Source organism: Dioscorea cayenensis, chromosome 14 (assembly GCF_009730915.1).
Source record: "Dioscorea cayenensis subsp. rotundata cultivar TDr96_F1 chromosome 14, TDr96_F1_v2_PseudoChromosome.rev07_lg8_w22 25.fasta, whole genome shotgun sequence".
NCBI classification, from domain to species: Eukaryota; Viridiplantae; Streptophyta; class Magnoliopsida; order Dioscoreales; family Dioscoreaceae; genus Dioscorea; species Dioscorea cayenensis.
Genome location: NC_052484.1, coordinates 14,847,415 through 14,911,145, shown reverse-complemented (window position 1 = coordinate 14,911,145; position 63,731 = coordinate 14,847,415). Strand labels below are relative to the sequence as shown.

At 35.0% G+C, this 63,731-nt stretch overlaps 2 protein-coding genes across 3 annotated transcripts; one reads left to right on the top strand and one right to left on the bottom strand.

Annotated features, from left to right (window-relative positions):
* Positions 1–21,374: 21,374 nt before the first annotated feature.
* Positions 21,375–30,620, top strand: LOC120275632 (C-terminal binding protein AN-like). Of its 2 annotated transcripts, XM_039282260.1 has the most exons (8): positions 21,375–21,391; positions 22,230–22,865; positions 23,977–24,148; positions 24,247–24,377; positions 25,941–26,732; positions 26,897–26,944; positions 28,497–28,613; positions 30,365–30,620. In XM_039282260.1, exons 2-8 carry the CDS (start codon positions 22,275–22,277, stop codon positions 30,437–30,439), a joined length of 1,926 nt encoding a protein of 641 aa, XP_039138194.1. In that variant the 5' UTR covers positions 21,375–21,391; positions 22,230–22,274; the 3' UTR covers positions 30,440–30,620. The 2 variants fall into 2 exon arrangements, with proteins under 2 accessions (XP_039138194.1, XP_039138193.1); XM_039282259.1 differs by lacking the exon at positions 21,375–21,391 and having other exon boundaries at positions 22,164–22,865.
* A 19,900-nt stretch (positions 30,621–50,520) lies between these two features.
* LOC120275380 (1-aminocyclopropane-1-carboxylate synthase-like) lies at positions 50,521–53,523 on the bottom strand. The gene is made up of 4 exons (XM_039281930.1): positions 53,293–53,523; positions 52,910–53,041; positions 52,257–52,417; positions 50,521–51,602 (listed from the first exon to the last, which is right to left on the bottom strand). Exons 1-4 carry the CDS (start codon positions 53,443–53,445, stop codon positions 50,591–50,593), a joined length of 1,458 nt encoding a protein of 485 aa, XP_039137864.1. The 5' UTR covers positions 53,446–53,523; the 3' UTR covers positions 50,521–50,590.
* Between the last annotated feature and the right edge of the window lie 10,208 nt (positions 53,524–63,731).

Genomic DNA, 63,731 nt, shown 5'->3' with positions numbered 1-63,731 from the left:
GTTTAATGGAACTTGTTAGTCACTAAATAGAAGAGCATAGGAAAGCATACTGTAGTTCCACAATATATTTTTCACACGTACCATATCGACGGCGTCAGAATCATAAATGTCTAACCTGAGGGACAAGTAGTGCATGTACTTTTGCTTCTCATTGTCCAAAACGAGCAGATGGTAATGCCCATGAAGCTAGATTGGCATAAGTACAAGGTCAGCTTCCTTGTACCCGTATATGACATCTTCCATCAGGTACAATGCCTGTTCTGCTGCAAATTGCAATTTCTGCATAACAAGAGCTAGGGGACGTGTCACAACGCCACGTTTCTTGAATGCCAATGGATTTGTTAGCAATTCCACACGGAGTATGAGTATGAGGCCATCGAATACATCATTGTCGACATTTTCCTTCCCATCGAAGAGGACGAACCGATGGGCACAGGTGGTATACCCGTAGTCTTTATCATCCCTCTAGATGACAAAGCTAGATAACAGAAGCACAAAGTCATACGTAAGTATACACAGGAAACTAAATATTCACACAGGAAAGTAATATTTCTACACAGGAAGGTAATATTTATACACAGGAACGTAATATTTATACACTGGAAAGTAATATTTATACACAGAATAATATATAATTTAAACATGTACAGATATATATATACACAGAAGAAAAAGTACCCATCGACGCGTGTGTTGAGGAAGATGGTGAGGGTTGTTTTTTCGAATTACTTAAGCTTTCCAAATCCTGGATAGGACTTCTTCTGTGGTAGTAAGTCAGTCTCAGCCTTCTTTTGCTCCTTAAAGTACACCTGCCCTTCTGGTTGAGGCTCATATGTGACCACCATAAGCGACGCTTCTCTCGGTTTTTCCTTTCTCAAACTGTTCAAGGAGTGAAGTAATGCGTCTACATCGCGTAATACTGCTGCCTCCTCATCATTTTCGGAGTCATCACTCGAGATAGAAACCTTTTTAGCAGGTTTGTTCTTCTGTGCTGGGCCCCTATTCCTTGTAACTCTCTTTGGTTGGGCTTTTTTCGGTGGGGCTCTCTTTGGCTGAACCCGCTTTTGCGGTGTCTTATTCACTGGGGCTCATTTTGGTGGAGCTCTTTTCGGAGGTGGACTACTTTGATGTGTATCTTGGGTAGCCATCCGTCGTGTAACACGTTTGGGGGGGAGTATCTTCAGCCTTTACGGGGATCTGGGTGCCCACTGGGCCTCAGGAGGTAGGACATGAGATGAAATTTCATCCGTGGCCACCTGAGGAGGCGGAGCATGAGTCGGATTATCATCTATTCCCGCTTCACAAGCTGGAATTTCATCACCACACACAGACCGATCATATGCGAGGACCTATGATGCAGCTTCTGCCTCTTCTTCTTAAGTAGCTGTTGGTGGAATGTGGACATCCTCGGAAGCTTCTTCATCCTGCTGTGTAGGGATTTCCGCACTGGCTGTACACTTCGTACTATACTGACTAGAACAGCTTTTCAAATGTCGTGCCACCCTTTTGAACCTAAAGCAAGGAGTAGGGGACGGTCCTGACGAATGGGGACGACTGATATCCGATTCCTTCACAAGGGGTACTGAATCCCGAGGCGGTGACAGTGACTCTGACTCTGACCTTTTTCGCTTTGAATCTTCACGTTCATGCTCGTCTATACAAGCTCGCAGGTCACGGAGCTCTGATAATACTTGTTGCAATAACCGCCGTATTTCATCGGCACCTTGTGGAACCTCCTCCAGCCTTTCTACCGATGACTGTCGATGGCCAATTTCTTCAGGGGTGGTTGGAGGAGATTGATTCCGGCGTCCCTTCTTTGTTGGCTCGACGCTTGGCTTTTTTCCAGTGGTGGGGGACCTTGTTTGTTGTCGGGACTGCCTTGTATAGTAGCCTGATGCCGATGTTCTGGCAGGGGTTTACTTCTGATCACGCTTAATATTACCAACTAACATATTGTCCTCGTCGTTAGTTGGTATAAGCGCAGAGAACTGATAAGTAAACACAAAACATCGTAACTTTAGGATTCGATATTATACACAATAATTCTATAATATACACAGAAAACAACAAAATATACACAACAAATTCAATATTATACATAGGAACATAACATTATACACATCAATTGAGTAATGTACACAGTACAACATTGTAAAACACTGGAAATAACACATTCATCCAAATTACCAATCATTTTCGACAGCAATAGGATTAACTTATTTTTCTCCCTTTGATTGAGTTCAGAAGCGGCTCGATAGACGCCGACTTGATGAAACTGGACTCTCCATAGCACACGAGACGGGGTGACTGGCCTATTCTTTGTTTCTTCACACTGCCTGTCACATCATAAAACCAAATAATCAGAGCAATGGAGCAACCTCTCAAATACTCTGCACTAGGGCACTTTCCTTTACAACGAAGTTTGACACGGCCGGCTGTCGCAGGGATGTCTTCCATCATCCACTTGTGAGTAGCATGCGCCCATGCATAACGACCGAGTGACCCCAGATCATCGGCGTACCTTGCTACGAATGATGGCGTATTTAGATAAGTATTGGGGAACAGAATCATCGTCATGAAGTACGCCACCAGGGGTTTGGCAAAGGTCTCCTCCTCGCCGTGTTTGCTACGTACAATTCTCAGTAGGCTATCTTTGATTGCATCTCGGTGACGGTTGTGCATTTTATACAGAAAGTTCTTCTCAAATTCTGACTGGACCCTCTCATGCTTGAAAGAGACAGTATCTCCATGGCAATTGAGGCCTAGGATGAGAGCGACATCTTCTGATCTAAACGAGAGCATACTTTGTCCTATCTTAAACATTTGGCGGTTCTCGTAGTACAACTGCAATATCGCATCAAGAACCCCTCGCTCTGTAGTACGGGAGTAACATCCATAAAATGGGCAAACAGCATACCACGGAGTATCTCCCAATGACGCCTGTTCATTTGTTTTTTCAACTCTACAATGGTTTCAACAACTGGGCCCAAATAACACCGAGCGTTTACAAGTATTGTTTCTATCTTATGATCTATATAAAAAAGGCAAACACAAACTCAATCACTAAGAGATAAAAATAATAGTATACACATCAAACCATACAGTCTACACAGGAAAAGCGACAAACTCTACACAAGAATGTCGATATTATCAAAGGAATCACACAACATTACACAGAAAATAGGGAAAGCCACTCAGTTAACCCTCCTTCCATGGCAATCAGATATGTCTTCTCACCTTCGTGCAGCCTTTTTCCCTTGAGGTAACTTGCCAAGATTTCACAGAATGTCGCCGGAGATCTTTGCTGAAGAACTTCCCGAACAAATGGAAACCGGGGATGAAACTCGCCGGTGATCTCGAAGAGGAGGTTTTGCAAGAAAGGAAATGAGCGAAAAAAAGGATTTCCATTTTTTCCACCGATATAAGAAGAAGGCGAAAGGATGCCCTGGGTGGAAGATAGGGTTTCGTTCTCGAATCCCAATGATTCACAGTCCCAACCATCTCGCCAGCGGTTCCCAAGGAAAAGACAGGGTTAAAAGCGTCATTTCAGCCACTTCGAATTCAACCGCATTTAATTCAAAGCACACAACTTCTCTTAGGGGTAGCAAAGACATTTCACAACCCATTTAACGCCTCCGTCACCTCCGTCAATTGGTTTTGGGCTGAAAAGAAATTTGCAGAAAAAGGAGGGACCCCTGAGGAAACACAAACATTGGGGCGATTAAAAGGAATTCTTAAAAGTATTGAGGGATTTTTTGGTACTTCCCCGTAAAATTAATGCAAAATAATAATAATATTAATAATAATAATAATAATAATAATAATAATAATAATAATCTCACCTGCCTCCACTTCCTGGAATGGTATTTGTCTATTTCTCCACATCCCATGCATTTTCCTAAACCACTACATGTGATATGAGTGGGTAAGTGGGTGTTTGGTTTTGAAAGCAAAATTATTACTTCTCAACCTTCTTGAAAAATGCTTTGCGCTTTTAATCTAAACTTCTTTCTTATTCTTGTGAAATTGACATTTTATCTCTTAATCCATATATGTATTAGTTTATATAATGGAATATATATGTATATGTGTGTATATAAATATATATATATATATATATATATATAGCAAAACACAATCTACGTTTGTAGATTTGCAACAGTAAGAGAGAACATGGGGGTTAGATGTTGATTTAATGGTTCAGAGGGATGTCTGTAGATATTCAATATGTGTACGTCCCCAAAAGACTAGTCTTCTCTATATAAATATGAATATGGGAGCATTTAACCATAATCATAACTATTTTTGGATTTAGAGTTTATAGCTTTAGATAGAGGTGGTAGCCGGTGAGGCGGGGATAGAAAGACCCCTCCTTGTCCTCGTCCCCGACTCCTTGGCGGGGAGGAATAGTCTCCTTATTCCTCGTCCCCAACCCCTTCATGACAATACACTCATAAATTTTGTTTTGTTAAAGTTATTTAATACTAAGATTAACATATTTGGCAATTTACCTATAAAATAGTATTCATAAAATTAAACACAAACTACCTTAAAGAAACTTACCAAAAATACTCTATCATATGCTTATCAATATATACCATAACATAGAATTTTGAATTTATACAAGTAGGACAAAACACCTACTTGTAATCATATTAAACTTAAACTGCTAATATATAATTTTATCAGGTTGGGATCCTTGTGGGGAGGGGAATGCTCTCCCGACCCCCACTCTGATTCATGAAGTAGGGACAAGTTGGCCCTTGTTGCCGTCCTCACAGGGAAAGAATCGAGGAATCCCTGCCTTCACTAGGTCCTACAAGGATTAGGGATTCTCTACCCTGCTACCACCCATAGGTTTAGGTCAATTTTTTGTTAAAAAAAAATTTATCAACAATCCCATAAGGGTTCAATGATTTTAGATGTATTAGATTGGCTGAAAAGGTAACACCCATAGGTTTAGGTCAATTTTTTGTTAAAAAGAAAATTTACCAACAATCCCATAAGAGTGTAATAGTTTTAGATGTATTAAATTGACCAAAAAAATAATACTCATAGGTCTAGGTCAAATTTTTTTTAAAAAAAAAATATCAACAATCCCATAAGAGTTCAATGGTTTTAGATGTATTAAAAAATATTTATTTATGCTAAGTACTTCATTGTTTGAGTTTTTACAATCTAATGAATGCTTTATTTTCGCTGTAAAATCATATGGTTAAACTTATTTTTTTTTCAAGGTATATGCTTGTTTAGGGTGAGCCCTAGGAAGTGTGTAAGTCGGGGGAAGTGAGTAAGATGATCTCAATTCTTCTTTTTGGTTATAATAAGTCTGATTGTTAGGAAATCCAATTCTGATTGAGAGCTTTCGCTTTTTTTTTAAAAAAAAAATTTCCATTAAAGTAATTTTTGGAGACTATTTTTTTCTTTTAATAAAAGATTGGTTTTTGTAAAGTTTATTTTTATCATTGTTATTCAAAAATATGTATTTTCATTTTATTTTTTAATGGATGTGGACAAGTCATAAACCCTCAACCAGAAAATGAAATACCATCCTCCTATTATAAGGATGTTATTTTTATTTTTATTTTAATATTTGCATGATTAATACATGGTAAAATAACATGGCATATAATGCATATGATCATAGTGTTTTTCTTTTATTTTTTAAGAAGTCATGGTGATATTGCAAATGATGTCATGTAACCATTGACAATATAAAAACAAATAAAAAGTAGATATATCCATATTTTTGTGAATTATATACTACTTGTGTGTTGTCTTGGTGTTAGGACAGAAAATGAACAAAATTAAAAAATATATTAAGTGAACAAAAATTTTAAATATAAAGATGGAATTAAATGAAGGTTAAAATTAGTGTAAAAATCTCACCTGCCTCCCCTTCCTAGAATGGTATTTGTCTATTTCTACACATCCCATGCATTTTCCTAAACCAATAGTTGCGAGTGGGTGTTTGGTTTTGAAGGTAAAATTATTACTTCTCAACCTTCTTGGAAAATGCTTTGTGGTTATAACCTAAGCTTCATCTTGTTCTTGTGAAATTGACATTTTATCTCATTAATCCGGTTTCATTTTACTCGTGGTCACAAATATTTGTAATTTATGTTGTTGTAGCCACAAACAATTTTTTTAACTGGATGGCTAAATAACATTTCTCCGGGAGCATCGGTGGCCATAATGACCTATTTGGAGGCTAATTCCAGTGATTTCGCTGACGTGGAAGCCACAATGTATTATAATATCCTTAATGAAATTGACATGGCAGTCCAACTCAGAAAGCTTTTAGGGCTAATCCAAGTCATATGCTGAGTCATTGGCTTCTTTCTCTTCCTTTTCTCTTATGTTGAAGTTCACTTGAAACCCTAGAATAGGGCATCACTTTGACCACTTATCGAAGGTGCCTCCTCAGGCCAGAATGGCCTCCTCTCTTTCCCGAATCCCAATGATGGCCTTCCCAATATAGCCTTCTCACGCTGCCGGTCTCCCGGAGGTAATCATGAGTGAAATGTTGGAGATGCTCCCAGAGGTAGGGTTTCCATCTTGTCTGGTGCGTGTCGTTCTCTTCTTGGATGATTCATTAGGAACCACATTTTGTATAGTGGATGCTGGAGATGCTCCGAGAGTTTAGATCTTAGTTTGTAGGTGATGAATGTAAATTGAATATATGTCTGTAATGGAGTTGGGAAAAGATTTAGTTTGTATCTATGTGTAAATGATTTGCTAAAGGAATTGATTATGACCTGAATTTTTTAGTGTATGAATGCCATGATATAATTGTGACCTAAAACAAACTGATGTGTTGTACAAATTTGAAAAAAAAATTTTGCACAAACACAAGCAGAAAGTAGCTAATTTGTAAAGCTGAAACAAATTGAACAACATACATTGCAGAATTATAGAGACCTGGAACAAATAGATGTGTTGCAGAAATTTGAAAAAAAAAATCTGCACAAGCATAAGCAGCAAGCGACTAATTTGTAAGGCTGAAACAAATTGAACAACATGCATTGCAAAATTATAGAGACATAAAACAAATATATGTGTTGTATAAATTTGAGAGAAAAAAGGTCTGCACAAGTAGCTATTATGAGTTGCAAACTTATGACATGAAATAGGTTTGTATAAGCTGAAACAAATTGAACCATAAACAAACTGAACCATAAGATTTGTAGAATTATATGGGTTGCAGAAATTTGGGAAAAAAATGTACACAACTGACATTTAATTAGCATCCAATTGCAAGTCAACACATAAATAAGTACACAATTGACATTTAATATCCAACTACAACAATGAACCATAAACAAAATTATCAGTGCTTACAACAAAGTTACTCAACAGTACTGGCAATTCAACTTGGACATTAAGGTTGATTATAAAGTTCATAACAAAAATATCAAATGAGTTTGCCATCAACACATTCTAGCTCCCTACCACCCTTGTAAATGAAGAAGCCCTATTTGCAGGTGGAGATTGAGGTGTCCTTATGCAGTAGGTCACATTGCCTAAGTTAGCTACACTAACATTGTTGGACCTGCTTATGTTGGCATTGAGTGCTGGCCCTTGGCTGATAATGTCACTAGGTTGACTTGTTTGAGATTGTTGGGTACTTATCAATTCATGATGCTAAGTTGGTTTATTGGCATCTGCAGTGTTATCAATTTACATATTTTCTATAGCAGGTGACTGATTACTTCTTCTCCTCTGTGAAGAAAACAGAATTGGATTAAATTATTACAGAGTTACAATTCATCCCAACTCAAATATATATATATATATAAACCATTACAGTATTAAGTTTATGTCTTTTTTGGCCAATACTTGCAGATGTACTCCCGTTAGTCTGCCATCATAAACAAAAAGGAACAAATAGTCACTGATGAGATTTAGAATCATTCAATTTCATTTAACTCAAATTCATCAAGCAATATTGAGTAGCACTTGCAACAAATATAATTGACATAAACAATTTCAAATTGAAATTATGCATTGCAACTGAACCAAAAGACTTACTTTCTCATGATGCCTTTTGTTGTGGTCTTTTGCATGGCATATTGTACATCTAATTGTGCTTAACCCCTTTCTACTTAATTTTTGTTTTCCTTTCCCAGAAGTTGTGGAATTGGATTTTGATGTCTTGAAGGTATTTTCAATCTCTTCAGGTTCTTTTCTTCTTACTTTTGCTTTCCTTCCCCTTTGTCTTCTACCAATTGGAGGTGGGATCACTCTTGTTCCATCATTAACTTCTGGCCAAAGCTCTTCATTATTGGTGGGGTTTATGTAGTGATCATGTACCTTCAAATAAGTTGACACCAAATAGCAAGCATGTATAAATTCCTCTAGTTGCTGATTATTCCCATATATGGCACTGATTCCATGAGGGCAAGGCAATCCTGTCAATTAGCATCTTCTGCATGTGCAAGTTCTCTCAACCATGTCAGCAATATAGGATTCCCCTCCAGAACATATGATATAGACTTTAGGCCCACCTGAAAATTCTGGTGTGTAGTATTATCCCTCCTTTTTCATCTTATTAAGTTTCTTTTGGATTTTTGGGCATATATTTCCCTTGTACTTCAACATTTGTTCTTTTTTCTTTTTCATTCTCCTAATCAACTTCACCTTGATTGTCTCAAGCATTATGATGATTCCCTTATCTCTTGCATCAAGTATATACCTGTTAAAGCAATCACAAATGTTGTTCAAGAGGATGTTACACTTACTTGAAGTTGTGAACAATGCATTGGTCCAGCTTGCATAGGGCCTGTCTTCATGGTTAAGCCATTTTCTGGCATCTGGGTTCTCTTTCTCCAGTACTCCAAGCCAATAGTTATATCTTTGTACATATGTTGCCCTTGCAGCATTCCATAGAAAATCCTTTAAGGCTTTAACTCTGAATTTCTCTCTAAAATTTGTGTAGATGTGTCTAACACAATTTTTGTGTTTTACATTTGGAAATGCTTCTTCAACAACCCTTTTTAATCCCTGTAAATACGAGACAAAAATTAATTGATAGTTAGCATAACTAGAATTTACTTTAAGCATATAAACAACCCTTTTCCCGATCACTCATTATGGCAACATATTTGCTGTTCAAAATCTCCAAATCATCCCTCAAAACCTCCATAAACCAGGCCATGTTTCTCTATTCTCAGTCAATACCACTGCGTATGCAATAGGAAAAATACAGTCATTCGGGTCAATCCCTAATATTGACAACACTTTCCCATCACAGAGACCTTTTAAAAAACATCCATTACAGCCTATGAATAGCCTACAACCTGACCAGAATGCATCTTTCAAGGGCTTCAGACAAACATAAAACCATTTAAAAACACCTTTATCTCTCCACAAGATCACTGTGTTCCCTGGATTACTCTACCTAAGCTAAGTTGCATACCTAATAAGCTTTGTATATTGCTTAACTTCATCTCCATTGACCCACCTCATTGCCAAATCTGTGGTTCTCCAAGCTTTCATACCATAGATTGTGAAACCATAGTCAAACTTAATTTGTTTAATTATCCCATTGTACCTTCAATTTGGATCGGCCGAAGTAACATGAAAATTAGTGAAAACCTTCCACACGTGTGATCAAAATTGACACTCTTAATTTTCACAAGATCAAAATTGAATAAAAGTAAGACCATAATCTTAACAACAAAGAAACATAAATTCATATAACTAGAATAACAAACCAAAATAAAAGCAATAAAACCTGAAGTAGCACATCATGCCAAAATGATTCCTATGTCTTTCAGATATAGGGGCAAACATAATTAGTTATTGGACAAAACAACCTAAAATGTTTCCAACAGTCAAGTCAGATAAGATGAATAATTAATTTGATCAGCATAGAGTTAGTAAATTTCTATTCTATGAGTTAGTAAGCACACATAAACAACAAGAAATGAAATCATTAATAAAATAAAATCCCAACATTCATAAAACCCCCACTGAGAAATTATTACGAGTGAGTAAGTAAATTACAACATGATCTTCTAAAAGGCAACAAAAACGAATTTCTCATAATAATGTCATAGCTTAAATCACATTAAAATAGAATGCCACTGAAAATAAAAAAATCATTCCCTCACTTAGTATTTACTAGCTTAATGCTGGAGAGTTCATTCACTCACTCAATATGCTTAAATCACAATATATATTACCTGTAAGAGAAAGAATGCTGGAGAGTTTATGCTACCTGCAAGAAATATATTTTGTATGAGAAACAACAACTCCTCAAAGAAATTAGTACAAGTTAATGTAACCATTTTCAGTGGGGATTTCCTTACCTGTAACAATGCTGGAGAGTTTCAGAAGTCAAGGTGGTGGAGATCGACTGACAAAAAGCGACAACAGGGTGTGGGGTGGTGGGGCAAGCTCAGTGGCAATGGTTGTGATGGGCTTGGAAGGGGAAGTGGGGGTTTTGCGGCAAGGCAAGGGATTTGGACAAGAATTCTTAGGACAAGTAATATTTATGATGACTCAGCCGATGACTCAGCATATGACTTGGATTAACCCTAAAAGCTTTCTGAGTTGGACTACCACGTCAATTTTGTTAAGGATATTATAATACATGGTTAGTGGTCCCAAGGGATGTCCGTAGATTTTCAATATGTGTACGTCCCCATAAGACTAGTCCTCTCTATATAAATATGAATATTGGAGCATTTAACCATAATCATAACCATATTTGGATTTAGAGTTAATAGTTTTCGATAGGGGTGGTAATGAGTGATGGGGAGGAATAGTCTCCTTGTTCCTCGTCCCCAACCCCGTAATGACAATACACTCATAAATTTTGTTTTGTTAAAATTATTTAATACTAAGATAAATATATTTGCCAATTTGCCTATAAAATAGTATTCATAAAATTAAACACAAACCACCTTATAGAAACTTACCAAAAATACTCTATCATATGCTTATCAATATAAACCATAATATAGAATTTTGAATTTATACAAGTAGGACAAAACACCTACTTGTAATTATATTAAATTTAAATGGCTAATATATAATTTTTATTAGGTTAGGATCCTTGCGGGCAGGGGAATGCTCTCCCCACCCCCACTCCGATTCATGAAATAGGGACAAGTTGGCCCTTGTTCCTGTCCTCATAGGAAAAGAATCGGGGAATCCCTGCCTTAACTAGGTCCTACAAAAATTAGGGATTCCCTGCTTTGTTACCATCCATAAGTTTAGGTCAATTTTTTATTAAAAAAATTTATCAACAACCCCATAAGAGTTCAATGGTTTTAGATGTATTAGATTGACCCAAAAAAAAACCAATTAAAATATCTCAAAAATAAAAAGCTATAGGCTTCAAGATCAAAGAAAATTCTTGCATGCACTATAATGTATGTATCAAGATAATGAGATATATGAATTGTTTATATTCATCTTTTCTGCCACATGGACGTATATTCATTAATTTGGTTCATTGCATCATAGAGATGCTAGAATCCAAGGCATTTTTTTAATTGAGTCCTAATTTTGTTTTATATTTACTACAATTGATGAGGGTGATTTTATTTATTAAAGTAGCTCGAAAGTTATTTTGATGAATATAATGATTTTGGTGTTATATAATAATAATAATAATAATAATAATAATAATAATAATAAGAATAAGAATAAGAATAAGAATAAGAATAAGAATAAGAAGAAGAAGAAGAAGAAGAAGAAGGTGGAGAAGTCACTCCCTTGTGAGGGAGTTGGAAATAGCTCTAAAGTTAGTTTGATGAATATAATGATTTTAGGGTTATATATATATATATATATATATATATATATATATATATATATATATATACATTTGATAAGGTGGAGAAGTCACTCGCTTGCGAGGGAGTTGGTGACGTGGAATGAATTGAGCACACCCATTTGGGAAAAGATTTGAATTTGATATTTAAATCACTTAATCAATGATGGAAGACTTTTCCATCCATGTCTGATTACACTTTCCATCCATGTTCGATCACTCTTTCCATCATATGTTATTTTCTCTAAACCTTTTTGGTTCTTGTTATTTGGGGTGTTTGTTTCACTAGCAATCTAGTTCTTAGTGCAAGTTGCGAACAAATTCTCCGTTATCCTTCTCCATTTGGTACCAGAGCTGGTAATTACCTGTGTGGTAACTAATAGAAGATCCTAATGCCGTAATCATCTAGTTACTCTAGTTGCTGGAGCAATAGAGTGAGCAGAATGCCATGATTCTTGAGGCCTTTTCAAATTTGAACATTCTAAGGAATGGGTAGGTCCACTATCTCCGGCGACTATCATTGATAGTTTGATTAAGATGAGATGTTAAATGCTGTCTTCGTGCCACGGCTATGAGACAACTATCCGAGGATCAAGGCCGAGATCCCTGTCTTCCCAGGATCTTTGCACATTGAAGATTTTCTTGACTGGGTTTTTGGAGTAAAAAAATATTTCGAATTGATGAACACCCTCGAGGAAGCACAAGTGAGGTATGTCAACTTCAAACTCAAGGGTGTTGCCTTGGCTTGGAATTAACATCACCAAAGGAAGCAACCAGTCCAAAGTTGGTTGAAGATAAAGCAATTGATATATGCTCGTTTCTTGCTCGTTGAGTACGAGCAAACCTTATATTCCTAGTACCAAAATTTTCGCCAGTTGTTGTAATCTGTGACTGAGTATGCTAAGGAGTTCATGAGATTGGCATCCCATAATCACCTAATGGAATCTAATGCTCGACAAGCTGCCAGGTTCAACAATGGTCTTCTCTTGATATTGAGGATATTGTTTTCCTTTAGACTACCTGGATCCTTGATGAAGTTGCATTGAAAGCAAAGCAAAAGCTCATGAGGCAAAGAAAAAAGAGTCTATCACACTGGAGCTTGAACGACTCTTCTGTCCATAAGAGCAAACCAGTAGCTGACATACAGGCAAGCTCCTCCAAAGCACTTCCAAAGGAAACAAAAACAAAAGGTTGTTTATTCCAACCAAGCAATTCTATTTAAATAACCCAGAAATGACTAAACAATCCTTATGCTCGAAATTATGGGAACAAGTGTTATCAATGTCAACAAATCAGGCATACATCCAACCAGTGCAGAGCCCAGAAGTTTGTCATTGTTGCGAAACGGGAAGAAAATAACTATGATAAGTCAAGTGAAGACGCTTGCATCATTTGATCAAACATTATCTTGGAATATGATGAGGCAGTTGATGAGTGCAATTCATATCATGTTTTCTTATCCTTAATTCATACTTTTGCTTGTCTTTTAGAACTTCTTTATATATATTTGGTGCTATTCCGGGTATGTGTGTTAATGATGCAGGAATTGAGGAGCTCGATGTAACTAGGAGTAAATTAGGTCATCAGATGAAGGAAAATGGAAGAAATGCTAAGTGTTCAAGCTCAACACGGACAGAGCACGACTGTGCTCTGTCCTCCTGAATCTCCCAGTCTGGTGCGAATCAAGTGAAAAAGCTTATAGGGGTGTGACACTGAGACGAACACCGGTTGAAGCACGATCGTGTTCCTCCCCTGAATATCTTAGGCTGGAGTTTTTATTCTTCTCAACGGGGGAATCACGTGCTAGAGGCTCATAGCACGATCATGTTCATGGAAACACGCGCCAAGCATGATTGCGCTGTCTTCCACTGAAAAATGACAGGTGAACACTTAGCTGATTTATTCAAAGGCAGTTCATGGGAACACTGTCGAAGCATGATTGTGCTTAGACCGCGTTGAGCTCGAAGGCAGCCCTTTTAACTCCAGTTTTTAGGGTTTTGCTCTCATCTTTGTTCGGGGACTCAACTTTCCACCGGGAGGGCACTAATGAGGACGAAGATTAGGCTTCACTACACATTCTAAGGGGATCAAGGAGGAGTCGGAGGCACAAGAGAAGTGGGGTTGAGCATACGGAGCTCGGCAAGGAAGATCATCTTGAGTAGAAAAGAGTCATGTCTTCTTTTTCTTGCTCTTCATTTATGTCTTTCTTGTTGTACCCACCCATGAGGGGCTAACCGTCCACAGTGTCCTGGGATGTTGAACTATGTGGTTTGGTATGCTTTGACTACTTGATTGTTAATGATTACGGAGTTCTTTGAGTTTCTTGTATTTAATCTTGTGTTTGCATATCTTGATGGCTTAAATTGCACAGCTGCCTTGGTAATTTAGTTATCTTGGCATAACTTGGTGTGTTTAAGAACCATAGATGCAACATTGCTTTAGGGCTCACACTTGAATCATGGAATGTACCTGGTAATCATTGTAATCAGGTCAGCATACTATAACTCATAGGGATCGTTCTGGGGCATTACTCTCTTGTAGTTGAAAATACAATTCTAATCTCCCGATTTCTACCATCATTCACTCTTTCACTACTAGTTCTTAATTAAATCTTTTACCACTCTTTGTTTGACTGAACATCAGAAGATAGATAAGTACTTTAAGTCCATTCTCTAAGGTTCGACAACCCTACCCCTAACGTGGTACCACTGTATTACTTGTGTGCCACCCGTGCACTTGCGGAGAACACATCAGTAGTCAAGGAAGAAGCATACTCTTATGTCATTAAGAGGTTAGTGCTTTCCATTCCCAAAAGATGTGAAGATTCTTAGAGATACAACATCTTTCAGACTTGATGCAAGATCCAATCAGATGTCTTTGATGTAATTATCGATAGCGGAAGCAGTGTGAACATTATCTCATGAGACATTGTGAAGCAAGTTTAACTGGTCCCCAAGAAGCACTTGACATCTTACACATTTGGGTCGATCAAAGCTGTTGGCGAAGTACGAGTCACCGAACAGTGTGAAGTTCCTTTTTCAATGGATAGATACAAAGACACATTTCTTTGCGACATAGTAGACATGGATGCTTATCATGTTTTATTAGAGCCCCCATGGCAATTCGATTTAGATGTTGTGCACAAGGGGAAGGAGAATGCCTACACATTTTCTAAGGATGGGCAAAAGTTTACTCTGTGTCCTTTCTCGAGTAGGAGTTGGCCAAAGTTAGTCATAGAGGAAGAAGATCATGCTCTGCATTTGAGAAGATTTCTTGATAGATGTAAAACATGCTTTGATGATATGTGTTGTAGTGATAAAAGAGGGTGAATCATAACTTGTGGCAACTTCATTAAAGCTGCAAGACCTTCTGACTGAATTCAAGAATGTCATACCTGACGAGATTCCTGATGTCCCCCCTCCCATAAGAGATATTCAACATCGAATTGATTTTATGCCAAGAGCTGACCTTTTGAACCTACCCTATTACTGCATGAAACCTGCAAAGTATGAGATTTTATAAGGAATGGTTGAATATTTGCTTAAGAAAGACCTCATCCAAGAAAGCAAAGCTCATGTGCCGTTCTGACACTTTTGGTTCCGAAGAAGGACAAGACTTGGCGTATGTGTATCAACAATCGAGCTATCAATAAAATCATCATCAAATATAGATTCCCAAATCCCTGCCTTGATGATACGTTGGATATGTTACAAGGTTTGAATTTGTTCTCAAAGATCAACTTGCGCAACGAGTATCACATCCACTCTGAACCTGCCCAAGAGATGAGTGGTAAACCGTTTTCAAGACCAAGGAAGGCCTCTATGAATGGCTTGTTATGCCATTCGGATTGTCAAATGCTCCGAGAACCTTCATGTGCTTAATGTTTCAGGTTTTGAAGCCTTTCATTGGTAAATTTGTTGTTGTTTACTTTGGTGATTTTCTCATCTATAGCAGGTCTGAAGATGAGCATTTACAGCACCTACGAGAGGTTCTTACCATTTTGCAAGAGAATCAATTATACGTCAACCTTAAAAAATGTAGCTTAGGGTTTGTAGTAAGCGTCGATGGCATTCATGTTGATGAGGAGAAGATTCAGGTAATTCAAGATTGGCCTACCCGATGTCCGCAACTTCCACACCCTTGCAACTTTCTGTTGATGATTCATTTGCGGTTTTATCACCATCATGGCTCCTATCACTGAATGCATAAAGAAAGTGAAATTCCAATGGGGGATGTTGTTAAGCGAAGTTTTGTGCTAATTAAAGAGAAGTTCACCATTGCTCGATCCTTGTTTTTCCTGATTTTGGAAAGGTGTTCGAGTTAGAGACAGATGCTTTAGTCATTGGAATTGGAGCGGTACTTTCCTAGGAAAGGCAACCTATTGCTTTCTTCAACAAAAAACTTAGTGATGCCAGAAAGAAGTGGACTGCTTATGAATTGGAGTTATATGTGGTAGTGCAAGCTATCAAACATTGGGAGTAGAATCTTTTACAGTAAGAGTTTGTGCTTCATATTGATCATTAAGCATTGAAGTATCTCAACAATCAGAAGGCTGTCAATATGATGCATGCATGGTGGGTGGAATATCTACATCAATTCACATTCGTTATCAAGTATAAGGCATAAGTTCAAAACAAAATTGCTGACGCATTAAGTAGATTGCCAGCTTTACTCATCACCATGCAATTTGAATTCATTAGATTTGATTGTTTGAAAGGTCTCTACTCAAAAGATAAAGTTTTTTGCATAACTATGCCAAAACTCCGTAGTCAACTCAACTGTCATGTCAGCTCTTATCTAGTTCAAGATGGATTCGTATTTTTCATGAACTGCCTTTACATCCCTCGAGGTTCACTTCGAGAACACTTGATCGGTGAATTGCACAAGGGAGGACTTGGAGGGCATTTGGGTCTTGGTAAGACTTTGTCACACCCACCCCTTCTACCGAGGTAAATGTGGCACCCATCAGTTAAAAATTCCTTTTTAACTGGAAACCTGACACCTCGCAGAAAACAAATCAGACTTACAAATCACAATTTACAACTTTACACCAACTGCAGGATTCAAATACATAAATACAACAAATATAATAACTCAAATTTGCGGGTACAACCGCTACAAGATCACGATACCAACAAATATAAAGAAAAGTATGGGACCCACTGCAGTCTTGGACTTAACCCTGACTAGCTCTAAACTCGATCTGGCAATCTAGAGTCCTGCTTCTGCAGCTACAGCACATTCAGTTGGTCGGTAGTGGCTTAATAATTTCAAATACTTAAATACAGTATATATAAAGTATATAAATACCAACTTCTCAAATAATTTTCCAACTTTTCCAAAATATCATAATTTTAGCAAAATACGTCTTTAAAGAACTTTTTGAAACATAAATTCAACATAGATCAACATCAATTTGATTTTCTCATAAAACACAAATTTTGTGAGATACTGCCCTCATCACAATTCAAAAATAACATAAATCTCAAATTCAAAATAAAGCAATACCCAACACTCACCCAACATAATATGGTCTAGAAAACTCTCTAAACCTTCATCGTGGCCTTGGCTAGGTTCAGAGCCGTCAAGGAACTCAAGTCCTTAACGTTGACCCATCAGTTCACCGGTCGGTGACCCCCGGCTACCCGATGAATATCCAGTCAGGGCTCTCCGCTCCCACCTGAACTGGCCCTCGTAGAAATCAATACTCAGGTCCACCACGCCACCTCTAAAGGCTGACCCGTGGGGACCCACTACTGCAGTAGTCGGGCCTCAGCCCGCCGTCACCGTCCAAACCATCAAGTAGATACAGCAATAATACAATCGATATAAATCATATCACAGGATCCTTATCCAGGACAAGCATTCACATCACGAAAATAAACATCATTTCCACAAAGCCAATGTCAAAAGTATAACAATGCATAAAACCAGTAAAATCCAGATCCATGATACCATTCCTATTCCAGGAATGAAAATCAATTCCACAAATATTGTCGGTAAAACATTTTAAAATGCTCACATGATTTCACAAATCATTCCCAATCAAAGCATATGTAACCATCCAAAAATAAATACATGAACCAAATAATTAAATCATTCATACGTGTATTTTCACTATTTGAAAATACGTATAATTATACAAAACTGACATATCAATACGATTGTCATGCAATAGACGGAAAATAAATATAATTATATTCCAACAGTATACGCAATTTAACATAAAATAAAATAAAATAATTAAACCATTATTTTCGAAATACTAGCTATTAAATAATTATTTCAAAATAATAATAATTAATCAATTATTTAAAATAATAGCCACTACCAACTCACCTGGTCTCCCTTGGGTTCCTTGCTAGACCTGAAACTCCCTCCCAAGACTGAACAACACCTAATAGAATAATATAATAAAAATAAATATCACATTGAAACCCAAAAGAAAATACAAAAACCAGTAATTGACTCTCTAATTGGGCCCACTTATTCCAAACGGTTAAAACCCGGCCTTGAATAGTTAAATCGGTCTCCAATTGCACTTAAACTAACTTAATTTAGGCTAAACATTGCTGAACCAATCTGAACCAATCTCAATTCCACTGAACCAAGCTCAATTTCACTGAACCAAGTTTAATTAAATCAATCAACCTTGAACCAACTCAATTCTTATACAAAATTTCCTGGACCAACTTGGTTCAACCGAACCCAAATTTTCTTGAATTGGTTCAGCCCAAATCCTTAGCCCAACATCCAAACCAAGCCCAAATCAATATCAACCAACTCAAATTAACCAAACAATTCAAGTCCAACCACACTCAATTTGATTTGATCAAACCTAGACCAAATTAATTCAATTAAACCCAACCACTCCAATTCTCATTCAAACCTAAGTCCATTTCATTTAAGTGAACTTAAGCTCAACTCAATCAAATTAAACCAAACTCAATCAATTCAATTTCAACTTGGTTTGATCTAACCAAATCAATTGGACTAACTCAATCCATTCCATCCAACCATTATCATTAACCTCTTAATCATCATAATCATTAATTTAATTAACTAAACCATATTTTAATCTCGGTGCTACAGTAATGCTACAGTAAATTCATCAATCTCATCTCCATTTCAAGCAAATTCCAACTCAAATACAAAGTTTTCAACACAAAAATAATTTCACAACAACACTCTCATCAACTCCATCATAATTTCCTCAAAACAAATTCATTATTTTCTCCAAAATCACCCAAAATACATACATCCAAACATACACAAACATTAAACAAAAACAACACCAAAGAAGACCCTTACCAAGCAAGTAGCCACTCCGGCGAACTCCCTCCGGCGATCTCCAAATTCTCCACCTCAAATATCCAATTTTTTTTCCTCTCATTTCTTCATATATTTCTTTTTTTAAACTCTCGGGTTACTGTAGCAATTAGATGGAGAAGAAGATTATCAACACTCAAGCTCTAGATTTTTCTCTCAATTAACTCTTCAGCCGAAATTCACTTTTAGTCCCTCAAAACATAATTTATTACAAAACAGTCCCTGAAAAACTCACAAATGGTCCCTGAATTATGAAATACTATTCTCAAAAGGTCTTTTTAAATTATCCAATGATCCCTGGATTATAACACAACATTTCAAAAAGATCCCTTCCATCTAACCTTTCAGTCCTTGGTTGCCAGAAACATTTTATATCAATCCTTCTTCTATTACTCTTTAACCCAAAATCTTTTATAAACTTTTACACTTAGGTCCTTGTTCTTTCCACTTGGGGTTTCTCAACAATATTACTCTGTAAAAAAATCTTACTGCAACTGTAGTAATACCCTGAATATATTTTCCAACAGGTATCCAAAGGTTTAGGGTATTACAGACTTGCTTTGGTGGAAGAATGATATCATTAGCCACAACTCAAGAGAGATGTGAATAAATACGTGTAGAAGTGCTTTATTTGCCAAAGCAAGAAAGGTAAGTCCCAAAGCACTAGTTTATATACTTCTTTCCCAATGCTCGCTGCTCCATAGGAAGATATATCCATGGACTTTGTCCTTGGGTTACCACATACGCAGAGAGCTTGTGATTATGTGTTGTGGTAGTTGACGGATTCTCAAAGATGGTACACTTTATCCCTTGGAAGAAGACTTTTAATGTCTCTCACATTGCCAATTTGTTTTTCCAGGAGATCATGCGTTTATATGGTGTGCTGAAAACCATTTCTTCAGATAGGGATACTAATTTCATGTCCCACTTATGGTGTACTTTATGGAGACTTTTCTAGGTCGATCTCCAATACAGGTCAAACTGAGGTGGTCAACAAGACCTTTGGAAACATCATCCAATGCCTTTGTAGTGATCACCCCAAGCAGTGGAATGTCCTCCTAGTTTCTGTAGAATTTGCGTACAATAACATAGTGACCAGGTCAATAGGCAAAACACCATTTGGTATCGTGCACCAAAGGCTACCAATGCATACTTTTGACTTGGTTCCTCTACTAAGGATATTGGGATAGAGCATTGCAACGGAGCTTCTAATGCCACATGTAAGGAGAATAAAGATCAACATCGTCGACTAATGACATTTGACTAAGGCGATCTCGTGATGGTGCACTTACACAAGGAACGAATCCCCATGGGTACCTACAACAAGTTGAAACATAAGAAAGTGGGCCCTTGCCATATTTTGAAGAAGATTAATGATAATCCATATGTAGTCGATCTCCCTGAGGAGATGGCTATCTCACGCCCACGCACATTCAACGTTGCTGATCTAGTCAACTATCACTATCCTGATGCGCCACTTTACACTGCCGAGGACTTGTGGGTGTGCCCTTTTCAGGTTGGGGAGAATGGCGTAGAACGAATGGAGCACACCTATTTGGCAAAGATTTGCATTTGAAATTAAAATCACTCAATCAACGATGGAAGACTTTCCATCCACGTCTAATTACACTTTCAATCTAAGTTCAATTATTCCTTTTATTTTAATTATCCATTGATTTCTGTAATTAGTTAATAATTTTAAATTTATCACCATCGACGTCTGATTACACTTTCAATCTACATTCAATTATTCTTTCCATTTTAATTATTCATTAATTTTTTTAATTAGTTAATAATTTTAAATCTGTCACCAATCTTAGTTTTATTTTGTTGTCAATTATTCTCTATTATTTTCTCTAAACCTTCATGGTTTTTGTTATTAAATTATTTGTTTTTGCAACAATCTGGTTTTTAAAGTTAACTGCGAATAAATTTTTCACTGCCCTATTCTTATTGGTCCCTCAATCTCTCAGTTGTTAAAGGAAAAAGTTACCATCTTTTTCTAATGCGGAGGTGGTGATTATTGTAGTAAATAAAATAAAAAATTAGTATTAAGATGTAAAAAGGAAAAAAAAAAGAGAAGCTTTTTAGTCTATTTATTTATTTATTTGTGATTTATGGTATCATTCATAGTGGAGCCATGAGTGGTAGTCAATGTAATTAGATTATCCATGTTTGGTGCTCCCCTGATTGTGGAAGTAGTGAAGCATTCACATGCATGGGACACTCCATTTGGACAACAACATGCAAGCTATAGATGGGACTTTGCCATGATAGGTTCATTCATCTCTTTTTTCCCTCCATTTGTTTTTATTCTTTTGTTTTTATGTATTTTACTTAATAAAATGATGGCCTTTTAGTGTGTGTATATATATTGATATAAAAGTACCATTAAACCTATTGGTCCCTTCTAGGTTTCAATATGCGCAAAACATCCTTCTGTTGTCCTGGTACTTTAGAAGTCCTCATGTTTTAAAAACTTTATTTTAAAATTTTTAATTTTATTAAAATATTATTATCATTATTTATTTATTTATTTATTTTACACTCCTTTCATCCTTGTCCCTAAAAGACCACTATATTTTATTTATTTATTAATTATTATTATTATGATAAATATGTGATAAGTGCTCTACATTTAAGAGAAATGATGAACGTGCACAGACATAAAATTAATATTTTAATACACTTGTATTTTCATTTATATTAATTTTGGGGTTAAAAATAAACACCTTAGGTAAAAGATCCAGTACCAATAAATTATTAATTAATTATTTTTTATTATATAATTTATTGTTTATTAAAATAATTAAGAAAAAAAATCTATTACAATCTTTGCCTTGTAGCTTCATTTTTCGCTGAAACTTGCACTGATTGTGGTGTGATTGCCTCACATTTAGGTTTTCCTGTCAGACATGATAGAAAAAAAAATAATTAATTAATTAATTAAAAAAAATCCAATGGAGTTCTATATTAATTATAAAATATATCAGTGAGTTTTCTGTAAATTAACACAAATATGCAAATAAACCCATAATTATATTTATATTACATCTCTATATATATGACCCATTTCGAGCCCAATTCCATCTCTCTTCTCTTTCTCCTTCTCCAGCTCCGACCTTCCTTCTCTCCGAGCTCCGGCCATGGCGCCGGCGAGATGACCACTGCTAACGCAGCCACATCACTGCCTCCCAACCCCAATCCCATGGCCACCCTCCCCCTCGTTGTCTCTCTCAACTGTCTTGAAGACCCTGCTCTCGAGGAGGAAACCCTCGCTGGCCTCGCCACCGTCGAGCACGTCGGGCTCTCCCACGTCTCCGATGGCCGGATCGATTCCGCCGCTGCCGTCCTCCTCCACTCCCTTGCCTTCCTCCCTCGCGCTGCTCAGCGTCGCCTCCAGCCCTGGCAACTCATTCTCTGCCTCGGCTCCACTGACCGCGTCGTTGACTCCTCCCTTGCCTCAGATCTCGGCCTCCGCCTTGTTCACGTTGACTCCGGCCGCGCCGAGGAGGTCGCCGATACTATCATGGCTCTGTTCCTCAGTCTTCTACGCCGGACTCACCTGCTTTCTCGGCAGTCCTCTTCGGCCGCCTCCGGGTGGCTCGGGTCCATCCAGCCATTTTGCCGAGGGATGCGTCGATGCCGGGGGCTTGTGCTTGGGATTATCGGGAGATCCGCTTCCGCTAGGTGTTTGGCCACCAGGAGCCTTGCTTTCAAGATGAGGGTTCTTTACTTTGATTTCCATGAGGTGCCCTACTCTTTTGTGGCAATTTTTTTTTCTTGCTATTCTCTTGGATTTTCCTAGATTTATTGCTATTCTCTTTCATGTCATAGATGATAGAACACGCAGTTGAGGAAGAGAGACTGAAAGATTGATCTAAAATAAGACTGATAAAACAAGATTGCTGGCGAATTTATATGGAAACCTTTGGCTATCAGGGAAGAAAAAAATACTGTGCCGCTTTTGAGAGAAAAAAGGCAACTTTTATTGTTTTGCATTTTTGTAGTTTTGACAAAAAGTCAAGCATTATCTAGCACAAGGTTGCTTGCAATTTTTACACGGGAACATCAAATTTTGAGGAGAATGAACTCTCTTGGTTTTGATAAAGTTTGTAACTTTTTTGGGATTTACCTAACAATGTAGTCCATTTGGTGAATTCCTCATACGAGCTTTTTATAAAGTTGGAATTCAAAGGAGAGCAAGTGGCAGGGTGCTAGTTTGACGAGTATATTATTGCTTTTACTTTTAGAAGTTCTTCAGGATTGTTCTCATACAAAGGGCTTTATCTTGGGCTAATTTTAGGTTCAAATTCCTAGAAGAATTCACCTGCTGCTCACTCAATTAGCCATTATGAGTTGTTTGAAATATTTGGAGTTCGAGGTTATTTATTTGCTTGGATTGAGAGATATTAATTCTTAGGGTATATACATATGGGTGCCATCTTATAGAAGTTGATACACATTTGGATTTTTTGAGCTTTATTGTAGAGAAGCCTTTATAAGTTTAGTTTATGCTATAACTACTCCACTTCATCCCATAAATCTTCCTCTACCTCCAGTAAGCCTAATATATATCTAGTTTGTGGCTCTATGCTGTTATATAAATTCATGTCTGCCAATGATCATAATCAGGGAAAAAAAAGCTAGCGGGCATGTGAAAATGTTTGTCTTGTATGAGCATTGAACTTAGAAATCATATCCTAAAATATATATTCATCTGTCCAAAACAGACAATATACAAGGAAACTGTACATTGTTGCCTCTATTTCATAAAGATGGGCCTGCTGGGAAGAATTGATATTTCAAGAATGTGTTAATTTCAAACTTGTATCTAACTACTTTTGATCGATTTTATACAGGGTGGTAAGGGTAAATCAAGGCGACTGCCTTCTACATTCCCTCCTGCTGCTCGTAGAATGGACACACTCAATGATCTTCTGGCAGCTAGTGACCTTGTTTCGCTTCATTGCTCTTTAACAGATGATACTATGCATCTCATTAATGCCGATCGCTTGCAGCACTTAAAGCCTGGTCAGTTTTCTTAGCTCAGTCAGGCTCTTCCTGGTCCATCATCAACAATACCCTCATAAGAATTTTTTTTTTTTATTTATATCTATTTTTGCACACAGGAGCATTCATCGTGAACACAGGCAGTAGTCAGCTGATAGATGACTGTGCCCTTAAACAGTTGTTAATTGATGGCACCATAGCTGGTTGTGCATTGGATGGTGCTGAGGGGCCACAGTGGATGGAAGCATGGGTATGGGCATTAACTTTTGGGTATGAGTTGTATTCTTTGTGGTTACATGGTGGTGAAAACTTTTCGTAGTAATTCTCATTGACACAGAAACATATGTTCATTATATATATATGAATATAAATATTTATATGTATGTACCATTATAAAAATGCTTGCTTTTTTAACCATTTCGATGTGTGAGGTCTCTGATTGTTAACCCTGTTTTATTGGAACACTGTCTTGCATAATGCCAAGAATTTACAAATTAGGGTGTCTAATCCTCTGCTTTCTATAGTCATACATGTATCAATCCTCATATTACTATTGTCATCAAATCTTAATGCCCTCAGACAAATCTTGATATTTAGCTATGCTTAAATAATTTGATTTTACAATCATTTTTGAACTTCATATAATTTGGGCAATCAACGCGTTTTCTGTTGGATATCTTTGTTGTACATTGTATGGCTTATTGACCTTAGACTTACACCTATGATCCTCTAATTTTAAAGACTTGTTTAATTCATTTTTTCTTACTGCATGTGGCATGCAGAGCCTTCGATTTGTATCTTCATTCATCTGAAATTCTATCGAATGAAGTTAGGAAACTTGCATACTATTCACTACTAACACAGGCTCCGCATTCACTGCTTACACCTTGATGCTTTTAGACAGGGAAAGCGATCTTAAATAGACTAAATTAGGTCATGAGAATCAAAAGTTCTTTTGTGCTTTGACGTGTTTTTCTCTAGGTCCACCACACTGTTCAGAAATGTGTAAATTGAACCATGCTTTGACCATCCTATAGGTTTTATTTATTTTGGTGTCTTGACAAGATCACTGCAGTTATGCTAAGGACATCTCCATCATCACATAGTCAAAACAACTAGTAGACTCTCTTATAAGTTAAAGATTGCTTTCTTATTATATCACTACCTTAGTGGCTCAAACAATTAGCGACCAATGCTAATTTGCTGCTATCTTCTTGAAGTTCTTTAGCTGAATTTGGATTGGTATTTATTTGACTGATTCAAGTTTGATAGAAAAATTATCACTGGTAAGGAATGGAGTTTTGCTTTAATGCAGAATAGCAATGAAATTTGGAAGAGAAGAGCAGGAGTTTCCCATGAAAGAAATTCGATGATGGATTTTTTATTAATATATCTGTCTGAAGTGATGAATTCTTCCAGTTCTTTCTAGTAATAATGGCCGTTTGAAGAGGGATTAAATCCAATACCACCACCCAGATAAAATGATTGTTAACAGAATAAAGGATATGATCAGACATTTAAGGACCTAATAATGAATTGCATGAGATGCTTGTGCCTGAGACATATGCCATCCATTACTATTGACAAATATTTACTTGAATTTTCGCATCAAAAAATGAGGTAGGGACAAATGTTTTCTATCAAATTGTATGCTATCTCATTGCTAATATTTTTGTTTCATTTTCTTCATGTTTTACTCTTCATAATTGAGAACTTTCATTGAATATTTTGTGCCACTGGTAATTAGCTGGAGATGCTGACATAAGGCTATGTTGACATCTTTCTGAGAGTGTAAATTTAATGCTTCTGTCAGGTGAGAGAAATGCCGAATGTGTTGATTCTTCCTCACAGTGCAGATTATAGTGAAGAAGTGTGGATGGAAATAAGGGAGAAAGCCATCTCTTTGTTGCATTCATTTTTCCTTGATGGAGTTATTCCAAAGAATTCTATCTCGGATGAAGACGAAGAACCTAGTGAAACTGGTTATGAAGATGACGTGTCAGATAAACGAGCTAAGGAAAGTATTCTTCGAATTTGTGATGATCGGATGACAGATGAAAGCCATTTAAGTGCAGCATTCAGTGAGAAAAAAGGTCTACATGAAACAAATGACCCTGAGAGTTCAGCTCTGTCTCAGAATATTCCAAGATCTGAGAGGAGGCGTAGTCGATCAGGTAAGAAGGGTAAGAAGAGACCTGCTCATCGGCGGTCCCGACAGAAGTCAGATGAATTTTTGGCTGCAGAAAGAGACAGCAACTCCATCTCACGCAGAGATAATGATACCGTTATGTGTGGCAGGGACCAAGTTTTGAGTTCTAGTTCCCGATTTGCATCCCCAGAAGATTCCAGGAGTAAAGAATCACGTCTTCTTGAACCCAAGTTGGAATTGTCATCTGGGAAACAGGCTCCATTCAATGCAGGACTCGGTAGAAATTCTGGTGAACTGCTGAAAGATGGCTTTGTTATTGCTTTACATGCTAGAGATCACCCTGGTTTCCATGTATCCAGACAGAGGGTTCCAGGTGGTGGATGGTTCCTCGATACTATGTCTAACATAACAAAAAGGGATCCTGCTGCTCAGTTCCTTGTTGCATTTAAAAGCAAGGTATATGTTAATCAAAACTTCTATTGCTTCTGTTATGTTTTCTCTCGATAGGATTAAATGCCAAATTTCTTTGTTAAATGTGAGTTCTGTCAGGAATGACAATGAGCGGTCCTTTTCTTGTCCTTCTTCTCTGATGTGATAGAATATCTATTTTTTCTTTTCAGGACGAACTTGGATTGCGTTCATTCACTGCTGGTGGGAAGCTGCTGCAGGTTAGAATTACTTTCGTTTGTTTCTCTCCATAAGCATTTGAGGCTGAATCTTTCGAGAAAACATAAGAGAAGGAATTATTTTGTACCAGTCAATTAATAGAAAGAGAAAGAGCGCCAAGAACATTATTATTATTATTTTTTGCATAAGAAAACCAATCGAGAATTATCAATATCTAAGAAAATGCAAGAGGTTTATTCTATGCCATATAGCTTTTTCTGTAGATAAAGAAATCTAAAGATAAGAAGGATATCTTGGTGTATTATAATATATAGGATAAAAAGATGCGGAATCAAATAAACACAAATATATGGGGAATTATTATCCATCAAGGAGAAATCGTGACTCCTTTTCTGCTTCTGTAATTTCACTATGAAAACAGTTTTTAGAGCTTATCTGCAAATATGGCTTCTGGAAGATAGAGTCTCATGCCATCATGCTTTGATAACAATCTCTAGCTTGAGGGGGGATTTTAAATTTTTAGGTTGTGCTTGGTTGGGGTTCAAGACTAGAATGGTACCTGGTGTGAATACTAAAACACTCCCAGGAATAAATAGAATTATAATACCGGTTGATTTCCATTTTCAAGTCCTAGATTATTCTACTCTTTTTTTTTTTTTTAATTTATTTATATCAAATTCTTTATGCAGGCAATTTTGAAACCATTTCAAATATGTTTGGTTATAGGCTGTAATTTTAAACTTTTGATTTCCTATGTTTTAGTAGTTGAGAGCCTATTTGGCTTGTGCTATGACCACCCTCTGTTCAACTGCTTCAGTGTTTCACGTTGTCCACGACTCTGTGAATTGCCCTGTGGTTCCAATTGGTTAGCTGGTTTAGCACCAAGAATGGCAACTTTTGTAGATGGGAAAGAGGTTTTGCAGAGGCTGTAACATTGGCTGTTTGTAATTTGCTTTAATCAAATGAAAAACATCTCAATTACCCAAAAAAGAAAGCCTAGGTTTTAGTGATTGGACTAAAAACCCAAGCTGCATCTGGAATAAATAATTCATATTCATAATCCTCCTGCTTGTATTTCAATTCCTGTTCTTTCCTGTTCCTAATTTTTTAAATTTTTGTTTCTTTCAATGGTGCATGTAGTACTTCTATCCAAGATTATGGAATTCCAAGGTGTTTGGTGGAGGGTTAAAAAGCGTGGGATTTAGGGAACCTTTTCAAATATTGGGTGGCGGGAAAATTTTATCTGAGTTGACCAAACTGTGACTTGGTACCTATCAACATTAAATAGTTAAAATGAAATTTTTGTTTTTCTCAAAGAAATAATAATTTTTTATTGATATTAATATTTTTTAAAATATAATTGTTAAATATATTTATTAAAATAACTAAATCATGTAAAAAAAAAAGGTAATAATATGTTTGGTTGTGGGGGATTGAGGTTAGACCCCTACCAAACCCCCCCTATGGGGTTATGACAGCCACAGGGTGATTGAATAATCCCTTTGCTGCTCCACCGCACTTTATCAATCTGTTTGTTTTAAAGAAGGCAGTCTGCTTATCTTACGAATCTGTTTGTTTAATTTGTGATGTTAGATAAATAGAAGAATGGAATTTGTATTTGCAAGCTACAGTTTTGATGTGTGGGAGAGTTGGATGTTAGAAGGTTCTTGGTTGGATGAATGCAGACTTGTCAATTGCAGAAACCCATTGGTATGTATGCGTTCTATCTCACCCAGAAAAAATAATGCTTATTCTATAATTATTTTTCGCTGAGTTGTATATTTTGACGTGTTGTAGATTTCTATACAAATATGATGAGCGTGCAAATTAGATTTTGGAAATTCCAATGTTATTTGTTTTGCTGATCTAGCTAAAGAATTCTAAGAACCTAAAAGGGCCTAGAGAATGTAGGTTTATTAGTTCAAACTTCAAAGCAATTGTGTGTACTATGCTAGATTCTTACTATGAATTACAAATATAGACTTTATTTCTCAATTCAGACCTTTGCAGTGTTAATAATTGTTCTGTTTCCTATGCTTGATTCAGGTCTTTGTAGTGTTAATTTCATCATTTCGAGTTCTGAATTCACATTCACTTTGTTGTCTATTAAATAACTTTTGACAGATGATTATCTGTAGCATGAGTCATAATTACAGAATGGATCTTACCTTGTTAGTCACTGATTGTGCATGTCAATCAGAAAATTGCCAGGTTGTTACCATTAAATGCATCATTTAAATTATGCCTTAAGAAATTCATTTAGCTGTGGTATATTTCTCTTAATAATTTTTGCCAAATTATTGAATTTATCTCATTATTTATATCTGCCTAGGTAATCTAAAACTGCCTCCTGCTATTTATACCGATGTTTTCAAATTGTACCAAAATATATCTGCCCAAAAATTCTGTGCTCTTGCTTCTTGGTTCTGCCCACATGAATTTCTTGCGTTCAGCAAGGATGCATTCTTCAAATCATAATTATTTCTGAGAACTTCCCATTTTGTTAGAAGTTTTTTTTTTTTCTGATTTTGTTCAAAGGCTGTTCTCACAAACTTTAGTTACTAGTAGACTTCCCAACTCATTGATTACCATTTAATGCATCTCAGAAAAAGTTTTTGGAAAAAGATGATTGTTCAACCTTCCCTGCAACCAGTCAACATCAAGTCAAGTTTGGAAGTCTATTTGCTAATCCTGGTTTATAAGAACAACATTAATCTTTCATTGAAACTCTCCTGCCAATTCTCGTTTGTTTCAAATTAAGAACAATGTTTTTTCTTCTACTGTTAGATAATTACTAGACTGAGTAAACATGTCTAATTGGGTCATGCAAGTTTTTATACATGTTTAATTCAAACGTAAGCATGAATATGATGTATATTTTTTATCTTCGAACCGCAACATAATAAGTGAGAGGCAGACAGAAAATATACGGTCGCATCTTGCATCTTTGTTAGCAGGTAATATATGCTTTGTTTTTCTCAAGAATCTTTTGGACCAGTTATCGATCATACAGGCCTGTCTTAAAGACATCAATCAAATCTCACGCTCAACTATTCTGGCTGTCTATCCTGTTCCATCTGTTTAGGATAAATATCTGATTCTTAGCTTCATAGTTTGTTTTATTATGCCTTTTCTTCTTCTGAAATTGCTCTATGATCACTTGATCAAATTGCTGGAGTATATTTGTTTACTTTTTTTTTCCTTTCGGTTTTCCATGAATATTGTCTTGTATTCCATTTATTTATTTATTTTTTAATTTTTTTTTGTGTATGTCAATTTGTTGTCCAAATACAGACAGTAAAATATAGTTCCTGAAAAAGTATCTTATTAATGAACATATCATTGTTATAGATCTTGAAAACATTGCAACACTTGGCCCATTGTCTCACCCTGCAATTGGACTTAAAAGAACTTTATGTCTTTCTCTCTTAATTTCATATGTTTTTTTTTCATGCGAACAGGCCATTTTGGATGTACGCATTGAGATCCTTGCAACTGTGGGCGAAGATGACGGCATTACTCGATGGCTGAACTAAAGAAAATCGAATTGATCCGTGCTTTCATTTTCACCACTTATCATCTTTATCTACTCTGTAAAGTTACCAATTTTGAACATATGTTGAATTAAATGTATCCTCAACATGATGTGTAATTCTTATTGTTGTTGTTTCCAAATGAACGCCCATGATTTGAGTAAATTTTTTTTTGTTGTTGTTGTTGGGTATCGAATTTTGTTTTTATTTTTTTGTTTGAGCATTAATTTTCAATTTGTATCAAAATGAGTATTAAGCTTTGATTTCATTTCACTGTTGATTTTATTTCACCGCGGAGTAATTGGAGATTTTTGGTGAAATTTTGTTGGTGTGGACGCCAGAATGCTTGTGTCGATGGTCAGAGTTTTCGTCATCCGCTTACGTGGTGGAGTGTGCCACATTAGTGATTTATACATCCGGTCCAAAACTTCGCCATGTAGAATGACACATCATTTCATCTCCCTCGCTTCCTCTCCTGATGTTGTAGCCTCAAAATGTCACCGGTGCGTCGGTCGAGCCACCATCGTCTGGTGGAGTTTCATAATGCCGGTTTTTTATGCACAGTGTGAGGAGGTTATGTCTAAGGCTTATGGGGAGAGTTACACTTTATCCACTGTTCTGTGTTTAGAGTTTTAATTTTAGTTGTTTATTTCAATGTAATTGTACAGATCCAAGAATAAATAAAAGAAATAAAATGCTGAAGAAAAATAACAAATGGACAAACTTTATGATCAGGTCACTATTATGCCTACACCGAAGGACAAACACAATTCTTTCAATTAACAATTCATTTAATTCATTGTTATAATTCATTCATGCAAATCATCCAATCATAGAGATGACACATAAAGAAAAACAAAAAACAAATGATTCATTCAATTGATTGGGACAGTATAGCACATTCTAACAACTATACAAAAATTTGTAAAATTACATAGAATATATACTGCACAAATATAGAGAGTTACAAAATTACATAGACCATATGCATTTATGTGTTAATTACCTTCATTTGTAACACCGTAAAAAAGACAAAGATTCGTAAAATTACATAAATAATTTGCAATTCTGTTGATGTACAATGCTGTAGAAATACAAAATTACATAAAGCATATGTTGCAAAATTACACAGACACAAGTTTAACACCTACAAATACAACTTAGAAATTATACGTACACCATATAAGCAAAGACAATTCTTGCAATTCTTTCAATTAACAATTCATTCAATTCATTGTTATAATTCATTAGTATTCCTTCAGTTCATTCCTACAAATCATCCAAGCACAAAGATAACAAATGAAGAAAAAAGAAACATGATTCATTCAATTTATTGGGACAACATAGCATGTTGTAATAATTGTACAAAAATCCCAAACATGTAGCATATGTTTTGATATGTTTCTCAAGTTATCCAAAACCCATAATTGAAGTCAATCATTTGACCTTTCACCAGCCCTCTTAAAAGAAAAAAAAAATCTAATTTAGCTTGGCAACATGTCTCAAAATGTCCACCCAGGTGCAGGGGCACTAGATCCTCCATGCCCTGGAGGAATCCATATTATTTTTTCATGCAGCTCCTTCTTTCTCCCTCCATTCCAATGGCTTGCTCTTCATTTGGGACCTCACTCCAAAGATTCTCAAGATCTTCTGTTTATTGCTTGTTGTCATTTGATCTTGTCTAATCCATAGGTATCTGTTCCATTTCTTTCTTCGTGGGTAATTGCATCTCAACTGAAGTTGTTGCATTTTGCTTCCCCCTCTTATAATATTTGTTTCTCTTCTACCCATCCTATAAATGGTACTTGATGAATTGTGCAAACCATGCTTAGATGTGATTGACACTTATTGAGATGTATCAATGACCTACAAGGATTGAAACCATTGTTAGATAATTAATTGATGCATGTAAATGCCCTTATGATGCTGAATAAATTAATTTGACCTATGATGAAGGCTTTGGTTGGTGTTGTGCAGGTGTTCTTTGTCCTGCACTGACTTGATCTCCACTTATAAGATCAACCTTACATTACTCATAAACATTTGATTCAACATCTAAGATTGGGGGAAAAAAATTATATCCCAACATATACCTGTTGAAAATGTTCTTCCAAGACCTGAGGGTTAATTGCAACCATGGGGTCGTTGTTGGTAACCTATAAAAAATCAGGAAATTAATATGGGCACTCACCTCATTGTTGAAGGTTGTTCCACCAAGTTCAGATGCACTTGTTGCCCCTTCATTCTGCTTGTCTTGCTATCATATATGAATTGTTAAGCGTCTACATTTCATCATATATAATTAAAATCTATGAATTTACACATCACTCAATACCTATAGCGTATGGAACCTTTGGTTGTGGCCCATAAAACCACAAATATTGCAAGTAATCTTTAGTCATTTCCTACTAACTTTCCCCTTGGTGAATCCAACCTCCTCACCTGCCTCCTTCCTTTAGAGAATTGTCTTCCTCCCCCTTTTTTTGTTGAGAGGTTCAAGTGGAGTCATAAGACTTTCATCACTCCTTGGCCAGTAGTCCCTGCCTTGTGTAATGTATAGAATGTGCCGATATGTCCCTAGAAACTTCGAGACCTTATAACAATCATCTATATGGTTCTCACGTCTATCTTGGTTATAATAAATGGTTGAAATATCATGACAACATGGAATTCTAGTCAACTACCATCTTCTGTAGGTGCATGTTCTCTGATTATTGTCAACAACAAATTGCCATTAGGGCCCATAAGTTGATATTGATGATACCCTGACCATGTTGTCCTATAAGACCAACTCGAATCCTTTGCTTTCTCTATTTTTTTTTTAAAATCTTGGGACAGTGAGATGTTTCACATCTTGCCATAGCATCGCTTTTTTTCCCTGGTTATTAGCCTTGTTCGAATGACTTCATTCATTGTAATAATCTCTTTGGTTCTAGCTTCTAGAATTATACTATTAAAACATTCACATAGATTATTGGATAGCATCTCACATTTGAATTGAGTCTTGAAATATGACCTTGTCCAGTGGTGAGGGTCTATTCTTTTTTAGTAATCACAAGCTTCTGGGGGCATCATGTTTAGGACCTCTAATTTTTTTTGTTAAATGTAGATATGTAAGAAGCCCTGACACATTTCCACATCTAGTTTTTGAGAGTTTTTACTCTAAAATTTTTTCCTAAAGTTGGTGTGTATGTGCCTAAAACAAAATCTATGCTAATTATAGGGGAACAACTCCTCTATTGCAGCCATTAAATCCTAAAGATTGGGATGATACATCCATAATAAAATAAATAAATAAATAAAGAAAAAACACAAAACAAACAGACATATACACAAAAGAAAAAGGCATAGAAATAATGAATTAGGAAACATAGATTAGCAAAATCATTGAATTTCAAATCAATTGCTTTATAAAAGATACACTTAATTTTTAATTGTTTGTCATAAAAGCTCAATGGTGGTTGTCGTTGATTTACAAATCCCTAGCAAGCAGCTCTAGGAATCATACCCAATTGTCACAATTCTCCTTCTCCACCCTAGCCCATGCTATAGGATGGATGTAATCATTTGCATCTATCTCCACAGCTATGAAAAGTTGCCCTCCAAACAATCCTTTGCCTTCGTTGCCCTTAAACATCACAGTGGATGTTGAATGTGCTTGCAACTATTCAAGTCTATAATAAAATAACTCTTTTATCAGTTCATGTTCATCACCATCTAGCAAACTATGTACAAACATACAAAAAACCTTAAGTCAGCCACATGTAAACAGTTGAACAAACATCAAAAAAAAAAAAAGGGGTTGTCTATCAATATAAAAGATGTATCATCATTATGAAAAAGATACAAATTACTTTCTTGTAATAGACCTTGCCCTCCAAGCCTTTAGCCAACGTATGTTAACCTCTTGGTTATTCTTAACTGCCTTAATAATGCCAATAATAGACCATGAAGAATATGCCCTAAATTTTTCTAAATTGTTCTTTGCAATCCATTTTGAATTCACATGTCTTATATTGTGGTCCCTAGTGTAATACCCTGAAACTGTGGATAACTGTTGAAAAATATATTCATGGTATTACTACAGTTGCAGTATGATTTTTTTCTACAGAGCAATCTTGTTAAGAAACCCCAAGTGGAAAGAATAAGGACCTAAATGTGAAAGTTTATAAAATATTTTGGGTTAAAGAGTAATAGAAAAAGGATTGATATGAAATGTTTATGGAAACCAAGAACTGAAAGGTAAGGCGACAAGGATCTTTTTGAAATACTATGTTATAATTCAGGGACTGTTTGATAGTTTGTAAGGATCTTTTGGAAATACTATTTCTTGAGTCAGGGACCATTGATGAACTTTTCAGGGAACTTTTTGTAAGATATTGTATTTCCAAGGACTAATAGTAAATTTTGACAAAAAACTTAAGTTGAGAAAAATCTAGAGTTTGATGGTTTCATTTCTTCCTTCTCCCTCATACTGCTACAGTAACCCGAAAAAAAAAATGAAATGAGAAGAAAAATGCGATATTTGATGTGGAGGATTGGAGATCGCCGGAGGAAGCTTGCCGGAGAGATGACCTTGCTTGGTAAGAGTTTTTCTTGGTGTATTTTTCATGAATGAATGTATATATGCATGTATGTATATATGTTAGATTTGATGAAAAAAAATAATGGATTTGAATATATATTGATGAGGATGAGAAAGTAATTGTTGTGAAATTATTTTTGTGTTGAAAAAACCTTGTATTTGTGATGAAATTGCTTGAATAGTGGAGGTATTTGCCGGATTTACTGTATCATTACTGTAGCACCAAGATTAGGGTTTGGTTTGGTTAATTAAGTTGATAATGATGATGATTAAGGTGTTAATGATGATGATTGGATTAAAATTGGTTGGGTTTAGCCAAATTGATTTGGTTGGATCAAACCAAGTTGGAATTGAATTGATTGAGTTGGGCTTGATCAAATCAAGTTGAGATGGTTTGGGTTTGGTTCGGTTGATTTGGCCTAAGGGTTTTGGGCTGAACCAAGTTGGTTCAATGGATTTTGTATAAGAATTGAGTTGGTTCAAGGCTGGTTCAGTGGAATTAAGGTCGGTTCAGGTTGGTTCAGCAGTGTTTACTCTAAATTGAGTTGGTTTAAGTGCAATTGAAAGCCAGTTGGATTATGCAAGGTCCGGTTTTAACCGATTGGAGTGAGTGGGCCCAATAGAGAGTCTGTTATTGTTTCTTGTATTTTCTTTTGGGTTTAAATGCGGTATTTATTTTTTATTATATTATTCTGTTAGTTGTTGTTCAGGCTTGGGAGGGAGTTCCAGGTCTACCAAAGAACCCAAGGGGACCAGGTGAGTTGGTAGTGGCTATTATTTTTAAATAATTGGATTATTATTATTATTTTGAAATAATTATTTAATGGCTAGTATTTTGGAAATAATTGTTTAAGTATTTCATTTAATGGCTTATATTTATTGTCGTTAATGTTCATGATAATCGTATTAATACATCAGCTTTGTATAATTATATGTATTTTCAAATAGTGAAAATATACGTATATATGATTTAATTATTTGGTTCATGTGTTTATTTTTGATGGTTTTATCGGTATTGTTTGTGGAATTGGTTTTCATTCCTAGTATAGGAATGGTATCATGGATCTGGACTTTACTGGTTTATGCATTGTTATACTTTTGGCATTGGCTTTGTGGAAAATAATGTTTATTTCCGAGATGTGAATGCTTGTCCTGGATAAGGATCCTGTGATATAATTTATACCGATTGTATTATTGCTATATCTATATGATGGTTTGGATGGTGACGACGGACTAAGGCCCGACTACTGCAGTAGTGGGTTCCCACGGGTCAGCCTTTAGGGGTGGCGTGGTGGACCTGAGTGTTGATTTGTCCAGATCAGGTGGGAGCGTAGAGCCCTGATTGGATGATACATCGGGATCACAGGGTCACCACACGGGACAAGTGGGCCAACATCAAGGTTATGAAGACCTTGCCGGCTCCCAACCTAGTCGTGACGACGGCTAAGTCGGGGAGAATTTTCGGGCTGTGGATTTGAGGATGGTTTTTACATTACTTGTTATTTTGAATTGTGATGAGGGGGCGAAGCCCAGCTGTCACTCTTAGGAGGGCAGTCTCTCACAATAATTTGGATTTTTGGAAAATTTGATTTAATGTTGATTTGTGATGAGATTAAGTTTCAAAAGCTCTTTAATGTTGTATTTTACCAAAATTTTGGTCTTTGTGAAGTTTTGAAATTATTTGTTAAAATTGATCTTTATATGCTTTATGTACACTACATTTACTTATTTAAAATTATTGAGCCACTATCGACCAACTGAACGTGCTGTAGTTGTAGGAGCAGGACCTTAGCAGATCACTGTTTGACTATAGAGCTAGTCAGGGTTGAGTCCAAGATTGCTGTGGGTCACATACCTTTCTTTCTATTTGTTATTGTCGTGATCTTGTAGCAGTTGTACCCGCAAATTTGAGTAATTATATTTGTTGTATTTATGTATTTGAATCTTGTAGTTGGTGTAAAGTTGTAAATTGTGATTTGTAAGTCTAATTTGGTTTCTGAGGGGTGTCAGGTTTCCAGTTAAAATTGATTTTTAACTGATGGGTGCCACATTTACCTCGGTAAAAGGGGTGGGTGTGACACCTAGCACACTCATGCTTGAGATACCCTAACTTGATTAGAATAGTGTTCTTATCTTTCACTATGGGAGAAGCCCACAAATAAAAAGGGCATCCCTTCTTTCAAATTGCCTTACACCTCTTGTTGTTGTTGGGTCAAAAATTCATGACAACTATGTGTTTGATGTCATAATTTTTAATAACCTTTCTAACTTACTTCAAGCTTCTAAACTTCATTTCAATCTTAAAATGTGGGTCTTCTATGTCAATTTTCTCACTAAATTCTACATACATAAGCCTACTTAGGCCAACCATTTCATCATCTATTGAAGAGAAAGATTGCAGCTCTTCTGAGGCACCATACTCATTTTCAATTTCATCTTCAACTTCACTATGTCCCGCAAGTCTACTATGTGCATAGTGTGCATTTATCTCATCCTCTTGTGCATCACCACTACGATCATCAAGTTTATCCTCTTCATTGCTGAAATTATATTCTAAGTTAGACAACCTACTATCTGTATATACTTTCCTTTGATTATGCATCTATTTATCTAATTCTTCCCCTGTGGCATCACCACTGTCTAAAAGACCATCCCTTTCTACTAAATTGTTCCTTGTGCATCCTTCTTCTTTTACTATACCTCCACCATCATCTAGTATACCATAAGCAACATGACCACTATCACCACCATCTAGTCCACTATATCCTTCTCTTAATTCATTTTGTGTATCTTCTTCTATAGCCTCACCACTATTAATTACACCATATGTATCATCTCTATGATCCTGTACTTCTCCCCTAAGTCATCACCACTGTCCAAATCAATATTAACTCTATCTTTAATTACCTTTTTATCTACAACAATCCCACTGCTACTAATTCTCTTGCTAGGTTCAACCAATCCAGTAATATTAGCAAAAATATTTACCTCCAAGCAAAAGTTAATTACTTTGGGCCATTTTCAAAGCATTTGCATTAGCTTCAACCTATTTCATACCCATTGTATCACTCATGAGATCCAACCCCCGGAACTTACAGCCTTCTACATTTAAATTGAATTCCTTTACAATGCTTACAAGCTTTAATTTAGACATCTTGTCAGGAAAACAATAGTCAGCATACCCAGCTAGTTTACTATCAACCTAGCTAGTTTACCGATTGTGTAATGGAATACTATAGTACAGTATTTTGAATTGGGTGCTAAAATTAAATTAGGCAAAAATCATTAGCTAACTTACTTAAATATGGTATAATTGAAATTAAATGAGATGATAGACCAAAACTTACAATTCTAGAATTGTACACATGAAAAACAGACATAGTGCATTTGAAATATGTCTCTAAGTGGTTCATGGTGAAATTAGGGTTTTGTTATTGATTTAATATTACTTGTACATTGTACAAATACGAGTATGTATATAAATACTTGTACATGTACACTGTACTTGTATATAAATACATACTCATGTGTACATGTACACTATACTTGTACTTGTATATATATATATATACATACTCATGTGTACACCATTATTGTATTTATATGGACTGGTTTCCTCTAATGAAAGACATTCATTCTTTCTCTCATCTTTTTTCTATCATGGTATCAGACGCCCGGCGATCTCGCCCGAATTTTGTTCAGTTCGATCTATGACGATGATGTCGTTTGTTTGGTTCTTCTTTTCCAGAAATCTGTAAGCCCTCTGATGAGCCATATTCGATCTACGACCACCTTTGTCCACACACACCTTTCTGGCCTGATGAGATTTGCAAACTCATATTGACTATCATTTATGTTGTTTACCTTCTTTCAAAAAAAAAAAAAGGTCCAGCATTGGTCCGCCAATAGATGATGAGATCCTTGCATGCCAACGACAAGATCCTCTCTTTGTTGAGCTTCCGAAGGGCTCTCAGCCAATACAGCCCGCCGACGCAGCCGCCAACCTCTCCACAGACTCGCCACCAGCCACTAGCCACCACCGGTCCTTGCTCATAACCAATCGCCGCTACTAGCCGACGCAGCCAAAAAGTTTTTTTTCTTTTAATTCCCTGACCAAGAGACAGGCATACATGTACGAAATTCCATCCTATTTTTTCAGCATCCCATTTCCCAAAACCACTTCCCAAAATTCGTCTTTCCCCTTATTAGTTTCCTAGCTCCTTTATTCCCATTTTTTCCAGCATTCCACTTCCCAAAACCGATTCCCAAAATTTTTCTTTTCCCCTTGTTAGTTTCCTAGCTCCCTTATCCCTTGTAACAGTCCTCATCATTATTAAAAAAAAAATTTCCAAGTCTCTAGATTTGTTTTTCCCTGTCATTTATTTTATTCCCACCATTATTAAAAAAAAAAATTGTATCATCTTCCTCTTCTCTCAAATTAAATGGTTCCAATTACAGAGAATGGTTTACTACCGTTCACATTTTTTACTTGGTATGGATCTACTTGGCCATGTCGACAGAACCTGTCCTTATCCGTCCACCCCCGATACATCATGGACATCTGCTGATCACAGTATCATGACCCTTATCTGTCAATCTTGTGAGATTGATATTTGGATAGAAATTGGACATCTTACCACTACTCATGCAATGTGGGAACAGTTAGGTCGTATGTTTGAGCATTCCAGCTCTACTCATTAGTATGCCATTTTGCAGGACCTTACTTAAGTACAGCAACGTGAGCGTTCCGTTAGGGAGTATGCTAGTGATTTTCGGTCCCTATGGCGTTAGATTGATTCTTTGGAGGAGTCTACTTGCTTGACATGCAAATGTTGCAAAACTCACACTCAGTCTTGCCAAACATGGCGCACCTTCGAATTCCTGATGCATCTTTGTCCAAATTTTGATGTTGTTCATAGCTAACTGCTCAATCGAGACCCTCTTCCATCATTTGACGATGTCATTCATGGTGTTATTGCTGAAGAAACTCATCTCAGCACATTATCTCCATGACTTGTCCCTACAGATACAGTTCTCGTTATAACCTCTCCATGCTCCTCTAGGGAATCCTCTGACCCTTCTATGCCACTAGCTCCTGCTTTATCGACCTCTTCTAGGTCTTCTGCCATCTATCATTATTGCAAGCGTCCTGATCATATGAAGAGTCAGTTTTTTAAGCTTCAATAATGACAGCAACAGCAGTCATCACAGTCTCACCCTCCGTATTAATCTCCTACTTCTTCCCCTCACGCTACCTTTATCTCAGCTTTAACTTCTTCTTCCTTTGTTGATCTTCTCTCTCAGGTTGCTCAGCTTACTAAATAGATTCATGCTATGCAGCGCGCTCTGCCCTCCAGCGTTTTCTTTGCTATGTTTGTTGCCTCTGGTATGTCTTCCTCCTCCTGGATTTTAGATTTTGGTGCCACTCATCATATGACTGCAGATACATCTAGTCTAGTCTCTATTTCTATGCCTCACACTTTTACAGTATTCGCACTGCTGGTGGGAGTATTCATCTAATCACGTAGTATGGTCATCTTTAATCCATTTCATTTGACATTCATGATGTCCACCATGTCCCTGGCTTAGCTCTCAACCTTCTCTCTGTTAGTCAGCTCACTAATCATAGTCTCACAGTTACCTTTTCTTCTTCTACTTATACTATACGGGACCATCTTACAAGCTAGAGGATTGGGATCGGGCGTAGAGTTGGCGGCTTCTATTACTTAGACTCTTTTCATCTTCCCGCTCTTCCATCTTCTGACATTGTCGCTTTTGTGTGTTCTCTTGATCATTGGTACAGTCACATCGATAACTTGTCTAGTTCTCGCCTACAACTCTTAACATTTTCAGGTAGTCTTGATTATGTTTATTCCCTTCCTTCCCATCCATGTATGAGTTTTAAACTCGCTAAACACACTGCTCGCCCTTTCTCTTCATGTGAATCTATTTCAGAATCTACTTTTGATTTTGTTCACGCTGATGTTTAAGGCCCTGCCCCCCTCTTATCTCTTGGTGGTTTCTTCTATTACATATATTTCGTTGATGATTTCTCGTGCTATACTTGGCTTTATTTAATACGTTCACGATCTGAGGGTTTTGCCATTTACTCTCAATTTGCGCAAATGGTATATACTTAGTTTGGTAAAAGCATTAAGATCTTTCACTCTGATGGGGCATGCGAGTATCTCTCTACATCTTTCTGAACATTACTCTCTACTCACTGCACTATTCATCAGCAATCTTATCCTTATACACCTACTCGGAACGATGTTGCTGAGCGCAAATATCGTCATATCCTAGATACTGCACGTGTATTTCTTTTTACCTCTTGCGTCCCTCAATCCTTCTGGGCTGAGGCCATTCTTACCTCCGTCTATCTCATTAATTGCACTCCTAGTTACATTCTCTCTGGCATCACACCTTATGAATGTCTTTATTCACTTCCTCTTCTTATGGTCATCTGCGCACTTTCGGTTGCACCTGTTTTTTTTTTCTGTTGCCTATCTTTGAACGAAACAAACTCTCTCCCTGTTCTGCTATGTACATTTTTGTCTAAAATAGCTCTGACATAAGGGTTATAGCTGCTATGATCCTCGTTCTCGCCGTCTTGGTATTTCCCGTCATGTCACTTCTCTTGAAGATACTCCTTACTTCTCTTCATCCATCCCAAATCTTTCCTTTCTTTAGTCTTCCACTAGAGCATCCTCTTCTCTCTCTCCTCAGTTGTTTTTCTGAGTTCTACTACCACTACCACTTCTGTGCCCTCTCCTGACGACTCCACAGACATTTCCTCTGCTCCTCTTTCCCTTTTCTCTGGGTGCATTGATGGATCTGGTGATTCTCCTCGACCCACCCTCTCCTGAAGATGCTCATGCTGTCTTTCATCGTTACCCTGATCGCATTCACCTTTCTTCTACTCAATACGCACTTTCTCTCTCCTCTACTTACTATCCTGATTTTCAGGCCTTTCTTGCTGCTATTCACTCTCATTTCGAGCGGCAGTCGTATCATAAGGCAATGAAATATCCCCAGTGGCAACATGCTATGCTAGAGAAACTTGATGCTCTTCAGCGCATGCATACATGGGATCTTGTTCTATTTCCGTCTGGTGTTACTCTAATCAATTGTCTGTGGGTCTATCGAGTCAAGACTATAGCTGATGGTCGTATTGAGCGTCATAAAGCTGGTCTTGTTGCTCTTGATTTTACTCAGGAGTATGACATTGATTATGAGGAGACATTTGCTCCTGTATCCAAGTTGACTACTGTTCAACTTTTTTCCGCTATTACTACTGCTCATCACTGGCCACTTCATCAGTTAGATGTGACCAATGCCTTCTTACATGGAGATCTTTCTGAGGATGTTTATATGACTCCTTCTGATTTCTCTCATTCGTCTCAACATGTTTGTCATCTTCCTAGAGTTATCTATGGACTCAAATAGGCTCCTCGTGGTTGCTTTGAGTGGTTTCACAGCGTGATTCTTACTCTTGGTTTTACCAAGAGCTCTCATGACTATGCTCTCTTCACTCAGTAGACTTCTCAAGGCCTCACTATTTTTTTTCTTTATGTTTACGATATGGTTATCACTGGTGATGATGTTGATAATATTCTTTCTTTGAAACAACGGTTACACACCGAGTTTCAGATAAAAGATCTTGGCCCTCTTTATTACTTTCTGGGTGTTGAGGTTGCTTATTCTCATCGAGGTTACTTGGTGACTTAAGAGAAATACATTTCTAACATTTTTCGAGGAGCTGATATCACTAATCTCTAGCACTGCCTCTACTTCTATTGAGTTGTATCATCAAATTTGGTCTTCTGATGGTGAGTTTCTATCTGATCCCACTCGCTATCGTGCACTTGTTGGTACTCTCGTCTATCTGACCATCACTCAGCTTGATATTGCATATGCTATTCATGTTCTTAGTCAGTTTGTGAGTGTTCCTTGCTCTACACATTATGCTACCCTCTTATGAGTTCTTCGTTATCTTCATGGCACTATATTTTGCTTTTTACTTTTCTCTGCCACATCTTCTCTTAAGTTGCACGCTTATTGTGATGCTGATTGGGCAGGTAATGCTTTTGATCGACGATCTACTACTGGTTTCTGCATTTTCCTTGGATATTCTCTTTATCTCTTGGAAAAGCAAGAAATAATCTACTTTTGCTTTTTCCACTGCTGAGGCTGAGTATGGTGCTTTGTCCTCCACTGCCAAGGAGGTTCTTTGGTTGCATCAGATTTTGTTGCACTTTAGTGTCTCTATCTTTTCCCCTACTCTTATATATTGTTATAACTAGGGGTGGCAATAATCTGTCCAGACCCGCCGGCCCGGTTTTGTCCGGCCCGGAATAAAAAGGGTTTGGACATAAGGTTTGCAAATGCGGACCGGGTCCGGACATGGCTTGGTTGTCCGGATTTAAATCCGGGCCGGGTTCGGACATAGAAATTCGGACAACCGGGCCCTTTTAACCCCTAAAACTTTAAAAGCCCACAACTTTAGGCCCATTTGTTTTAAGCCCATTCTTCTAAAAACTTTAAACATCTATTGTTTTTTCTATTAAGACTTAGATTTTTCTATAATTTGAGTTGAGTTTTGGATTATTAATGTTTTTTTACATTTAATGTGAATTAAATTATTTTTGTATAATTTAATATTTGAGCGAACTTAAAAATAACTTATAGAATTCGGAAAAATTTGGACATCCGGACAACCCGGTTTTAAAATAAACCGGGTTTGGACATACCAAGTTTGTCCGGATTTAAAACCGGGCCGGGTCCGGACACAAGTTTTTCTATTTATATTAGTAGTTGTCCGGACCCGGTTTTGTCCGGACCCGAATTTTTGCCACCCCTAGTTATAACCAGAGTGCTATCAAAATCGCTGTCAGTCCTGTATTCCATGAGCGTACGAAGCATCTTGAGGTCACTCTTCACTTCATTTGTGATCATTACCTTGCTGGTAGTATTCTTTTTCCTTATGTCGCCTCTACACAACAGATTGCTGATCTTTTCACTAAGGCTCATACTGTTTCTCGGTTTCAGTTTCTAATTGACAAACTCTCGGTTCATGACCCCCCGTGAGTTTGAGGGCCATGTTAAAGTAAAAGTAATAATTATACATGTGCATTGTACTTATACATATATATATACATACTCATGTGTACACCATTATTGTATTTATATGGGTTGGTTTCCTCTAATAAAAGGCATTAATTTTTTTCTCTCATCTTTTATATATTACTACATATACTATCCACATATAAAAAATAACCAATTTAACAAAAAAAACTTTCTCAGTATGCAAATGACTTAACCAAATAATTATTAGTTAACTCACTTAAACATGGTACAAGAAAGTCTAAAAATTCTAAAATTATGTAATCAACATGACTATGGAGGAGAAGTACCAATTATAACTAAAAATCCCAAAATTAAATAAAGAATTTACAACTACAACTTATAATTTTAAACAACTAAAATTGAAATACAAACCTAATACTAAACATGAACCAAAACATAAAATTATAGAATTGTGAACATGAAGACAAACATATTTCATTGGAAATATGGTTGTAATTGTTCCATGTAACAAATAGGGTTTGGTGTACTGATTTAATTATTAAAATAGACTATCTAATTAACAAAAGCATACAGAAATATACTCACATATATAATTCAACTAGCCAAACAAGCAGAGATGGTACTCAAAATTTTAAATTTAAATACATATAGTACTCAACATGCTTAGGGAGAAAAAGCATCATCTAGAGCTTAAAATTCTAAAATTGCAAACATGAAATACAAACATAGTTCATTTGAAATACAACACTAATTTGTATATAAAAGGTACCCAATTGCATAGAAGAACAAGATCACAATTTTTTTTTTTTGGTTTTTTTGTCATGCTCCATTAATTTAATACCATTCCATATGTGTATGGTAGTAAAATGTAGCACATAAAGCATTGTGGAATTGATATTTGTTCAATTATACATTTAACATAATTTGTATTTGTAACATTGGAATTGGTATTTTTTTTCCCATACCCACTTTTATTTGTTCAATTATACCTTTAATATCTAATATTCCTTCTAATATGTCTTTGCCGTTGTGTTATCCTTATCCCATCCTCAACCTGCATTCTCATGTTACTGATATAATCATGTAGAGTTTTATGCAAGTTGTCAAATCTGGACTGGCCCGGCCGGTTCGACCGGAAAAACAGGGAACCGGGCATGAGGCCAGTCTTGTCATGCTCCTTGACTCGGACTATTAATAACCCGGCTAAGAACCGGATGAACCGGTTAAAAACCGGCAACTCGGTTTATTTAACCCGACCGGATGACCCGGATATGAAGCGGGGAACAAAGGAAGAAAGAGAGTGGTGGAGAACTGCCGGCCGGAGGAGGATGAAAGGGTGAGAGAGCGGGTCGAAGACTCATAGGAGGAAGAAGGAAAGAGATAATAAGGAGAGAGAAGCGGCCGGTGGAAGAAGATGAAAGTGAAAGAGAGGAAGAAGACGAAGCACCGAAGGGGAGAAAGAGGGGAAAGTCTCAGGACTCACAGACCTATGAGTCCCGAGACCTTTATGACTTTTTTATTTTAATTTTTCATTTTTTAATATTTTATATTTTAAAAAAATATAAAAAAATATAAAATTAAAATTTTAAGTATCAAATTTAATTAATTTTGTTTTTTAAATATTAAAAATAGAGATTATATTAATATTTTTATAAAAATCTATTATTATAATATATTTTTAAATGTTTTATTAGTGACCCCGGTTCAACCCCGGTTTGACCAGATCGGACCCATTGACCCCTGACCCCTTAGGTTGGCCCGGTCAATGCCCGGGCCAAATCTGACAACCTTGGTTTTATGTTTCACATTATTGTAAATAGATTTGTAAATCTTCTAAATGCCAACTCCCTTATACTAGTATTGCATGAGAAAATTGATTCTCTGTTTTTGCATTACTTGAGTAGTGGCAATATTCTAAAACTACCTACAGCCATTAAATCATTATATGTATTGTTCCTAGCTTATGGAATTAGTAAACCTAGAGATTGAGTATATCAAGAAGAATTTGATAAATGAGATATGTATATTCTAACTACATTATAGAATAAGCACCATTGCTCGTGTATTATTTGGCCAACACTTTAGACGTCCCAATTTTTATTTAAAAATTAAAATAAATTGTTACAAACCCTAACATTGATTCACAATTCAAACTTTAGACCTATAAAAGAATCATCTTAAGGTAAATTGGTTGACCAAGATCTAGCAGTCTTATTGTCATACCTTGACCCTAGCTGACGCAGCGGGATAAGGTTGAAGACTTGTTTAGTCTGAGAATTCCCAAATTAACAACAAAGTAAAAAAATCCAAATCCTGTTTAGTTTAAAAATACCCAGGGATTTAGAGAAAAACAAAGAACAACTAGAATTTTATTTCATTCAAAACTGATTTTCATAGCCAGAAGGCTTACAATTAAATAGACCAATAAGAAAAACCCTAAAAACATAAAAAAAAAAAAAAAGGAAACAAATTCAAAATTTGTCAAAAATGGAAAATTCCCAATTGACATTATAGAAATAAAAATCATAACTAAACAAATTAGAGATTCATAGCCTAAGATATGGCTAGACGAAATTTTTCTATAAACTGCAAAATTGATGTTTTCGAGGGCCAGATGATGGAATTTGGCCGAAAACCAATGTGACTCACGAGCTCTAGTGACTTGTGTTTGTTGACCCGTTTTCCATCTAATGGGGTCCTCTTATCACTAAAATTAGCCGTTCAAGGAAATTACCAAAATGACCTAACCTAGGTCATCGCATCCCACTTGTCCATGTAGGCGCATGCTAGTTCATCAATCCGACCCGCATCACTAGCCAAGCATCCGGTCATCACCATGACAACAAGGAGAGAGCTATACTTCACCCCACATCCTAGTCACCGTAAGGCTCAACATAAACCTCATATCACAATCTCACCAAGAAGAAGAACACAAACTAAACAATAAAAGTACAATAGGGTTCCCCTACATTGGGGACATAAAATACAGGAAACATTAACAAAATATAAGTCATGGTTTAAACTACACTAAGAATACATAGAGCACGAATGCAACAACAAAATTTAGTAATAAGGTATAGTGGATCCATACAGTCTATATGCAAAAAAGATAAACCAACCTAGACACGAGAGGGGACACAAGTCACTGTATAAACTGCCCAGCACAACCAAGTCCAGTGTCGCAATCTAAGAGAAGTTGAAAGTGAGAAAGTGGTGAGTAATAGGTGTTACCCTGCGAGTGGTGACAACGTAGACAAAACAAAGTAATAAAACATCTCAACAAAAGTAATCATCATACTAATAATAACATTAAAGAATTTTCCAAGAATCCAACAATTCAACAATTTAAACATGCGTTATCAGTAACACATGCAAATAAAATTTCAACACATTAATCACGAATCAAAATCATATACTAGCCACAAATCATTCCTGACATAATCGTGGTCGCAACCAAATACGAGACGACCAAGGTGTTTTAAAATTTACAAGAAGATTTTTAGAACATTACCTCCCTTGGCGTTGGCCACTGAGATTCTCGTGTGGTGGCTCCAGATTTCTCATACAATTGAAGGTATTACCCTTCCTAAACTCTATCAATGGCTCTATGCATCTCTCGACTAGGGATAAAATTATAAACATAGGGTTGGTCACGCTGCCTCTCATTGGATCCAACCATGGGACCCACATTGCAGTGTCAGATCGAAGTCCAAGGTCGGGTTGTGGCCCATAGTCACCATCAAAGTCAGTAAATATAAGCATTTCCAATTTACAACTCAAGAAATCCATCATTCACATTTTTTTACTAAAAGATCGTACATTTAAAATTAATGCTATAAATCACCATACAATGGCTAAATAAACAAATACATATTAAACTATATTGACTTGGAGTGTAAATACATAGGCATACGAGCATCTCTCTTTCAAAATAAACACATATAAGTATTCTATGTTTTAGTAAGATGCAACCATAGATTTCAAGTACTCAAGTATATTCAAACCATTCTAAAAAATTCATCTTTGGTAAAGAAAATAAAATATGATTTGGTATAAGAATAGTATACTACTCCTACTAAGACTATGCAACCACAAATCAACCACTCACAGAACAGGTTGTCTCGTCTCAAGATGCGCTCACTTTTCAGTGGTTTTCTTCCCCATAGAACATGTTTCTCCACCTAGGCACAAGCATGGATTCCAAGAAGCAATGAATACAACAATAAAATCTAAAATGCATGAATGCGCAAGGTTTACATGTCGTACATGCAATAATAGGGTTATGGGGCAGAACGACACCATTTTGGACTCAAAAGGCCCTAAACTTGAGTAAAACTAATTCTAGTGAAGTTAAAAAATGAAGAGCTTCATTTTGGACCAAATAAGTAAAATAAATGAGAGTAGAATGTTGGTGCTACAACAACCTCAAAATTGTTACTGTAACTTCAAAATTGTTACAATAATTCCGGGCTTGACAATAAAGGTTTTCTCAAATTTACAATACCAATCACAAAAAATTTTATACAGGAATCAAAAATCAAAGATAACCAGTAGAACAAGTGCTCCATTTTAAGTCCAAATTACTCATAAATCCTAGGATATTTAAAGGTTTTAACCCTAGGTTTTCAAATGAGAAAAATAACGAAATAAAACGAGTATATGAAATAAAAACTATGTTAAGACCTCCTACCATACTTGACAGCAAGTGAAAGAGGGTTTTTGGGTAGTGATTCATCAAGGTCGATGGTCGGAAAAATTGAGGAAGAAGGCTCACGGCTAAGGAAGAAGAAGAAAGAAAGAAAAGAAAGGAAGAGAAAGCGAAGTGGAAGGCAGGGTTTTTTTTTTCAAAAAAAAGAAATGGCTGAGTCGCCCTCTATTAAAAGAAAGAATAAAGAGGGGGTCCAAATGACTGAGTTACCCTAGGTTTTGGCTAAATTTCTCACAAAAAGCCATTTTGCGAACATGCAAAAATGCAACTAATATTAAATGACTATTTTACCCCTAATGCATCTACAAAAGTCTAACGAGGCCGAAGTCCAAATCAAGATAGAGAACAACACTTATCACCCAATCCACTTCCATAGTGCAATGAAGATGTTAATTTCTTTTGTTTTTTTTGTAGGTGATTGTACCATGATCTCCAGATGTCAACTACTCCTAAGGTCACGGTGTTATAGGTGGTCTTGGATGATAGGGAGATGGGTGGGAAGCAGACTGGTATATCCTATGTGCATAAATTCTGCCTACTGTGTATAAGTTGGAGAGCGGGTGCCTTGATCGATGACGTGGACTTTGGCCATCCACGCAAGCATTCTAACATCCACATCACCAAATTTCACAGAAAATCTCCAATTACCCCACCGATGAAATGAAATCAAAGTTTAATATTCATTTTGATATAAATTGAAAATTAGTATTTAAATTGTAATAAAAAAAAAGTTTAGTAACTACTCAAAAAAAAAATTTTACTCCCCAAAATTTTCATTGTGTGTAAGTAAACCCTTTTTCCCCCATTTTTAAGTGTGAAAGAGCTCTTCCAATGGTATGTCGTTTACTATCAACTTCTGATGTTTAATGCTTTTTTTTTTCTTCTTAATGCCTTCAGACTTCTATGTAATGTACTTACATTTAACCTTTGAATTCTTGGGTTGTTTGGTTGGGGAGTAGGCGTTAATTTACAGTCAAACTTTTTGGGATGATTTATATATATTTATATATATGTAATTGTTAAAATAAATATATTTAATAATTAATTTTAAAAATTATTTATATTAATAAATATTTATTATTAATTAAATAAATAAAATTTAATTTTAAAAAATATTCAGTTTTTACTAGTATTATAAAGTCACATTTTTGTAAATTAAAATAAAAATTTTCTCCCCAAACCACTATGTAAAAAACATTCCTTTATATTATTATCTTTCAACTGAACATTCTTTCACAATAACTTTAAATTTATCATGCAAATGGAATTTTAATTTAATTCTCAACTCTTGTACCACTCAAAATTTATTATGTGTGCATGCTTTTCATTTAAATATATAACTCTTTTTGTACCTCAAAATTTATCATACAAGCAGGTCTTTCATTCATACAAAAACATTATATCAATAATCTTAAATCAAAATAAATATTTCAAATTTTTAAAAGAAAAAGCTTTTATTCCTTATTACCATCAATTTCATCAAATACAAAATACTTTCTAGACCTTCCTAGTCTTTCATCAGACAAGGACAACTTCCAACTTACCACAAATACTACATATCCCAATCTAAAATATTGGGATGAAAAACCCCCGGGTATCCCAACATATCTATTCAACAAAAACAAAATAATAATAATAATAATAATAATAATAATAATAATAATAATAATAATAATAATAATAATAATAAACGTTAGACAGTTATCATGTGTTATTAATTCTACATATTCACATGACACTATCCAATCTAATTTGGTACAATGAATGCAGTAAATCAAGTGGCTTTGACAAGAGGAGAACGAGGAGATAAAATACCCCTGGGAGTAAAAACCATCTCATCAAACCTCTTTGGCAAACTCAACATCCTCTCAAACTTCTTCTTCTTCTTCTCCTTCTCCTTCTCCTTCTTCTTCTTCTCTTCTTCTTCACCAAGCCTAAAAACAAACCTCCTTATCCTTCCAAGTGCTTCCTCCATTGTCTCACTATCCATGTTTGCAAAACAAACCCTAAACCACCCTGGCTCAGTACAATGAAAAGAAGACCCCGGTGACACATTTAGTTTCACTTCATCAATGATAATCCTCCACAACTTGTTCTCACCTTCCACACTTATACTTTCCAAAAGCCGGCGTAAATCCATCCAACAGAACAGTCCTGCATTGCTTGACAAACACTTTATGCCGACATCGGCCAAGCCCGACGTAAACTTCTCATGCCTATCATGCAATCTCTTCGAGTTTTCTATCATTAGTTTGCTAGTGAAGTTGTTGTCTGCCAGCATCGGTGCAAGCAAATGCTGAGTTTGTGTCGAAACAAGGCCGAAGCTTGACATTCTTCGACCGCATTTCACTACGTTATCATTGTACGAGTAAACTATACCAACTCGAAATCCCGGCATTCCTAAATCTTTCGAAAGACTACATGCGATATGAAGCAAATTTGGATCGTACTTTGTTTTCGATGTATCTTCTTCTAGCACTTGAGCTACACTTGTGAATTCTGCTCCTTGACCGAATACGGTCCCAGCGAAGATTTCGTCGCAAACAAGATGTATTTTCTTCTCGTTTGTCCATTGAAGAAGTTCCTCCAACGTGTTTTTGTCCATCATTGTTCCAAGAGGATTGGAAGGATTTGTTATGAGCAAACCTTTCACTCTTGTGTTTGATTTTTCGGCTTTTTTGTATTCGGCTTCTAATGCTTCTCTTGTTATTCGGAAATTGTTTGAGCTTTTGCAATGCACCGGAATAAGTTTCACTCCTGTTCTCCAACAAAAGTCCCTTGCAAATCTGTGGGAAGAAAAAATGCATCCATAATTGTTAGTATACATTCTAATCTCTCATCAAGTGCTAAATACAAGAAAAATATCAATATTTAATATATATATATATATATTATATTGTACTAGATGTAGATTTGTTTATTTTAAATTTTTTATAACTATTATCATGCATAATTATCGATAAAACTCGTATTTAATTTTTGATAAATGCTAACAAGTTGCATGTCAACAAAGAGTGCACACACTACGGGTGGTGATTCAACCTTTGGTCCCCACTCACATGTAAGAGAACTGCTGGCATTTATTTATTTTTCTATCAAACTCAACTCAGAACTTCTATTTATCAAATCAAATGTAAAATGCTCATGAAATATTTTATTTTTTATTTTATACAATAAATTTTAAAACTTCTTTTTTTTTCATTTATAAATTAAGTAAACCCAACTATAATATATATATATATAAAAAAAAAAGAGACGTCATCTACTATAAAGACAGGCCAGAGGGTTAGGTTTAATGAGAAAAGACATTGGAATGTGATCTAACAGCCGTGGGATGTCCTCACAGAAAATGAAACTTCATGTATATATCTATATATACATAATTGATGTAACATGGTAGAATAGGATAGGAGACTAGAGTGAGTAGAAGAAGTACTTACGCTGGATAGAAAGGGGTGGGGATGAGAAAAGCATCACCAGGGTCAGCAAGACAAAAGGCTATGATTTCTTGAGCACCAGTGGCCCCACCGCTCATCACAATTCTCTCCGGTTTGACTTTGACTCTTCCCCCTCTGACTTTTTCCATATATTGTGCAACAGCCTGCCAATTTCCATTATCATCATTAATCAACACCATTCTTCTTTAGTCCATCTCTATCTCTTTCTAAGGTCTATTTTAATATATATATATATATTTCATTTCAAGTCTTCTTCAATCCCTGTTTCTTTAAATTTTTTTTTTTCTATGAGTCACCACTTTGAATGAAAGATCCATTTTTCCCTTTCATTTTCACACCACCCACTTCTTACTTTTTATATAGTTTCTTATTAAATTAATACTAGTATCATTAAGACATTGAGATGCAAAGGTCATTAGTCTTTAATGTGTTCCTCTCTCTCTCTCTCTCTCTCTCTCTCTCTCTCTCGCTAAATATATAACCTTAATTTTATGATTTAAAAGTATAAATATATATATAAATACATGTGTATATAGATAAATAAAGTGAGTGGTTTATCTTATTTAATATTAGTGGTTTATCCACTTTTTCAAAAAAAAAAAATAATAAATAAATAAAATGAGTTGATGAATTACTTTGGTGAAGGAAGGGAGGCCATGATAGTCTTGAAAAATGGCAACATCCTTGAACTGAGAAGCACCTTCTTTTGTGCAAATGGAAGCAGTGGGATGTTCCTTAATCCATTCCACCATTAAATCATGACAAAGCTGAAATATATTAAAAGAAAAAAAAATCTTAATTAGCATTCTAAAGCCTAAACAAATCACTACCAAATATGTCTATATATATATATATATATATGAAATATAGACAAGTCACGTTATGATATGCGCAATAATCAGGAAGTTAATTTTTTAGCACATCTGCGCGTTCACGAAAAGAGTTGTGAACTGAGGTTCAAAGCGAAAAGAGTCAACAAATATTTCGATATATATATATATATATAATGAGTAATTACCTGGTTTTCAGCAAGACCCATTTGTATAACACCATTAGGGTTATCAACAGGGTGGTATGGATCACTATCATAAGCTTTCCATCCATCAAAGTATGAAGAGTTCTCTCCATGTCCATCATTTGTAGCAATCCTTGAAAGCAGTCCCATTTCCATTGAAGAAGTACACAAAACTAAAGTATCTCTCTTTATGATGTTAATGTATATTAACAAGAGAGAAGTGAGAAGTAGTTAGGGTAGGGTTTGAAGGATGAATGAATGGTGGTGGTGGTGGGTTTTATAAGCCAAAAAGTAGAAGAACCAAGAAGAAGGTTTGAATGTTCAAATGAGATTAGACACGTGAGATTTCAATTCAAAGTGTTGTTTTAGAGTTTGTTTTGCTGGTTATTTTGGTGTTAATTGAGAGAAAAGGAGAGGTGAAGACAAGTTGAACTTAAAATGAGAATTTGTTTCTTTGAATGAGAGGGTTGCTGGGAAGGTTCAGTGGAGACCATTTGGACAGGATGGCTGCGTTGGCACTGACGATTAAAAACATGACCTTTTTTTTTTCTTCCTTTCTTTTTCCAATTAAACCCTCCTTGTTCTTTTTAATTTTTACACGTCCTTTTATACAATTATTCTCCTTTTGACTTTGATGAAAAAAACTCAATTTTATTTATTTTTTTCTTTTTAAAAAATCCTCCACGCCCTTTTTTTTATTCTTGGATTTTGTGCCCTACTTCTTGATAATTATATATATAAAAAAAGTGAAAATTGCCAAAAACACTTTGTAAGTTTGCAATATTGCCAAAAACATCTCAGATTAGTTTTCTGACTCCTCAAAAACCCCTTCCTTTTGAATACTGATGATTTTTTTAAAACCCCCAAACATCTAATAGTGATTGATAGAGTTAATTTGGAATTTTTTTGGACTGAAATTGTCCCTTGCATGGGAAGTTGTGGCAAGTGTGACGGGGTTTTGACTATAATGCCCTTGGGTGCAGATGAGTTTCTATTTGAAAATGAAGCTTTCTATTTAAAAATATGAGAGTATGAGGTTACGTTTAAAAAAATGAGTTTCTGTTTAAAAAAATGAGTTTTCTATTTAAAAAAATGAGTTTTTTGTTTAAAAAATTGAGTTTTCTGTTTAAGAAATGAGTTTTCTGTTTAAGAAATGAGGTTTTTGTTTAAAGAAATGAGGTCTCTGTTTAAGAAATGAGTTTTCTGTTTAAGAAATGAGTTTTCTGTTTAAGAAATGAGGTTTTTGTTTAAAGAAATGAGGTCTCTGTTTAAGAAATGAGTTTTCTGTTTAAGAAATGAGGTTTTTGTTTAAAAAAATGAGGTCTCTGTTTAAGAAATGAGTTTTTTGTGGTGTATTTATCACCCCCAAAATCTCTTTATTGCAGTTGGGCTGGGCCAGTGAGACAAAGCATGCGGCTCACAATCACGATCACGTTGCATGAAAAAAATGGGATTTCAAGTTCGAGAAAAAGGTGCGACCTTTCGATGCCTTCACTTTCAACGACGAGGAGCATGCGGTCTTCCCCGAGGTCGACGGCGAAGAAGATGAAAGAGATGAGGTCGACGGCGGGGAAGACGATGAAGACGAAGCGAAGACGGCGAGATCAAACGCTCATCGGCGCCGCTTCCTCCCTCCGTTCCTGTCACCGACTTAGGCACCATGGATCCAAACCCCGGAATGATTCCTAACCCTAACCCTATTGCTATCCATGTTGCGGTCTCCGCGATCGAGAATGGTTCCGTTCGAAGTTCGACCCGTCTTATCCAGCGTCGCCACGAAGACCTCACCACTCCGACGCCGAGGAGCGTCACCAGCCGGATCGCCAACACCGATAAAGATTTCTCCTTTAAGACCCCACACGAGCATGCCACCTTTCGAGATCGCTCGCCGGATCCGGAGCTCGGCACTCAAGCGTTCAGCGAGATCGTGACGATGAGATACTCAATGTCCCTACTCAATGAGGGTTTCGTTTTAAAAAAATGAGGTCTTTGTTTAAAAAATAAGCTCTCTGTTTAAGAAATGAGTTCTCTGTTTATATGCTTGTTTGTCTTTGTTTAACTATCGATGTTTCTGTTTAATATATTGCGTTTACGTTTAAAAAAGTGCTTAAATATCGTTGTTTCTATTTAAATATGTACGAGTGGCCAAGATTAATTGGTTTTTATATCCAGGATTAATTTATCACGTAAATATTTGTTTTTCTGTTTAAATATTAATGTTTTTGTTTAAAAAATGAGTTTTATGTTTAAAAAAAATGAGGTTTCTGTTTAAGAAATGAGTTTTTTGTTTAAGAAATGAGGTTTCTGTTTAAGAAATGAACTCTCTGTTTAAGAAATGAACTCTCTGTTTAAGAAATGAGTTCTCTGTTTAAAAAAATGAGCTCTCTGTTTAAGAAATGAGTACATACAAAAAGGAATGCAAAAAAGAATGAAAAAAATGTATGCAAAAAGGTTTAAGGGCAATGATGGAATTTCATAATGCAGGGGGTAAAAAGGAAGTGAAACAATAAAGGAAGGGTTGTCTGAGGTATGCAAAACTCACAGGGGCTGTTTGGGAAGTTTTGAAATTATCGAGGGGTAAACAGTAATTTTCCCTTTTTTCTAAGTTTGTCTCTAAATTACTACTGTTCTTTAAAAATATTTAATCACAGCCGTTGAATCATCATCTAATGGTTGTTTGTTTATATATGTATTATATTTTTTTACTGTTCACATATACTGTGGGACACTATAGAAAAAGTTTTGATACTCTTCATGATGATCATAACTGTCAAATTATCATCCGACGGCTGCTATGAATGTCCCTAAAATTCAAATTTTGAGACATCTCTAGATTACACATCCTTTTATATATATATATATATATATATATATATATATATATATATATAATGTCCCTAAATTTCAAAATTACTCATCTTCATATATATTCATATATATATATATATATATATATATATATATTGAGAGAAGAATATTATATGTTTTAATCTGCCAGTTAAAAATATGTTTAATTTGATGTGTCGGCTTCTATATTAAATGAAAAGGACTGAAATAAATAAATCAATATAATTTAGGAGCTCATATTAAAAATTTTATTTGAGAGACTATAATGAACATGATCCGTTGGTCCCTACTTTGAGGGACATTATTAATGCCTTTAATATATTCTATATTTATTTTTTCCAGAAAAATTGGAATGTTGCAAAGTTTCCAACTATTATTTGAACAATGATAGTCTTTTGAACTCAATGTTAATTTAAACAAGGTAGATTAAAATGTTAGAACTAGTTTTACCCTTGTAAATTTTTTAACAAAAAAAATTTAAGTAATTGGAATCAGATTAAATCAGAAGCTATTTTTTGTGAGGATTTTGATCAAATTGCATGCAACACAATGAAGAAAACAAAAGAATCGAGGGCAAAAAAGTAACATGAGATTTACATAAAATTAGTCAATATGACCTATATTCACTTGCGATGGATAATTATCATTCTAATAATTTTATATAAAAAAATCATAAAAATAATTAAAATAAAAAAGTATAATTTATTTGCCTCAATCAGCCTAACCAAATTAATTTGATCAAAGTCACAACTCAAATTCGAGGCGTAATAAGTATTATTACGTAGATACAATTTTTTTTTTCTTGCCAACTGGAAGGATTACGATATTTTGACTGACAAAGTAATAAAACAACTGGACTAATGAGCATCTCTACGAGTCGTTATTCACTTATTAATAGACCTTGAAATTTTAAGCTCTTATCTTGACAAAGAGTACTATCACATAGATTCTTTACTCCAAATATAAAAAATATTATAATAATTGTACATAGAGAATCACAAAAAAATAATTAAAATAAAAAAAACACAATTTATCTCTTTCAACCAACTTGATCAAATTAATTTAATTAAGTCACTCTCATTCGGGACTTAATTAATATTATTATATAAATACATAATTTTTTTATCAATTGGGTAGATCACGATATTTTGACTAATACAATTACAAAACAACTGAATTAATAATCAGCTATATAAGTTATTATTTTTAGAGAAAAAATACATGACGTAAGCTTGTTGATGGTAAGGGTCAATGACTTGCTTTGATATCAAGCAACCTTTTAAAATTTGACCTAATATAAATAAATAAATAAATAAATAAACAAAGAAGAAAAACAAGTCCTGAGGTCTGGGTGAAACTCTGACCAAACAAATCAGTTTGCTTTTACCTACTAATGTGAGACTATTGAGACTTGTGCTAATGGATCATGTTATTGTTGATCTTTCCTTCATGGAATGTTTTCAAAATTTCTCTTGAAAACCAATTCTACTACGCAAGTCTTTTTTTTTGGTTGCATGTTTTTCGTAACTTGCATGTGAAAAAGGAAAACAAGGTTACACTTTTTGCAAGACTTTGTTTATCAAATCACTATATAACATATTATATATATATATATATATATATATTATTCCATTTTTGGTTTTGCAACATGGTTTAATTATAGAGCTATGGTGTAGTACACTAATGGATCGACAAGTGCCTACAATAAATTAGAATGGAATTGGGAATTAAATGGACGGTGATGTGGATATAAATAGTGTAGTAACATTGGATCAAGGGGGGAATATTATATATATATATGTATATTTGTATATGTATATGTATATGTATATGTATATGATATGGTGATAATTTATGGAGTATACATGGGTAAAGTGAGGCAATGCAAAAAAATGGAGTAATTAAAAAAATAAACTAGAGACTTAGAGTGAATAAATTTGAGTTTAAAACTTATATTTGAAATTTTGAACATTAATTAAAGATTTTAATATTTTAAAATTGAGTAAAAATATGGCAAAAATAAAAACTTTAATGAAAGCAAGTGAAAAAGTAGAGTTGATCACGGAATACAACTTGTTGTACGAGCTTTAAAAGAGAAAAAAAAAATTAAATTAAGAATTTACTAGTCGGCAATAAAAAAAAAACAAATAACACTATTGTAAGCATGTTAAATGTATAGTGTCGTACCAATAATTAAGAATATAAATTATGTTAATATTTCCAAATGTAAAAACAATAGTTTTTATCCTTTGTTTTATTAGCTAACTTCATAGAATCAAGTCTAGCTTTAGATATGAAATATATGGTTAGTTTGTATTTCTAATGTATTATCAAATTTGATATTATTCTTTTGTTTGTAAACGATTTAATAAATTTGAATTTAAATATATAAATAATATTTTTCATCTTAAATTATTACCAAATTACAATTAGATATTATGTATCTTATATAACAACAACAAAATAAGGAAGATTAAACATAGAAGACACATAAGGAAAATACGTGTTAGTGTTCTTTCTTTCTATTTTCAAATTGAAATTTCTAAATTTTATGATGCACAATGCTAAAAAAAAATTTAATTTAAATTTTCAATGATCTAAATCTAATCCTTGATTTATTGTTAATTATTTTCATAATATCTATATATAAGCCCCTCGTGTATCTGATTTTAATTGACTTTTAAGCACAAGAGCACATGAAAATAATGCCAATATATTAGCTACATGCATCTAATTTTGATTAACTTTGAGTGTAAGTGTTCATACATCACGCATCTGAATATTGTATTGTTTTTCAATGCACAAGATCTTCATCAAAGAAATAAGAAGGCATTTCAAGGTCCATGACAAGGAAATCAAAATGTTTATTTGGTGCTATGAGAGATGAACATTTGATTTGTTCTTTACTTGTAGTTGAAGACATGGAGAGATGGTTGTTGATGAATATATCACTTAAAAAGGGATAAGAGATAAATAGAAAATTGAAATAAAATAGTAACAACATAAAAAATGTATATTTATATATATATATATATATATATTGAGTTTATTTAAATCTATAGCACTGTTGTACACTTGCTTATTGGATGATCCTTACCGTATATCATTCTATTCATTCTTTCATAATACACCTATAAAGTGATTTTATATCTAAAAACAGAAGAAAAAAAGACAAAACAAATAAAATAAATAAATAAATAAAGCATTGCATTGGAGTTAGTATAATAAAGGAGAACATGATCCCTAATTTGTGTGGTTTCCAAAATAGGGTTCCAATGCAACCCTAGCCTATCTCAAATTTTAATATCTATCCTAATGTTTATCATCCCAATAAGCGAAACCTACATATTTTGAATATTATCCTTTTTTATTTAAATTCATCACACAGATGGTTATTAATTCAATTAGTATGCAATCTATCTACCATATAGATGCTAAGATTTGGAATATATGTGTATATGTTATAATTGCAAATGTTTAATTTCGTTATTGCAATATGTATTCATCCAAGACTAGAAGTTTTTTAATTGGTGCATAATTTATTTTTATTTTTTTTACAAATTGATGATAAACACTTTTTTATTGTTTTTATTTTTTGTATTAGATTTCGAACTCGAGACCTCTCAAACACAAACAAGATAGGAAACCATTCCTCGTAAATTTTGTCTAATGTTTTGATTTGCCTCCTCTAGATGCTTAGAAATATATTTTTACAAAATAGAGTTATTCTCTCTCCCTCTCTCTCTCTCAACTAAATCCTAAATCTAACTCTTACCTGTAAACGATAAACCCAAAACCTCCTCTTTAAATCCTAAATTATAAAAAATTGTAGGTTACTGTTTATGATTTAAAACTGGTGATTTTGGATTTTAGAATTTTGGGTATAGAATTTTATTATATTTAGGTCTAAAATTTTAGGGTTTAATATAAGGTTTAATAATGTTTTATAATTTTTAGAGTTTAAATATTTATATTGTTTGAATTTGAACTTTATGAAGAAAGAATGACATGGATGATAATGTAGATGCCAAATTGACATTCACATCATTGTGGAAACATGTTTAGTAAACCTAGTATATAAATATAGCATGGTTCTTATCTAAATGCTTAGAATTGTCTCCCTAGTTGTTTTTAGAATTCTTCCCTCAAGAATGTACCATTCTCATATTTCTAGGTTAATGTTTCGGAGTAGTATAGAAGTGTTTAAAAATATGTATAATGAGTGTACACAGTTCCTACAATTATTTAGATTTCTTTGTAAGGAATTTGAAGGTTTTATTACCTATTTGCTTATGATCCTCTCTTTTTGCCATGCAAGTGTATGCATTTTTTACTGCTTAGAGACCCAGTAATGCTTCACATGTTAGTGAGTATTTTTATGCTTATCTCCTTTTAGAATAACTCTTTCCTTGCTGACAACATACTTATATAATGATAAATTATGTAAAACATAATGAAAATATAATATTTATAAATTTTTATAATATTATATAATTATGTATTAGATGAGTAATCGCTAGTGTTGACTAATATATATATATATATATATATATATATATATATATATATATATATATATATATATATATATATATATATATATTACAGTTATTGTTAGTGCAAACACACATAATTGGTATTATTTGATAAGTAATCTAGCTCTATGTTGACATGGCAACCAATGGTGATGTGGAGAAACATAAACTTGTAGGAGACATTTTGGGGAACAAGCAACATTGTTCTCTAATTAAGAAGAATGCACTAACTATGAAAAGACTTGTTTACATTTGGCAAGGAAACTTGAAGCTTAAACTTGGAGGTAAGCTATATAAAGGTGAATCTAAATATGGTGAGAGCTATTCAAAGATATGATACGAAGAGTAAAGGCATGATTATGAAGACCAAACTTGGATGATTAAAAGATTAAGTTTGATAACTGAAGATTAAGAAAAATTAAACTTGGATAAATGGAAGATCAAATTTGATAACCTGAAGATTGTAGGAAGACTGTGAATACCAAACTTGGATGATAGGTTCATTTCACTCATGGTGTTTGCACTTTATAACGCTGTGGTCACAAAAAAAAAAATTCGTAACACAAAAACCACTTAACTTTTCTCCAGTTACACGTGTGGCATAATGACATATTTTAAGGTGGTTTCTAGCGCCATGTCAGCGCCACATCAGCAAATTCGCCGAAACCGCCTTAAAACAGGCCATTATGGTCATATGTGCAACTAGAGAAAATTTAAGTGATTTTTATGTTACAAAAAAAATTTTGTGGCCACAGTGATATAAATTACCAACATTTGTGGCCATGAGTGAAATGAACCCCTTGGATGACTTAGAGAACAAGTTAAGGTGAAAGATCTTTTAAGATTGTTGAAGACTATTTTATTGTGAAAACATGCCATGGTGGGGTGCGACCCTTGAGAGGGTAATGCTGACTAGATCGTGAGAAAGTAGCCAGTTGTGGCAGGTCGAGATCGGGATGATTTGACATTATATGACTCAGACATAACCAGGAAGGTTGGAGGCATCTTAAGGTCGCGTTACAATGGAAGTTGAACTCAATTAAGTTCAACAGGACGTCCATATATGTTACAAGATTAGTCACAATAATAATTGCAACAGCTAAATTTAGAAGATGTCCAAGTTAACAGCTGCAGAAATTCTAAAATGAGGTTCCATCTTTGAGACATGGAGACATTTATATAAGATCCTACTCTGAAAATTTAGGATAAGCTACTGAAGAGAGACCTAAGGGGTCATTTGGTTTGTGGTAATGATATATTACCACGTAATGAGATTACCGTGGTAATGAGATCGGGAATGTTATATGCCCAGGAATGTTGTATGTCAAAAAATGTTATGGTAATATATGATAACCATGTTTGGTTGAAAACTCATATTATATAGTAACTAACTTGGTAATGTTCCAAATTTTCCAAAATACCCTTGTATCAACAATTTTGATTAAGTTTAAATTTAAAGTAAAATAAAATTTGGGATCAGAATAATTAAACTATAACATCAAAGATTAATTTTTACAAATTTTTCCCAAATAATCTTTATGTCTAAAATTTCGAACAAATGGAAAGTTAAGATGAAATAAAAAATTTTACATGAAAAAATTAATTATAATACAAAAAATTAAATTTTCAAAAGATGAAGATATTCTAAAAAAAACATTATTCAAAATTAATTTTTTTATCCAACAGTAAAGCATGCGGTCTTTGAAATTTTTTTTTAAACAAAGGGCATATTCGTTCAAAAAAAAATTTAAATGGGTTCATTTCACTGGTGGCCACATAAGTTTCATAAGTATAACGCTATGGCCACAAATGCTTTTTTGTAACGTTGTGGTCACAACACTATTCTCTAATTGCACTAATGGCCACAAATGTTTTTTTTTTGTAACGTTGTGGCCACAAATGTTTAATTATTATAACGATGTGGCAACAAAGGTTTCCTATGTAGATCATGATTTTGTGGCTATGTCATCACATTTGTAGCCATCAGTGCAATCAGAGAATAGTTTTGTGGCCACAACGTTACAAAAAAAAATATTTGTGGCCATCAGTGCAACCCGAGATTAGTTTTGTGGCCACAATGTTACAAAAAAAAACATTTGTAGCCACAGCGTTATAATGATAAAATATTTGTGGCCACCAGCGAAACTACCCCATTTTAGATTATCACCCACTTGGTAATCCAACATAGTCATCTGTTTTTGTGGTAATAGGATTGCCAAATTCCTTGGTAATATTTCAAGAATGGTAATCACATATTAACATCAATATTACCACTGCCACCAATCCAAATGTGGTAATTTGAAAAGATTACCAAGTAACAGGTGGCAATGTGAAAACATTACCGCAAACTAATTGGCCCCTAAGAGTGTGGGTGTGAGAGAATAGGCATCAGGCACTCTAGAAAGGGTGCTTGTAATCCATGGTGAGGCAGGGGCGGCTTAAGGTAACTAGAGGCCTAAAGCAGAATTTTAGAATAAACCCTCTAATTTATTTAATAAAAATTAAACTTTATTTAGATTTTATTTTAATATATGCTTTTATTTGTCTTTCTCCATGTTACTAAACTCGTGATGAAAAAATATATTTAAACTTTGTAAGTAAAACTCGTAAAAGTAAAAATATAACAATATAAAAACTACCAAAACTCTTATTTTCGATAAAAAAATAATATTATATTAATTTTACAAATATAAATGCATGAGAAAAGTCATAATAGCGGATCAAAATAAAATTTTGAAAAATTAGTTAGAGAAGATATATGATTGATTAAGCATCAAAAATAAAAATATTAATATCTTACTTTGTTATTTTAACTTTTAAAAGTTAGCTAAGATTTTATAATTGGCTAAATATTAAATAAAAAATATTTTTATATTATGATAATTATTGAGAATCCTTCAAAATTATATGTTTTTAAAATTATTATTAAAAAAAAAATCTAAAGATGAGGCCTTGGAATTAAAATTATTATTTAAAAAAATCTAAAGATGAGGCCTTAATATTAAGATTATCATTAAAAAATTTAAAAATGAGGCCTTAATATTAAAAATATTATTAAAA

Bases quoted from the DNA above. Each gene is read 5' to 3' on its own strand.
- LOC120275632 (XM_039282259.1), top strand. From the start codon at position 22,179: ATGACCCATTTCGAGCCCAATTCCATCTCTCTTCTCTTTCTCCTTCTC. The intron at 22,866-23,976 runs GTGCCCTACTCT...GATTTTATACAG, and splicing joins TTTACTTTGATTTCCATGAG to GGTGGTAAGGGTAAATCAAG. The intron at 24,149-24,246 runs GTCAGTTTTCTT...TTTTGCACACAG, and splicing joins CTTGCAGCACTTAAAGCCTG to GAGCATTCATCGTGAACACA.
- LOC120275380 (XM_039281930.1), bottom strand. From the start codon at position 53,445: ATGGAAATGGGACTGCTTTCAAGGATTGCTACAAATGATGGACATGGA. The intron at 53,042-53,292 runs GTAATTACTCAT...AATATATTTCAG, and splicing joins TGGGTCTTGCTGAAAACCAG to CTTTGTCATGATTTAATGGT. The intron at 52,418-52,909 runs GTAATTCATCAA...GGAAATTGGCAG, and splicing joins GCCTCCCTTCCTTCACCAAA to GCTGTTGCACAATATATGGA.